This window comes from Melozone crissalis, unplaced genomic scaffold (genome assembly GCF_028551555.1).
Source record: "Melozone crissalis strain CALT ecotype California unplaced genomic scaffold, PUWL_Pcris_2 ptg000120l_1, whole genome shotgun sequence".
NCBI classification, from domain to species: Eukaryota; Metazoa; Chordata; class Aves; order Passeriformes; family Passerellidae; genus Melozone; species Melozone crissalis.
Genome location: NW_026535896.1, coordinates 5,158,791 through 5,229,963, shown reverse-complemented (window position 1 = coordinate 5,229,963; position 71,173 = coordinate 5,158,791).

The window sequence follows — 71,173 nt, the reverse complement described above, 5'->3', positions numbered from 1 at the left end:
CTGAGAATTCTGACCAGCAGTAACAGAGTTTCTCATAAGGCCCCATTAACAAATGCACTTACACAGCCCTGGAGATGCCAGTGAAGGAAACCATGTGTCATGTAATGCATGTATGAGCAAAGTCACCAGACCCCAGCTACAGCATGGGATAGTTCCACTCCCTTAGGACATGCAAAAATTTAAAGGATAAAAAGAAGGCTTCAGGGCACAAGAGGCTGGAGTAGGAGAACAGGAGGGGAAAAAACAACCATCTCTGAAGGGGGAAACATCTCTGCCTGCTCAGGATCAGTCAATGGAACTTGTCTCTATGCCTCTCCTGAAGGGATGCCTTTAGGTGAGCTTTGCATCTTCCACTGCTTTGGAGCAGAGCCAGGAAGATTCAAATAGACAGATAGACAGATCTCACTTTTATAATCTCTCTTTACTGTACTGTGGTATTTACATTCTTTGTACACAAAGAGATAATAGTTCTCTCTCCTAGGTTTTTTTTTTTAAGAGAAGGTAGTGAGAAACTTAAAGAACAAGAGAAAGCAATTATTATCTCTACTTGCTGTTCTTGTTGTTTAGTACATGTAGAATGCGTTCTAGTGATTGTTTACTGAAAGTGATTTGTTAATTGGATTTTAGTGGTAGTTGTTTAGCTTGATTAGCTAATTAGATAAAAGATGTGTTGTGACTGTCTGGAGACAGTCACGAGTTTTTCTTTAGTAGCTTTTTAGTATAGTATCTCTTTAGTATAGTTTTAATACCGTACTAGTGTAATATAACATAGCTTAAAAAAGCATTTGTTTAACATTCTAAATCATAGAGTCAAAGCACATTATTCACCACGTGGGGGTCACCCTGAATCAACACTGTCCTTTCTGTCACTACACACATCAACACTCGGTAGCAGTGCCCCGATCAGCAGCCATCCTGAACTTACTGTCCTGTTGCTTCAGTAACCAGCACTCTTGGGGAATCTGGAGCGTGTGGGTCCTTATGGAATGCAACCAGACCCAGAGCATTGCACTGAGAACTGCACTCTTTGTGCATGTGTGCTCGGGCAAGTTCTTCTCTTGGACTCGGCCACAGTGATGGTGCTGAAGTGGCTGGAGTCAGAAATGTAGCCGAGCCCCTCCAGCTCCTCTAATCTCTGAGCACCAGCTGGAATGCAAGGGCATTGATTTCCTGCTCAATTCCCAAACACAACACACACTGATTCCCTGGGCTGCCAAAAGACACGGGAGCCGTTACCCTGAAAGTGATGTGTTTCTGCCAGTGCTGGAAAAGGGCAGGAAAGATTGAGAAAAAGCTCCCTTGCTCCCTGGAGAAGGAGAAATTACAGGATAGAAGGCTTCTCCTTCTAGCAAACAAACAAACAAATAAACAAACAAAATATGAAAGTGTTACCTACTCCAGTGTCTAAAGCACTTGGATGCAGTGAAGGGATGTTTGGCAGGGAAACAGCCCTTGTGCTGAGCATTGGATCTAAGGCAGGGATCTATGGAAGTCTGCCTGAAGGTCCCTCATGAGCCCCCATTGTCCAGGCTAAAGCTCCCTCAGCACCTCCTCACTGGCCTTGTGCTGCCCCCCCTTGCCCAGCTCCCCTCTCCTTCTGTGCACACGCTGCAGCCCCTCCATGACTTTCTGCTTCCCAGGGCCCACAGCTGCACACAGCACTCCAGCTGTGGCCGCAGCGCTGCCCAGCACAGGGCCACGCTCACTGCCTTGCTCCTGTTGCCCCACTGCTGCTGGCACAGCCACCGTGCCCTTGGCCTTCTTGGCCCCCTGGCCCCACGCTGCCTCATCTTCAGCTGCTCAAGGCCGCCAGCCCTGCGTCCTTTTGGCCCACGCAGCTCCCCAGCCACAAAGGTGCCCATTTCACTTCAGATACTGCAGGCACCATTGCAAGATGGCCTTCCTGTTCTACCACCTCATGTTTCAAGTAGATATCATAAAATTTGATACGAATAGGATTCTAAGTCACTCTGTTTAAATTAAAATTATCTAATTCAACTGTACAGCAAAACGGTCTAAATTAAATTTTTCCTATCTGCTGTCTGCAAGCATTGATCTCTTTTCAAAACTAGGTTTTAGTTCTTCAAACTCTGAGAAGGAAATTTAAAAATATCTATAGCTGCCTTTGTTACTTTTCTTTCAGGCATGGAAATGGATTTCTTTCAGCCTTCCTAGCTGGCCCTCTACACTCTACTGCTACTGGCCAAGATCCCAGCTTGCTCTACAATTCCTAAACACCAGGAACATGAAATGTTCCTTTCTCACTCACCTCAGGATCTTTAGCACTGCTGAATACACGCTTCAGTTGTCCTGTAGTGGGAAGGGAAAATGAACCAGATGCTGTCAGAAAACTGCCTGGCCCTCTGAATCCAACAGAACAAGTCAACCCAAACAGGTACGATTTCCCGTTTCACAACCTCCCTCCAGGAGACACATTTTATTCACACAGCCAGCAAGGGATCAGGACAATATTCTTGGCTGTTCCTACACTTCAGCCTGTTTAGCCAGTAAATGAATACAAAGATGATCAAGAAAATGCAAATTGTTCTTTAACACTCAATGTTCCTGTTCTACCAAACACATAAAACAGCTTCTGAAATCCTCTCCTTCAGGTACTCTTTTTTTTTTTCCAATCAGATACATGCACTAATTCTCATTAACTTGCAGGAAACAGTTGCCCAGAAAAGCTTCCCAAAATTCCCCTGAGCTGTGGCAGTTCTATTGTGGAAGAGCACAGCAGCACCTCTAGGGTTCAGGAGGAGACACTCACTGCTTTAGAGTTTGCACTTCCTTTCAAAGGAAATAACTATTTTAGCACTCAGTAAAAGGTTATTAAGTTAGACAGTCAAATCCTTTAATGACAAAATTTAAAAAGAAAGAAGCTTTCTCTGAATTCTGGGAACAACTGCAGAGTTTTTCGAAGGCCTTCCCTGAAGCTCTGCCAGTCTACATTTTCAAAGCTGTCTTGCTTGTCCCAGCAATCTGAGTAAATGACAGACTCTTCTGCCACAGACTCTCCTGTGGAGGGAATGGAAGCCCTGCAGGTTCCCCTGTAAATGCTGCCCCTGTGGCTACACACACCCCCTTTTTAGCTGAACCTCTTGACAGGAGCTTTACCAAACCACTGGCACTCTAATGCTCTTTCTGTTTCAAAATCAGAAACTCAGCCACCAAGAAAGAGGAGGAAGACATACAAAAGCCAGGTTAGGATACACCCTTACCGAAGTAGAATGGAAAACTCTACTTACGAACAAAGTGTGCAACGTAATATGCGGAAAAACAAACACCATAGGCAGCAAAAGCTGCTGTGGCCAGATGGTGGATCATTGTCCCAGTGCTGTGCAAGTTTTCTCCAACACTAGAAAAACAAGTGTCCTGTCAGAGTGCAGCTGCCCACTGACCAATGCTCAAATCAGGAGGGTTCTCCTGATGCGAGAAAGGCCTAGGGCTGCTCTGACACTCAGGCCTTCCGTGCACCAAGACAACCTTCTGATGCCACTATGACAAGGTGGCAACCATGCCCTGACATCACAAAGCAAACGCTCCATGTTGGTCTCTGAATTTATGCAAAGCAATAACCAACCTTCCCTACAGCAAACACAAAAGAGCCTGGGAAGTTCTTCTCTGTCACAAAGCAGCAAAAAATCCCCTCATGGGCCAAACCCTGTTGTTCAGGGATCCAAGAGGAACTCCAAGAGTGCCCCAAGCACCTACAGCCTGTACCCCAGCTAAGCACTCAGATGGGCCTCAAGCAAAGGAAACCAGGCCAAGAAAATGGTCCCCAGCATTGCACATGTGAGAAATGACTCTCACTTTTTAAAGGTTTAGTAAACCTTAACAAAGGACCGACTAAGGAAAAATTGCAGCATTGGGAGTCTCTGTGACTAGCAGCCATGTGCTCATCTACAAAAAGGATGCTCTGCCTTTTATACCCTTAGCCCCTCCAAAAGTTTTGTCAGTCAACTCTTTCTCTGCTGTCCATTGGTGGAGATTACTTTCTTGCATCCTGACTGGAGTCAGGTGTTGTTACACCCTGCCTGCTGGTCACAAGCCAGCCCTCCCCAAATGCCCTGACTACCAAGGCTATTACAAGGGAGACAGGAAAGAGGACTATGGGAGGATATATTACAATACCATCACTACACATTTGAACATCCACATAACATCTACTTCTTAATTGTCAGAGCAAACCATTGCATTACTCGTCTAGAACACACAGAACCAGGAGAGAAGCCACTGTTGGCATCACAGCTGAAATCCTTCCTAACAAATATCCCCACATATTTGCACCTTTACTGGACATGCCCAGGGCTCTGGTGCGTGTACATCTCTGCCTTTCTTCCCCTTTGGCAGCAGTTGAACTGGCAGCATCTGCCCGCCAGCATCAGCTGCTCCAAGCTGGGAACGCCACTGGCGGTGCTGATTTCCAGAGGGTTCTGTGTGCCAGGGGAAGCCAAGGCAGGAGCGGGTTGAACGGTGCTGGCACTGCTGCTGCTCTGTGCCAGAGAGCCCCGGCTGGGCAGGGCACGGTGCCCACTGCGCTGCGGGCTCCTTCTCCTGCCACAGCTGGGCACACCTGGCAACAAGGCATGACAACTTGTGGGCAAGCCAAGGGGTATCTGGGGCTGCACTGCTCTTCACACACCCAGCACACCTGCAGCACAGAATTTTAACCCTCAAACAGCTAAACCAAAGGGAAACAGCTGGAAAAGATTTCATTTCAACCATTTTTTATGCTTCAATAGAAATGACCAAAATGAAAGTTACCGAGCAGGGCCAATCCACACTGCCAGCTCAGTGTGAGAAAAGAGGCATTACTTTATTTCAGTGCTGGGTGCGTGGGAATCACTTCCCTGAAACATGCACACCCATGTGTTAGTATCCACGGAACTAAGACATTACTTTCATTACTTTTATTCAGAACTTTGCTCAAAATCACAGGCTAAATATTCTCAAAACGTATTTGACATGTTTAAATAACTTGCCCAAAATTACTGACATTTAGAGTAGGGGTCTCTTGAGGGTCTTTGGTGGTCATGTGGTGAACATCCCATTCCTCAAATTCTCCTCCCATGGTTAAGAGCCTTCTTCTCCTTGAATGCATTGCAGCCATCTCCTCAGTAGTCCCACTGTCTTTATTCTCAAGGCTAAGACATCCACTTGCACACATTAACCATTGGTGTGAGGGAAGGTATGACTGAGCACTGCCTGGTAAAGCTTAAAAGATTCACAATTTGTTGCACGTCAACACTTCCTCAATATCTCTCGTTCCTTCTCTGGGAACCAAACACAAGCATTTTGTGATCCCTGAGCCCAAGGCCGCCTCCAACCCTCCTGTCACCCAGCAGCCCTTCTCTCCTCACAAACAGCAGGGCCAGCAGTGCCTTCCCTCACTGGCTCAGTCACCAGCTGTGTCAGGAGTTCTCTGTCACACACTCCAGGACCATCCTGGACTGTTTGCTCTCCGCTGCACTCTGCTGCCAGCAGACATCCCCACCCTGTTCCATGCCCCTTGCAGAATCCTGCACCTGCTGTCCATGGGCACCTGGCAAGGGGAGGCACTCACGGCAGAGATGCACCAGCTGCACTGGGCAGGAACCAAAACCCTCTGGCAGCACAGCTGCTGGCCTGGGTCTGGCACAGCTCTGCACGCCCCACTCCTCACGGGCTTTGGGCTGGAAATGCAATTGCACTTTCTGCCCCATGGAGAAATGCCAGGGCTGCACAAACAACGGCCAGCAGGCCACATCCCAAAGGCACTGCAGCATGGAGCTGAGAAGGAAGACCACCCTTCCCCAATTCCTAACCATACCAAAACCGCCATAATGGGGACTTTTATTCTTCTGAATGTAGAATTGATTCACAGGGTGACAAGGGAATCTTCCAATGGAGTTGAAGTTTGGTAGAGTTTTTATTCTGAGTCTTACTCAGACTGTTGATTTGAAAATTCATTTTAAAATATTTTTTAAAAGGCTGTGCAGTATATGGTTTTGTTCTAATACCAAAATGGCTAGATGAAATGTACTGGCATTTTAATTGCATCCAAACTGATTATTCTGTAAAAGCTTTCCTGCAGAATAGCCACTAAACAAGAAATGAAAATCTGTGGACTGTTGGCTTTGCAAATTTCTACTAAACTTATCAGACAATGAGGCATTTTTAGGTAGATCATAGAGCAAATTAATGCCTGTGGATAACTTGATTTGGATAAACCTGTTGATTTCAAATTAAAACTGCCAGCACGTACTAAGTGGAAATCTGAATACTCAGTTCTATGAGCTCTGAATTATTAGATAGTCATTGTCTGCCATATTAACAAAAATTATCATTCTGGCTATTTTTTTTACTTACAGCCAGCTCTTCAACACTCTTTGTAACATCGGAAAGAGAGTTTGTAGCAATGTGAACCATGGGTTGGTGGAGCATTGCAGAAGGCTCCTATGCCAGCACTAAACATTCACATTTACCATGGCATCCCCTCTTGCCTTTAATTCCAAGCTACAGCTCAGTTCCTGCAGTACAGATTCACACTTGTACTCTGTATTTGCAGCTCGTTCTTACTTCCCTGTCCAGAAATAAATCATGCTTGTAGCTCAATTCAAAATAAAACGAGGAGAGATTCTAGTTCTGGATAGGTATAGCAAGAACTAAGAGATTTTTTTGCAAATATGTTGAAAAGTTGTTTGTACATGCTGCAAAACCAGCAGATTAAAGACTTGCACTCTAACTTGCAAGCTGAGTTTTGCCTGTTCTTTCTGGACTGATTTCTTGAGGCCAGACACTCAACCTAATCAGTAAGAAAATCAAAACCACAGGAGTAGTTTGGAGAATATTGTAAATTATTCTGTCATGATGCTTTTTGCCTAAAAGTTCTGGCCATCATCCAATTGGAGTAATTAGAGGAGATGGAAGCCATCACACTGTGCCTGTGCACACAATTCCTTCCCAGGAGTAATCCATGAAGCAACGCTGACAAATGCACACCAGCAGCTGCTGCCACACAGTCATGAAGCAGAGAATATGTATTTCTGCTACACTTGGACAGCTGAAGATGCCTCTGCTGAGCTAATTTTAGTGACTGCCCAGCACAGATTAGACCTTGTGGTCAGTCTTCAACAAGTCAGGGCAGGTAATATTCTGCCTAAATGAAGTAAGTCTAGCAATACATGGACCATGGGGCCTGAGGAAAGCCAGCAGCTGTGGGAGACTTAATTTGTTTCCATATCTTTCTTTTTACTAATTTATTGCAGTCAATTAGTTAAAGAATGGAAACTTTTGGCATACCATTGGCTGAAAGGTTGGTCAATCTTCCATTCATGACTCCTCTGAAAGCATCACCCCAGTGTTTTTTATCAGTAGCTCTTCCATCATCATGGCTCTCTAGGCATTTCCTGCAGCCCTTCCTGGAGTCAGGGAAAGGCACCAGGAGAAGGGGAGAAAGCTGTGTGCAGAGACTGTGTCAGCTGAAGAGACATTTGTTTCGTCTGATTTGGCTGAATGGCTGCAGGAACCTTGCTGGCACTGCTGGCGGGGTGGCCTTTTGCAGGGCTGGGCAGAGTTTGGGGCCCAGGATCCCTCCTCTTGGTGGGACACCAGGGTGAGCAGCCCCTGTCCCAGCCAGGAGCAGAGGTTCTGTGGCTCTGCCCTGGGCACAGGGACCTGCCACTGCCATGAGCTCCTGCCGCGGCTCCTCTGGGGCAGCTCCTGCTCTGCAGTGATGATGGGCGCAGCTGGGGGTGGCTGCAATGGAGGGTGGCTTCCAGTGGGCTCTGTTGGTCTGCCACACTGGAGCCAGCAGAGCTTCTGGAAAGAGTCTCCTCTTGTGAGCTGCTGGAGCTGGAGCTGGCACTGGCCACAGAGCCGCTGTGTTCATCCCTGACAGGACCAGAGCACAGCAGCCTCTGGGCCTCCTTGCTGCATGATGGCAGTGAGGAGGCCATGCACCAGAGGTTCAGTATGTGTGACTCAGTTTCCTGATAAACTGTGCTAAGAAAACCCTGCATCCCTCCTGCCAGACACTCCAAGAAATCTGTTGACACATTGGGAACTCAGAATTGTTTGCATTTTGAACAATTGTCTTATGATTGCTTTTGATTGTTTTTGTCATTTTGTGTTGATTCAGCTGATCCTTCAGAGAAGCTTTCCTAATAATATAAAACACGGGGAAGACCCTGGGGGGGCATTCCCTGGTCCATGGAGACACAAGTAACTTCCCTCAAAAAGCTGTTAGACCCCATTGGCTCCTTCCCCTTTTCCTGTGTCTGTTCCTGTGTTCCTGAGCCACACCTTCCCTATTCTCTGATTGGCCCCCTTATCTTTGTACTGCCCCGAGATCAGGGTCAGCCCCCAGGCCCTGTGGAGACAAGGTGAGACCCTCCGTGTATGGGTGCTGGGACCTGAACATCTCCCTGCACAGCTGAATAAAACATCTGTGGAGATTATGCAAAGGTCCTTTTGGCTTCTTTACCCTGGACTATGCTAGCAGCAATTCAGACTGCTACAGAGGAGAAGCTGCAGTACTGGCACCAAGGTTTTGGCAACTTGACCATAGGCACAGAGGATGTGCAGGATGCTGCTCTATGAATTCCTTAACCAGACATCTCTGGTGCTGGCATATTCCCTCCAGCTTCTGCTGCAGCCAGGGCCACCTTTCGTCCAGCAGATGACATTGTTATTTGAAAAATTCGGCCCACTCCTTGGGCAGGAGGCCATCCACAGGCTCTGGACCTGCAGCCCCCTGCTCAGCTGGGGACAGTGTTCCCTGTGGGGAAGATGGAGCAGCCATCACAGGGTCTTGGGGGATGCTTTCAGCAAGGTGGCCAGGCTCTCTCCCTGCTGGACTCTAGCAATTGTTTGGGGGAGCTGATGGCAAATTGTATGTAGTCCTGTTCATCCTACTCAGAAAACGTGACAGCTTCTATCATTCTTCTGCAGAGTGGGCACGCTGGATTTCTTTTTGCCCACTGCAGGATGCAGCCCAGGCAGAACTGGTGGTGACAGGGCAGAGAAAAATTCACATCCTTCTTAGTGCCATGGCAGATGGGGCAGCTCCGTTCTGTCCCCATGGCCATGTCTGTCTGTCCCAGCAGCAGGGAAGAGCTGAGGACCATGAGCTGCTCTCATCAGCAATCTTGCTTGGCCAGAGTCCAAGCTCGAGCCACAGTGGTCCAGGCTCTGTCAGTGGGCCCAAACAGAAGCAGAAAGGGATGTTGTATCACAATCCATTCCTTGGTGAAGGAGGTCCATAGCAGCCTCAAGAGGCACCTCAGACACTCAACAGTCAGGGCAGTAACATATGGACAGGACACAGATGGCAGTTCATGGCTGGGAGAGCATTCGTAGACATATCCAATGACAAATTTCCCAGGAACTCTCCACAGCTCTGGGATCTGCCCATCAGCTCTGTCAGAAGCTTCAGCAGAACAACCAGCTAAAAACAGCTTCCAGATGCTTTTCCTTCCATCCTGCCTGAGTAGCCGGGTTGCTTGCTGTAAAACACTCTTTTTCTCCTCTTCCCCAATGCCCTGTGGACCCTTGCAGCAAAAATAAAAAACTCCTGGCCCTCTGTTTTATGTGGTAATGTAGTTTTTATATTTCCATGCTGGGATGAAAGAAAGCTGTGCTGTGGGTCAGGAGAGGCCAGGACCCACTTGACCTTCCTGCAGGCTGAGGTGGTCCCAGCAGACATCCTGCTGCTTTTTTGGGGAATGTGTGAGGGGGAGTGGAGGGGGTGACAGAGAGGCCGAGATCATAGAGTGGAAACTCAGCTCTAGAGAGCCAGTGCAGACTCTCCCTGCTGAATGCCTGCTGGGGCTGGCAAAGAAGGAAAATGCCCCAATAACAGCCCGGTGGCACTGTGTCTCAGGGACAGGTACAGGGAGGTGACAACAAACAGCAGCATGGGCCGGTCTCACAGCTCCTAGGAAGCAGTGACAGAGGGGCCTCATGTGCCAGAGGTTTCAGAAAGGCTGTCTTCTCAAATGGCCACTCTAAAACCCCTCTCTTTACCTCTTGGGTTTGTGAATGCTTTTGACAGCCACAGCATCCTGGGGCAACGCGTTCCACGATTTCATTAAGCACTCCTTGAAAAGCACCTCCCATTGTTCAACTGAGCTGCCAGCCTGGTCATTTCAGCGGGTGCTGCCTTGGTGGAGAGAAAAATCAATCTTCTGCCTTTCAGGGAGCTGAAGGAGAAGGGACTCTTCACCATCAGACACCTGGCTGGGTCCCATTCAGAGGTCCTGCTTTGTAGATTTGGTGAGGTTTGCTTGGCAGTTACCAGCGGGGTGAGAACATTGTTCTGAATTGTCCCCCATACTTCATACACAGTGTGTAGAGTAGGTATGAGCTTGTTCATCTCCATGTGTGCTCAGGGTCTGCCTTCATTTCTGGTTTAGACCTGATATTTCTAATGTCTGTCAGCTGTCTGTAGGATCTGTGGGTACATGCAGCTGTATTTACTGGCAGGTCGGGTATCTGACACTCATCTTTGAGTGTGGTGCCTTCATAATGCAATGTGCAAATGCAGAAACTGAGACACTAATGATGTTATTTGCAAGACTCTCAGTCTCTGCCCAAGCTATAATTCAACGCTGCAAATTATTCTGTAGACCCGAGCCTGTGTTTTCTGTTTCCTGGCATAGTGCTTCAGCTGCTGGTGTTGCTTTTTTGAACAGGAGCACCTGACTCTTTGCTCTTTCTGACTTTTGCCTTCATGATTTGAAAGCAGCTCTTTATTTATTTTCTAGTAAAAGGGCCTAAAAACAAAGATTTGGACATTTTAGAAGGGTTAAGTAGAACACTTAATGAAATTTTTATTTATGCCTGCAGTAAGCAGGTCTGAAGCCAGAAATTGGTGCCAGAGTAAGTGCCTTTCTGTGCTTGTGCTCTCCTGCTCTTCCTGTCTTTGTATGCTCCTCTGGACACAGTGGAATGTGTTGTCATTTCCTGGGACTTCTGTTGAAGGCAACTGGTTTTCTTTCCAAGGTGATTCTTATGTTTCCCCTCATGGCTTCCCCAGGTGACCAACCTCAGTTCCAAGGTGTCCTACTCTGCCATTGTCACTCTGGGAGAGCTCTTTGTGACCTTGAAGAAGGACATGGACTCTGAGGTAGATGAGGTTGCTTGGCTCCTTCTCCAGATGGTGTCCAAATCCCCAGAATTTGTTCAGAAAGCAGCCAGTCAGACCCTGGGGATCATGGTGGAGAATGTGACTCCTGCACGAGCAATGACTGCTCTCATGGACATGGGAGTCAAGTAGGTTCTTCTTCTTTTAGTCATATTCTTCACCTTTGTGTGTGTGGGAGGGAGAAGGGATGAGACAGAGAATGGGAATGCTGGGAGGGAAGGGTCCTGTATCCTGCATCTTCTGTGGACTCAGTGACTTGATTCTCCAACCAACCTCACTTCTTTCCTCTTGTCACCTATTTCTGCCCTCCTGCAGCCCATTAGTTCTCAGAATCACAGAAGTGTAGAATATGGGGAGTTGGAAGGGGCCCATCAGGACCATCGGGTCCAGCTCCTGGCCTTGCCCAGAACAGCCCAAGGGTCACACCAAGTGCCTGAGATTGTTGTCCAAATTCTCCTTCAACCCTGTCGGGCTTGGTGCTGTGACCACTGCCCTGGGGAGCCTGTTCCAGTGCCCAGCCACCCTCTGGGTGAAAAACCCTTTTTCCTGATATCCAAACTATAGCTCCTCTGACTCAGCTTCCTGCTGCTCCCTGGAGTTCTCCCAGTCTGTCAGATTTTCCTAGATGTGGTGACTGATGGGGAAGGGAAAGTGCCTGCAAAGGCCAAGGATAGAGCCTTGTGCTTTTGTGGGCAGAGGGACAATTGCAATTGCAGCTGTGAGCAGTGTTTGGTATTTCACAGCGCTAACCACAGAGGCCCTGGGAAAACCATGTCTCCTCATGCCATTAACTTGAGAAATGAGGAGGGTCGTTGCTGGGGAGTGGAGCACATGGGGGACAATCTGCTGGGTGTGGCACAGCCTGCACAGCAGGTGCAGCCCCTGCCAAAGGAGTCTTGTATGACTGTCATGGCCTTAGAGCTCTACTTTCTATTCAAAGTGATGTTTCATGTTAGCCTTGAGATGATGAATCACTTTACAGGCACCTTCACAGGCTGACTGCCATGGGACAGTTGAAGCAAATGCTGCCTTAAATGTTGGTGCTGGGCCTGATAGTTCCCAAGAGACACTCTCTAGAACAGGACAGCCTGGCTAAACTGCCTGCCACCCTTTCCTCAGCTTTGCAATAGGGTAAAACATTCAGATGGATCTATTGCCAAGCCCCACAGAAGAAACAGGCTGCATTGCTGGATATTCTGCAACTTCATAGCCCACAACGTGTTTTCTGTGCATTTGTTGTTTCCCAGAGTTCGGCAGATTTGGGGTACATGGGTGAAAAGAGCCTCAATCCTGCTGCAGGTCTCTGTGGTGTGCATCTGCCCCTGCTCTCTCCATTGCCCTTCCTAGGCATGGCATGGGGGGCCTGAAGCAGCTCCAGGTTGAGGACAAGGTGAAGGCAATCATGGCTCAGCCTCACACAGAGGTGAGGGGGGAGCTGGGCCAATCTCTGCTGGCAGGAAGGGTCTTGTGGCAGCCCAGAGAGGCTGTGCACATTGCCAGGGAACAGCTGTACCCTGCATGTGCCCCTGCAATGAGCTGTGCTGCTGCCAGTGCCCCTGGAGCTGTAGGGCTGCTGAGCTGTGGGGCAGCAGAGGAGCAGGAGGGTGCATGTGCAGCTGAGCCATTCCTGGGGAGCACAGGGCTCTGGGCTCCCTGCTGTCCCAGGGCAGCCCAGAGGCCAGGCTGTGCCTGTGCCAGCTCTGGGCAAGTGGCTCAGGGTTTGCCCTGGCCTGCCTCAGTGTCTGCCAGCAGGAGCATGTTTCCCTGTGCAGCTGTTTAGACATTTCCAGGAAATGTGTCCCAGGAAATACGGAGCTTCAGCTGCTTTAGGTTTGCATGGTGGCCTCTGTTAAACTTTGGGTCTCCATTTTGCAGATCTGACTGGTTACCATCTTACCGAGAACTTTTCTCAGGACACTTCCGATGTTCCCTCACCCACAAAGTCCTCACCTCCCATCCAGAAGAGCTCTCTTTCCTCCAAGCTCAGGAAGAAGAGTGTTTGAAGAATAGGATGCCACCTGTATGAAGAGTGTTTGAAGAATAGGATTGATGCGTTAGGCTTGATAGTTACAGATGTACATATGTTCTGATCTTTAGATGTAGTTTTGAATTAATGTGTTTTGATTCTGTCTTTAAGTTTTGATGACATAATTTTAATTGTATATATTTTATTTTGATGACAAAAAAAAATATAAATAAATAAACCAAGAGGAGAATGTGAGACCAGGTCTTGCTAGCGTAGAGATTATGGGAGTGCAGCTCACTTAATGTGCCAGTGTCTCACCACATCCTTTCCTCATTGGGCCTCTCCTCTTCCTCTTTGGCCATCTTTTCTTTGTGCCATTTGTACTGCTGTTTTCAACTTGTCATTGTAACAGGGCCACACATTAACATGTTTGGGGGACAATGGATCCAAAATATCCTGTCTAGTCAAAGGTTTTCTACCTAGGTGTGTTCTGTGCTCACCAAAGGCTTGAGCAAAGAAACCAAGAGAAGTGTGCCCAAATCCCAAAGCTTTGCTCCTTTGCAATCTCCCACAGATCTGGCTCACAGGTGTCTTCAATCAAAATTCCATAGGTAAGAAGAGGTCATGTATTTCCCTGGGAAAAGATGCACTGCTTTGGCAAAATCACCTGCATGTATATTTACCCGGGACAGCACTCCAGCTGTGTTGTTTGCACCTTGTTTGCAGAAGGATGAGTGCACTGGGAGGCCAATAACAAGTGACAAGGGTTCCTCCAATCTGCACTGTAGCCTGGGTGCCATTCAGCCCAGAGCTAGGGGATCATTTGTTCCCATGGACCAGTACTTCCCAGTGGAATGAATTCCTGCACAGCTGGAAGAAGCAATTCTGGATTCAGCTCCAGCTCTTGGTGGGCTGCTTGATCATTGACAATGCTGCCCTTCCAGAAATTATTCTGCAGTTTCTTTTTATAGTCATTTGAAGCTTTGAAACTTCACATTTCAATTTGCTTTGCCTTAGGGAAAAACACTTCTGGGCCCAGTGCAAACTGTAACCTTTTGACAGCAAAGTCCTCATGGTTGCCAGCTTCTGATGTTACACAACGTCACCTGGCTGCATGTGTTTGCTTGGCTCTGGGTCTAGTCCCATCCCAGTAAAGCCCAGGCAGGGTGGCACATTGCAGGGAAAATTGGTTTGTGAGCTATGGGGTTGCCATCAGCATCAGACTGAATGTGCCCTGTGGGGATTTCTCTGGAGACAAAATTAGGGACCTACTCCATGCCACAATATTCTCTTAGATCTTTCTAAAATATCCTAGAAAAGGCCGTGAAACTTCACATCTCCTTGCACAGCCACTGCTTGAAGAGGGGCATTTTGGTCCCTCCTCAGAGTCATTGCTCTTGCACATGAGAAACATGAACATCCACAAACAGGAATGATGCATGGTCCTGCTGCTGCTGCTTCAGAGCTCTGGGAAGGTCAGACCTGGGTATTACCAATATGAGCACTTAATTAGCATTTCATGCTCCTTCAAGCTGTCCAGATCCCAGGGCTTTTTGTTTCAAAGCAGCCACTGCACCATCTCTAGGGAAGAACAGGAAATGGGAAACAGCGACTGCCAGCCTTGCAGGAATGTGGGGGAAAACCTGAGGTGTCTGCATCAAAAGATGAATGGGAAGAGTGTAATTGCCAAAGCAAATGCTCTGTTAGGATAGCAGGAGCAGTTGTTTACTGCATGCTTGCATGAAGATCATTTGGAATCTCCTTTTTGAATCTCATGCAGAAAAGGAGCTCTTAATAATACCACGCCACTTAAACCAGATTGGGATGTAGCTCTGTAGTGGTTCACAATGAAGCAGACTGCCTGCTGTGTCACTGCCAGCCTGGTGAGACTGCGAGGGACCATAGTGTATCCCATGCCTCTTTTACCTCCAAGCAGAGCTTGGTTTTCCTCATTAGTGTGGAGTAAATACAAGAGTAATAAAATGGACAATTAGACTGGCCACTTTGGAGGATATGCTCATGCTTTCCCATGTCAGTCCTGTACCTCATGCTCCCACACCTTGTTACTCATCAAGAAATATTTTAACAAAAAAACCTCAGCTCTTATGTTACATCTGAATAAAACTGCACAAGATCATCAAGAATTCTGCTGTCAGGAACAAGACAAGAGCCTTCCAACACTCACTTGCAGCTGTCCTGGATTGCTGCAGCCCTTTGTGAAAAGCTGCTGCAGACAGAGTGTTTGGAGTTGGTTTGGGCCTTTATGAAAGATCTGTGGAGCAGTGTGCAGGGCTCTCCTAGCAGGAAACTGTTTGTCCAAGCCCTGGGACACGGTGCCGGCAGGAGCGGAACGGCCCCGCTCCCAGCCCGAGAGTCTGTGAGCTGAGCCACGCCGGGGAGAAAAGGCAGCGAGGGGCTCCAGCCCAGCTGCTTCACCTCCCTGCCCGCTCCATGGAGCTCTGCCATGGGAGAAAGCCGACGCCGGACGAGCCCCCGAGCTTCCATCAGCTGCTGGAACTGCTCCGTGACAGCTCCTGTTCATCTGAGAGAGACCCCAGCACCTTCTTGTAACGCGCGTCATGGGGGGATTCTGTTTGTTAATAAACTGTTGGGGGTTTTCCACTTTCATCTATCAGTAATAATTTCCTATTGTTGGAAAGGGGCTGTTGGAACACCTTAGAGGAGACGACTTGTTGCACAATATCCTGTTTGAAGTTGTGTGAAACTGTGTGAGACAGATGGCTTCACACAGGAGCATCCCCAAGGCTGCTGAGGGGAAGGCACAGAGGAAGACAAACCCAGTATTTCTGAGGGAAACTCCTTGACACCAACGCAACCTGAGTTGTCAAACAGCAGACCTGATGTTTCGAGACTTGGGCCAAAGGGAAAACTTTTCAGTGTGTTTGGTCCAGGCTGGGTTATGCTCGAGGCAAAGGTGTGTCAGTGTGTTGGATAATACTCTTTTCTTGACCTAGAGATGGGGACACTGAGAGGTGTTTTAAAAACTTTTATTCCATTTTCAGTCTCATGACAAGGGTGAGAAAATACACATAATTCACGCCATCACAATCAGAAGCCAACTATTTCCTAATTACAGTATTTCTTGGTCTATCAGCTTTTTGCCATGCCATGTTGTAGATGCCTTAAAGCCAATTACTTAAAACTACCCCTTGTGGGTCCCACTACAATGCATCTTTCATAGCTCTGTTTTTCCAAAGTCTTATTTGCAAGGCAATTTTTGAAACTTTTATCTAGCTCCATTTCTCTCTCAACAATATCTGTCCTATTCCATGGAAATTTTTAAGTTACCATTTCTTGTCTCAAGATTTATATACATATTCATACTGTGTGGGCCTTCTATTAGGCTCTAAAAACTTTCTACAAAACCATTTCCCACATCAGTGCACTTGGCTCCTTCTCTCCTCATTGTGCCTGGCAAGCACAGGAGCCCAGAGCTCCTGCAGAACCCATCCCAGCACTCAGTGGGAGCAAACTTGTGTCCAGTCCTCACCTGGAGCTGTGGTGCCCAGCATTCCACCACATTGGAATGAGGAACTGTTCCTGCTCTTTCAGAAGGAGCTAAGGAGCTTTGGCCTTCAGATCAATTGTCTGCAGGCTCCTGCAGTGCCTGGTGCTGCTCCCTTGCCAGAGGCACCCCAGGCCAGGGGGGCACATCTGGGCTGCTGTGTCTGGCTCTGGGGCTCCCTGTTCTGGGCAGTGAGGAGGAGCTGCAGAGGCTCTGCAGGACTGACAGGATGGGCTTTGGGGCTGGCAGGAGAAGCTGAGGGACCTGGGCTGCTGGAGCTGCTGAAGAGGAGGCCCAGGGCTCCTCCTGCAACTGCTCCAAGGGTGGCTTCAGAGAATCCCAGAATCAGCAAGGGTGGAAGAGGCCACGGAGATCATCAAGTCCAACCTGTGCCCTGACACCACCTTGTCTCCCCTGAGCCTCCTCTCCTCCAGGATAAACAACCCAAGCTCTCTCAGCCACTCCCCACAGCTCTTGTGCTCCAGACCCCTACCCAGCCTTGTTGCCCTTCTCTGGACATGCTCCAGCCCCTCCATGTCCTTCCTAAATTGGGGGCACCAGAACTACAAACAGCACTCGAGGTGCTGCCCAAACATTGCCCAGCACAGGGGAAGAATCCCTGCCCTGCTCCTGGTGGCCACACCATTCCTGAGCCAGCCAGGAGCCATTGGCCTTCTTGGCCACCAGGGCACACTGCTGCCTCATGCCCAGCCTGCTGTCCATCAGTCCCTGCAGGTCCCTTTCTGCCTGGCTGCTCTCCAGCCCCTCTGGCACCTTGTTGAGGGAGGCGGGCAGGGAGGGAACGGGTCCAGATCCAGTCCTTCCTGAAATGTGATGTTTGCTGGCACTGCCAGTTCCCAAATTTTTTTATTTCCCTATTCTGGCACAGCCCAAGTACAGCAACTTGCTGGCAAAGAAAGTCAAAACCAAGCAAAGACCTGGTACCTACAGCAACCCGATCTCAGGTTTGCTGACACCGCCAGTACCCAGATCGGGAATGTTTCAGATGCCTGCCCAGCCTAATTCCAGCAGTTTGCTGGCACAGGAAATTAGCATCTGGCAATTTCTCTGTGCCAGCAAAACCTGGCTGCAAAAAATGCAGCAATTTTCCGGAAAGGAGGCCAGAACCCAGCAGCTTCCCGGTGCTGCCACCAGCACCGCCCAGGTCTGGTGTTTGCTGGGCAAGTGCCCAGATCTGGAAATTTCCCAGTGCTGGCACAGCCCAAGTCCAGCAATTTGCTGGCACAGAAAGCCAAAATCTGGCCATTTCCTGATGCCAATACAGGTGGCCAGACCTGGTGTTTGCTGCCACTGCCAGTGATCAGATCTGGAAATGTCCCTATTCTGACACAGCCCAAGTGCAGCAATTTGCTGGCACAGAAATCCAAAACCTGTGGCAGCTTCCTGCTACTGGGTCCGGCACCACCCCCACATCTTGTGTTTCATGTAACCAGAACCCAGATATGGAAATTTCTCAGTGCCAGCAGAGCCCAAATCTGGCACATTTCCGTCTCTGCCAATAACACCACCCAGATCTGGTGTTGGCTGGCAGTGCCAGCGCCCAGATCTGAAAACTTCCTGGTGCTGGCACAGCCCAAGTCCAGTGATTTGCTGGCACAGAAAGCCAACATTTAGAAATCTGCAGGTTCTGGCACCAGCACCATCCAGCTCTGGTGTTTGCTGGGACCGCCAGTGCCCAGATTTGGAAATTTTCCAATGCCTTCACAGCCCAGGTCTAGCAATTTGGTTTTAGCTAGCTTAGGAAGCGAAGTTCCTCGGACTGTGGCTTTCCTTTTTATTGGAATTGTTTAAACCTGCTCTGGACTGAAAACCCAGAAAAACACCAGCAGCAGCTCACACCTGTGGCCCACCAAGCTCTGGGACGCTGCATTCCAGCACCAGAGGGACTCAGGAGAGACTGAGTGAGCCAACCACAGCCCACAAAAAGGACTTTCTGAATTTGCCATCTCTTCACCACTGTCAGAGGTTTTATTTAATATTATTCATTATTCGCTTGTGAATACTTTACTTGTTAAATAAACTGGGGTTTTTTTCACTTTTCTCGAGGGATGTCTTTTCCTGAACTGGTAGGGGGAGGGGCCATTTGAACTTGCTTTCTAGACGGACCCCTTTTGGAGATTTCCTCCCAAAATTTGCCCTAAGCCAGTACAAACAGTCATCATGAAAATTTCACCAGTGGCATAATTTCCCGGTGGCAAATCTTGTGACAGAAGCTTGACCTTGTTCTCTATGAGAGATTCTTGGAAAGAGCAGACAGGAGAAGATTCCTGGAAAACTGAAACAGCTTTCCAGAAGTGAAATGAAAATGAAAGAAACAATCCAAGATCTTTTCCTCTATTTATTTCTATGCTCCCCTTTTCTATGTTGCATCCCAGTAATTCCAGATGCACCTCACCTCTAAGATTGGTGACTTAGTGATTTTTAGACACTAAAATACCATGAGCCACACACAGTTTTCCTTCCCCTGTTTTTACAGGAAAGCAACACTGGAGATGTAAGTGCAGTGCCCGGGTCAGGTAGGAATCCTACCCCAAGGGAAGGTGGCCCGACAGTGTTTGACGCTCAGCAAGGACAATGCACAGCAGCGAGAAAGGAGATCACTGTGCCAGAGTGCAGGAGTCAGGGCTCTGCATCTGGGCTCAGGGCTGCAAACTTCCCGTGTTTGGACAGACGGAGGGGCTGTCCCCGCGGCGCGCGGGGCTCGAACGTGGGGCTCGTGGGGCGAGCGGGGAAGGGACAGGGGGACGAACGGCCCCGGTGCCTCAGTTGCAGCGCGGCAGCGGCGGCAGCGGCAGCGGCGGCAGCGGCAGCGGCGGCAGCAGAAGCGGCGGCAGCAGAAGCGGCGGCAGCAAAGAGATATTTTGAATACTCTCTTTCTTTCTCTTCTCTCTTTCTTTCTCTCTCTCTGCCTTTCCCGCTGTCGGGCACCCTTCTCTCGGGGTCCCTTGCCCGGCGTCCCTCTCCTCTCCCCGACTCCCTCTCCCCTGCAGGGCCGGGCCATGCCCCCGGCCCGCCCCCGGCCCCGGGCGGGGCTGCCCCGTGCCCGGCCCCGGCCGTCCCGCCGCGGTCTCGCCTCCGCCCGGCTCTGGCCGTACTGGCGGTGGCGCTGCTGGGCGGGCATCAGTGGCTGGGGCGGGGGCGGCATCGCCGCCCTTTGGCTCCGCCTGGCCCGAGCCCGGCCCCGGACCCGACGCAGGGTCCAGTCCCGGCCCCGGCCCCGGCCCCGGCCCCGGCCCCTGCTCCTCCCGGGGCCTGCGGAGGACACAGGCGGCGCGGCCGCTCCCGCCGCCTCCGCTGCGGCTTCCCCGGCCCGAGCTCCGCCTCTCGGCAGCGCGGCCGCCGGCCCCGAGCCTCCCGTGCCGCGTTCCCGGGAGCGAACGCCTGGGCATGGCCGGCCCGGGGCGGGTGAGGGGCGCTCGGGGGCCGTTGCTGGCCCCGGGCCGAGCGCTGACGGCCGCGTCCCGCCCGCAGGGACGGTGCAGGAGGCCCTGCAGGAGCGGTACCGGCTGGGATCACTGCTGGGGCGCGGCGGCTTCGGCAGAGTCTTCGCGGCCACTCGGCTCTCTGACGGCGCCCCGGTGAGCGGCGGGGCCGGCGGCGGGCGCAGGAGGAGGGGATGGAGGAGGAGGAGGGCGGAGGGCGGAGGATGGGGCTCGCAGTGCGGGTGGCGAGCTCACCCCGCTGCTGTCCTTGGCTTGCAGGTGGCCATCAAAAGGGTGCCACGGAACCGCGTCCGGCACTGGGGCGAGCTGGTGAGTGAGCGGGGCCAGCAGCCGGGGCTGCCGGCCAGGGATGAGCCGGGGCCCGGCACGGTGGTAGTCGCTAGGATGCCCCGAGGGAGAGCGGGCGTGGGGCCAGCGCAGGGCACAGAGCATCCCGGGCTGCCTGAGGGCTTCCCCAGGCCTGGCACAGCATCAGCCCCACTGACGGCACCGTGCTCCTCCCGCAGCCTGACGGCACCAGCGCACCCCTGGAGATCGTGCTGCTGGCCAAGGTGTCCACTGGCTTCCCCGGTGTGGTCCAGCTGCTGGAGTGGCTCGAGCTCCCCAACTGCATTGTGATGGTGCTGGAGCGGCCAGAGCACTGTCAGGACCTGCAGCGTTTCATTCGGGCACGGCAGTTCCTGCCCGAGGAGGAGGCACGGGAGCTGTTCTGCCAGGTGCTGGAGGCCGTGCGGCACTGCACCAGCTGCGGGGTCCTGCACAGGGACATCAAGCCAGAAAACATCCTGGTAGACCTGGACACCGGGCAGGCCAAACTGATTGACTTTGGCTGTGGCACCTACCTGCAGGACACAGTCTACACTCACTTTGCAGGTGAGCCTACCCAGGGCTGTGCTCCCGCTGCTGACATCTCATGGCCCAACATCTCACAGCCCAAGCTGGCTGTGGCAGCGGGAGTTCTCCCTTTTGCTTCCAGTCAGGGCACTGAAACTTCAGCTGAGTTGCTTTAGAGCAGGGCTGGGTGGGCAGCCATCTTCCAGCCCTGCTGGCAGCCTTTGCCAGCCACTCTGCCCAGGACTAGGGCTGGGCTGGGGCAGCCAGCCCGACCAAAACCCCCGTGGGTGGGGGTAGCAGAGAGGGAGGGTGGAACCTGTGCCCCAGCAACTTTGGTGTGCAGACGAGAGGAAGGGCTTGGGCTGCTCCACTCGCCCTGTTTGCCTTAGCTTCATAATATTTTTGGGGCAATGCAGGCAGGGAGGGTAAGGGCAGGTTTTTTCCCCAGCATGGAGTGGGTTTTTCCTTTGCATGTCATGGTCGGGCCTAGCCAGGGCTGCCCTCTTCCAGCACCAGAGGCTTCTTTTCCAACCCTAACTTTGTGCACAAGTCCCAGGTGCTGGCGAGAGGGCAGTGGTCACCCTGTGTGCCCCTGATGCAGCCCCCGCAGGCGCAGGGATGCTGGGGCCAGGCTCTGGGAGCAGCAGCATCTCCCTGATGAACTCCATCTGTATTCCATAGGAACACTGTCCTACAGCCCCCCAGAATGGAACGACTTTGGCTGGTACCATGGCGAGGCAGCAACGGTCTGGTCCCTGGGCATCCTGCTGCACCAGATGGTCTGCGGGGAGCACCCTTTCAGGAGGGGCCAGAACCTCAGCTGGGGCCAGCTCCCACTGCCACAAAGGCTCTCTCAAGGTGGATCCTCTTCTCTGGGCACGGGGGGAATCCCAGTGCTGGGAGCCATCAGCGGGGTCGTGGGCATCCCGCTCTGGCAGCTGCTGAGGAGGTGGCACATGTCCTGCTCTCCTCCAAAACAGGGAATTGATGGGAAAGTTTAGGCCCAGCACTGAGCACATTCAGCATGGCCTCGCACGGGAATAGTGGGGTAAAGCAAACAGGAACCTTCTCTGGCTGACAGGCAGTTTCTGCTTTCTCTCCCCAGAGTGCAAAGATCTGATCAGGTGGTGTTTATCTGTGAACTCCTTGGACAGACCCACACTGGAAGACCTGTTCTGTCATCCTTGGATGTGGGATATTTCTCTGCCGTAGAAGAAGGGAGAGAGCCACAGGCACACTTTGATCCAGAGCCCTGGTAAGTTCCTGCTTCACATATGCCTTGGCAATGAGAAGCAATGGAACCCAGAGCTTTTTGTGCTGCCAGTGTCACTGCACCGGGGTCATGGGATGGGAACACACAGCCCTTGTGCTGGAGCTGAGCTGCTCTGCCCAGCACTGGTGGCCGCCATCACAGCTGGTTTTGCTTGTCCTGGTTCCCTGACAGCTGGGGCCCTGGGCAGAGCCCTGAGAGCCTGGTCTGCCCCCAGGGAAGGAGAAGGAGCCCCTGGAGAAGCTGTAACGGGTGGGGATGCTGCTGCTGCTGCTGGAGACAGCGAGGGTGACATCAGGGATGACAAGCTCTTCCTCAGCCTGGCCACTGGAGGCTGAAGGTGATGCACTTTGATTCTGGCACCTTCTTCAAAGCCAAACTCCACAGGGAATTTGCAGATGAGTCCCCATCTGGAAAAATTCTGCCAGATTTGGGCATTGCCCATCATGGCGGGGAACCAAAGGCTCCCCCTTTGCTGGGGCAGATGCAGCTCATTCTTCAGTCACTGCCCAGCTGCTTTTGGCAGGGCTGGGAGGATGGGCTGGGGTGGGTACGAAATGGGAGTGGGCTCCTGGCCCTGCCAACAGCCCCCAGCACCCACTGTGCCCGGGGCTGGGGCTGGGGCTGGGGCAGCCAGTCCGACACAAACAAAGCCCCATGGTGGGAGCAGAGGTGGGACTCCAGAACCTCTGCACAGCTGCTTTGCTGTGCAGGCAAGGAAGGGCTGGGCTGCTCCACTGCCCTTGTTTGCTTTGGGGTCACCGTGATTTTGGGGGCAGTGATGGGGGGAAGAGAGAAAGTGTGGGCTTCCCTCACCAGTGGGTGGGTTTTTCCTTGGCATGCAGGGGTTGGGCCTTCCTCAAGGCCCTGACAGAGATAAGAGCTTTTAGCATTTTTATTGTTTTCCCTTTTTGCATTTAATCTCTTTTCAATAATGTGTTGTTTGTTTTTCCAGAGGAAGCATTCAAGGTGGTCCAGTGTGGATGGGGAAGTGTTTGAGAGCAGCTGTGGCGTGCATGGGCCGTGCCCTTGGAGAAGGCTGAGGCCATGGTTTGGGAGCAGCTTTCCTTCCAGCCGTGGCTGGCGTGAGGTGGGTCCCTTTGTGCTTGGCAGGGTGGGATCAGAGCTTTTGGGAGCTGGCAGCGAGCACAGGAGCATCCTGCTCTGGGCAGCTGCTGAGGGCTGGATGTGCCGTGGCTGGCTGCAGGCTGGGCACATGTCCTGCCCTCCTGCACTGTGCCAAAGGCAGCAGGGATGGGCAGCTCTGGGCACAGCTCTGGGCACAGCCAGCATGGCCTGGGCACCGCAGGCCTTGGCACAAGGGCACAGGAGCCCTCAGCTGATGGGCGGTTTCTGCTTTCTCTCCTTGCAGCCGGGCTCTGCGGGTGCTGAGGCTGCTCTGGGCTATGCCAGGGCTCTGCTGGGCTCAGCCCTGGGCCCAGCTGGGCTGGCTCTGCCCTCACATTGCTCTGACAGCTCTGCATCAGACGAGCCCATTGCGAGCACAGCGCCTGAGCTTTCTGCTTTTGCAGGTGAGTGAGACTCTGCTGCAGGCCCAGAGATTGCAGCTGGGGACACACATCCAACTGGCAAGGACCCGAACTCTCCACAGTCCCGGCTGAACACCTGGATCTGCACAGGGTGTTTTGTCTGTCCCATTCTTCCTTCTTGATTGGTTGGAATTGTGCAGTTGCACTTTCTTCCTCCTCTAGCAGTGCCACGAGTGGGCCAAAGCTGGCGAGTGGGCTGTGCTCCTGAGGCAGTGCAGTCTGGAGCTAATGGATGGAGAATTGCCCTTCTGCACTGCCAAACCAGAGCAAAAAGTTGTCAGTGGGACTTTGTGTCTCTAAGAAATCCCTGACAGTTTGAAAGGGAATGTGCAGCTCATTCGCAGGCTGAGAAAGAAGGTCATCTTCTAAAGGATTTGGGCTTTGACAGAGTTTCCATTCCCAGTCCTGCTTGGAGCTGGAAGGGCACAAAGCAATTTCCACTTGCTTCGACCAGAATTTCAAATACCAGTGTTGGAAACAAAGCCCAAAATCTTTTAAGAGGCTTTTGAGGTCACAAAGATGGATCCATACCATTAGCACATTTACAATGTAAATGACTGAGTTCTCTTTTTAAAAAGATCATTTACCTGTTAATGCAAATAATGTAACTTGGCATTTATGTTTTGGTTTTTTCAGTAATATTGTGTTATGTTTTTTCACTAACACTTGGATTTTATTCTTATCTTTTACAATTTATCAATTTTCATTTTCCTTTTTCTTTTTTTTTTCTTTCAATAGAAAACATGTCCTACAAAAGGAATGTCCTTTGCTCCTGGTTTCCGTGTGGAGCAGCTCCCTTCCTGCTGGCTGAGCTGCTCAGGCACAGCCCGGCAGCTCCTGGCCCGGCAGGGCTGAGGCTTTTCCTCGTTGCTGGGCATAGACTGATGGAGCAGCACTGCTGAACTCGGGCACACAGAGGGACCAGCAGCAGCTGCCTTTGGCCACCTGAGGCTCCAAGGCCCAAACTCTGAGCAGCCAGGGCTGGAAGAAACTGGCAGGATCTGATCCCTGGCTCTGGGCCAGGGCTGCACAAATGACCCCACAGCAGCAGCCGCAGCAGCAGCAGCAGCACATGGAGCTGACTTTGAGCACAGCCCCTGCCCCTCTTCCCTCCCGTGTGCAGCGGTGTCACAGCAGCCTGAGGCACCTGGGAGCCCCCAGTGCCAGCAGGGGCTGGAGATGGCGGCCCTGGGCTCCTGGAGGCTGTGCAGGGAACAGAGTTGGGAAATCCCTGTCCATGGGGAGCTTCCAGATGGAAAAGGCTGCTGTGCCCAGGCAGCTGCAAGGGCACAGAAAGGAGGCTCTGGAGCACTGGATCTGTGCCAGTGCCACAGTCCTGGGCAGCAGCCAGCGAGCCCTGGGGGAACAGAGGGCACAGCAAGAGGGACAGAAGCAGGCAAGGGCAGAGACTGGAGAGAGCCAGGCCTGGGAGCAGGAACAGCTGCTCCATTGCACTCTTGGAGAAAGCTCTTGGCTGGTTCAAAGCAGTGAAAGGTGTGAAGGGCAGAGAGGAGGCCACAGCAAACAATGCTCCTGTTTGCACAGCCTCCCCTCCCCGTGTCCCAGAAGGAATTGCATGGACTGTGTTCTTCTCTCTGAGCCGTCTCTTTCAGCATGAGCAGCTCAGCACCAGGAGCTGAAGGAGCTGAAGCCTCAGGCCACAGGAGCTGGGCAAGAGGGAACTTTGTAAGCAAAGTAATGCTGCTAAAATAGCCCCAGCTGAGTGCTGTGGATAGAATCATGGAATCACAGAATCCTTTCTGTTGGAAAAGCCCTCTGAGCTCACCCAGTGCAGCCGCTCACCCAGCAGTGCCAAGCCCAGCACTAAACCACGTCCCTGAAGTGCCAAGGCCTGGACACCAGCCCTGAGTGAGGCCTGGACAGCAGGCCCTGAGCCAAAGGTGGCCTCTGGATGAAACTTCCAAGCAAAGGTTGTCTTTGTATCTGCTCCCTGATGAAATATGCATGGTCATTAGCAGTGTGATAGATGTAGCCACGCATTAGTGAAACATGTCTTGACCTTTGCATATTTAGAAGCCAGACAAGGCCATGAAATCTGACATCTGGCCTTGTTTGAGGCTGTATGGTCAAAGTCAGCTCCCTTGGTTCTTCCTTGAGCCCTGGGCAGGCTTTGGGAGGGACCCAAGAGGAGGATGAAAGCAGATGTTGTCACACTAGCAGTGCTGTCAGTTTGTTCATTCAGCACTGTCAGAGCTGGGCCCTCTCCCAGCGGATTTTGGAGCCTCACCTGGGGCTGGAGGGACCTGCAGGAATTCCCAGTGCCCAGGAGTGGCTCTGCAGCCCTTAGCTGTGACAGCTTCCCCAGCTGCTGTGTGGGTCTGGGGGATGGTAAAGGCTGAGGGTAAATGCTGCTGGATCTTTCTTAATCACTGCAGGCAATCTTTGGTGGGGATGGTTGGGTGCATTGCTGAGCTGCTCCTTTTGTGATTCTTTGCTGCTGTGAACTGCAGGAAATGACACTGATTCCTTCAGTTGGAGTCTGTGTCTTTGGTGCTGACTTTGGCCACTGGTAAAACAAAACTGGCACAGTCTGGCCAGATCCCAACAAAATGTCACTTGTTCAGTGTCAGTGTGAGGAATCAGTGCCATCAGAAATTCCCAGCTGGGAAACCCTTCCCTGGAGTTCCCTGGCTCTGGAGTGGGCTGAGGTTGGATCCCTGTGTGGGCAGTGGGGCAGTTGGGTAAAAGAAGCTGCACCCCTGGATGGCTTCAAATGCATCCAAAAACTGCCAATGGAAAAGGAAAAGACCTTGTGGGTTTGGGCAGACAAAGATGAATTTGTTGAGAGTACGTAGGAAACAGCACCTTCAGAAGGAACAATTATGGTTGGAATGCTCCCACATGGAGCAACAGAAAAAGGGTTTAATCTTGAGCTCAGATGCATTTGTACAAGTGAAATATCAATATAATAAATAATAATATATGTATTTATAGAATAATAAGGCATTAATATATATATCTTTTTATATATATTTATATGTATATGTTTTTATCTATCTGTCTATATGAACATTGATATGTATATCTATATATAAAATAATAATAATGTGAAATAGCGCTGACAATACTAATTTGGTAGCTTTGGCTGCTCAGGGATGTAACACTAAATACCCTACAGAACAGGATTGGCCAGGACCCTCATGTCAGTGGTCAACTTTGTGAGATTGTATACAATGAAAAAAGGAGGAAGGGAGGAAATTGGCTATTTTTACAGGGTGTGCTGATACTGTGATGCAGAATGCTTTGTCTGTTCCTGTGAGAAATAATGTGGTTAGGCCTGCAGGGTTTTTCATGTACCAGACTATGCACAAGCTGCAGGATTGGTTGAAAGGGTGAAGGGGTTGTTAAAAGAGCAGTTGAAAAAATGATGAGATGGGAACCTTTGTCCATGGAGGACCCATCTCCCAGATGTGCTCCATGCCCTTCACAATGGCCCACTGGGGAAATGGAACCCCCTTGCTGTGCACGGCTGCCCCCAGTTTGCAAATCCAGCCATGGGCAGTGAGACTTGGACTGCCTGGGAAATTGTTCTGGCTGTGATGGCCCCTGGCAGGGCCAGCCCAGAGGCTGCAGGGCTGGGCATTCATGCATTGAAATTAATGAGGAGAAATTGAAGGCAAATGAGAGCTATCAGTACTGAAACAGGAATTCAGATTCCTCCAGGACACTTTGCTTTGGTAACTGCTCCCTTGGAGCTTGGCCTTGCCAAGTGTTCATGTCATGGCTGGAGGAATTGATGGAGAATGTCAAGGAGAAATTACAGTAATTCTGTTAAACAATAGTGACCAGGATTGGATTATTCAACCCCATGACAGGGTAGCACAATTATTGATATTGCAACTTTAAGAGCAATTGATAAAAAAGGAGATCCAGCTCCAGTCACTACCATTTGTGGAGATATAGGGTTTGGATCCAGCAGCCCTAATAATGGAGCCAGAATGTGGGTTTGGAGGCCAAAAGGCTCTCCCAAGGCAGCTGAAGGAGCAGCTCCTAGGAAAAACAACTCTGAGTCCTGAAACCTGGGCAGGAACAATGGGAATGTGTCCCTGCAGCCAAGGATTCTGTGTGAGAACCAGTAGATCTGACAGGAGATGGTTTTACACATCCTGCCAGACCAGATCTCCCTGTTTGCCCCAAGGGCCCCTTTGGAACATGCTCTGATCCACGGGGCTTCATGTGAAGGCTGCTGTGACACTGAGGGACTTGCACAGGAATTCCATCCAGGAGCCTGGGTGCCCCTCAGGGACGGGGACCCGGCCCCTTCCAGCCAGAGGGGAAAGGGCCCCCCAAGCCTTGTTAGCCACAGACAGCATGGTAAAGCTGAACAGCAAAGGGCCTTGGGGCATTATTCTGGAATTAAAAAGGTTCCAGCTCCATGGACAACAGAATTCTTGTTCCTAACTTGAATGAGATTGAGAAAAAAGAATGAAGAACGGTGTCACTAAAGTACTGCTGATGTCTGTAAGGTGTACCTTGATAGTCAGCCAGAATCTTTGTCTGCCACAAACACCTCTAGTGTTTCACCAAGGGATTGGTCATCAAACTGTAATGATGGGTTATGATGGATTGCTGAGCTTCTTTTTCAATTCTTTGCTAATGATGATGTGCTTTGCTGAGCTTATCCTTTTGTAAATCTCTGCAGCTGTGCATGATATAAATGACACAATTCCTTCAGTTGGTGTCTGTGTCTTTGGTAGTGACCCTGCCCACTGGTGAAACAGGGCCCCCTCTTGCCTAAGTGTTACCTGGGAAGGCAAAAGCCCTCCCTCCAAAATTCCCCCCTTCCTCCCTGTTCCCCCCTTCATACCCTGAGCATGATGTGCTCTGGTCTGGGCTATGCCCGGGGGCAGTTGGGGTCCCCTGTCCTGGCTGTGTCCCCTGCCCAGCTCCCCCGCAGCCCCAGCCCCTCCCCAGCGTGGCTGGACGAGGGGCAGGACAGGCCTTGGCTGTGCTGCAGCTCAGCAAGAACAAAACCATCTCTGCGTGCTCAGCCCTGTACTCAGCACCCGTCCCAGCAGTGTCTCAGTGCCAGGGGCTGTGCCCTCAGTGCCTGCCAGTGGTTTCCATGGCAACTGCCAGGCCAGGTGACCCATGTGTCCCCCCAGTGCCGGTTGCCATGGAAACAGTGCCCAGCCCCACCCCTTTCTGTCTGGCTGACTTGGCCTTTGGCCCTTGCAGTGCCGTTGGCTGCTGGTTCCTGGTGCCTGAGCAGCCAGCACGGCACAGGGCAGGTGGCCATGGCACAGCCCCCAGCAAGGGATCCCCTCTGGCTCTGGGCACTGACACAAGCCCTGAGCAAGAGGCCAGAGCAGCTTTGCATGGCCACCAACCATCACAATGGGGCCAGGCATTGATTGCCATTGCAGTAAACTAAGGAACGGGTCCCCATGGCTGTTGCCATGGCACCTGGTGGCACCAACGAGTGTCGCTGCAATTGTACCTGGAACAGCCCTGGCTCTGCTTTGTCCCAGGGTTGCCATGGCCGCCGAGGAGAGCAACAGCTCTGCAGGCAAGTGGCCATGGAACCTGGCTGCAGAAATGGCTCCTTGGGCTGGTTTCCAAGGAAACCTGAACTGATGGGTGTTGCCATGGCACCCAGACCCAGCAGTGGGGTCATTGCAGTGTCCATGGCAACAGTCCCTTGCAATGGCGCCACTGCATGTTGGGATGATGATCCACCCTCACAGCTGGCCCGGGGCAGGTCTGGAGTGCTCTTGGTGGCAGCTTGGGCTTGGCACACACTTGAGGAGGATGTCTGTTTGCAGTGGGGAAACTCAGGAGTTTTAGATTGCTTCAAAAATCAAAGAAGGAAAATCCTTCTTTGGCTGTGTGCAGCCACTTCTCCAAGCAAAGCAGGTTCCAGGTGAGCGAGGAGAGACACGATGGGCTTGGGGAATGTGGAGCAAGGTTGTCTACACTGGCTCAGAGCTCAAGGCACCGCTTCTCTGAGCAGGCCAGACCTCCTTAGGAGAGTCCCTGGATCAATATCAGTCACTGAATGCTGCAATCACCTCTGGTGTAATAGGAACAGCCATAAAAGACACCCTTTAAAATAGGACTACATATTTCCTGGAAGCTCTTTGAACTATTTCTCCATAACTGTCAAAGGAAAACCTCCTAATGAACTACACTGGAGCAGAGGGAAATCAAGGCAGAGCCAGGGATTTTCAGGACGTGCTTGATCCTCATGAGCCTCACTGTGCGTTTGGAGTGAGCCCTTGAACCTCAGGGCCTGGGAGGAGATTGCACAAAGCTTGCCAGGAGTCAAAGGCAGAGGAAACACCCAAAGTGTCTCCAGGCATTCATGGCTCCCACTGAGGTTCCTCTCCAACACAAGCTCCTCATGGACTCCTTGGAGGAGAGAATTGGTGGCCAGGATGGCACAAAAACCTCTCAGACAGTGTGGAAAGGAAAATCCAAAGCACCTTCAACACCTTGAGTCTCAAAGCATTAATGAGCCCCATTTTGTGTCAGTACAAAGCTCTCCAGGGACTAATTAACACAGATAATTGGGGCCATGATTGCACAAACCTCTCCCAGAGTCTGTATCCAAAGGGAAACACCAAGTACCTTAAAAGAACTGAAGTACCTTGAAGCATTAATGAGCCCCACTGAGTGGCGTTACTGAGAAAGCCTCTGCAGGGACTAATTGCAACACATAATTGGAGGCCATGACTGCACAAAGCTCTCAGGGTTTCCAAGGCCAAAGCAAAACCCAAAGCCCTTTCAAAAACCGGCAGGCCCTGCAGGGAGCATTAAGGAGCCCCCAGGGCCATTGCTGAGCAAGGCTCCCCAGGGACACCTTCCAGCAGATCCTTGAGGCCACTGGGATGTTGTGGAGAGGTTAGTTCAAGAATGGCTTAAAGAAAAAGGCCATGAAACATACAATTGAGAGAAAAGTAAGAGGTAAAAGTAAAAGCAGTTTCTAACAGCTCTCAGCCTTCTGATTTGTGTAAACAATTAGACTCTCTCAGGCATCATTCTATAAACAATGGAGTTCTCAGCTTGTCTTCCCATGGCAAGCAGAACACCGTCCTTGGGAAGGCCTGTTATCCTGAGAACAGATGTAGAGGTTTTGGGAACACTAGTTTCTGTTGTAGTTTCGGGTTTCTGTTTTGGTTTCTGCTTATGATAAACAATTGTAGGTATTCTAAAACAAAAGGTGTGGTTACAGTTTTCTCTGTTAGCCTATCATGGAGTTGGATTACAGAATATTCATGAAGTTCGTTAGTATTGTTATATAAGGTGATTGATTGATCAATAAAGTTGAGTTTCGATGCATAACTATGGTCGATTCTCCCTTCATCTCCAACAAATGGTCGACCCCGGACGTGATAGTCGAATTCGGACGTGCCGAATTACGAGGAGCGCTCTTGGGGATAACGGAATACCACGGGAGGTGAGGAAGGTGTCCAGGTTCCGAGGTGCAGCAGCGGAACGGCAATAAGCACGATAAAAAAACGGACGGAGTCTGCCGACGGAACGGACGGAGTCTGTCGATTCGTGCCGGCCCTAGGCGACCGTAAAGACGGGTCCTAGCTTGGTACGTGTGGCCGAGGTCGGGAGGTGCTGCAAAGAGCGCTCAATTTTATTTAGAGATGGACCGACAAGCCGCATATGATCTTTTTATAACTTTTCTGCAAAAGAGGCAGATTAAGGGAATTGATTTACAGAATGAATTACAGGGTTTTTTAGTTTATGGTGTAGAGAGGGGAATCTTTGTTAATCCTCATATAGTTCACGTATTGTCTGAGTGGCGTAAATTTGGTGATTTATTGTGGCAGGCTAGTTTAGATGATGATAAAACTGCCAGGAGGTTGGGTAAATTATGGCGGGTTGTTAACACCGAGCTCTTACAGTTTCAAGCTGAGAAAAGGGCTGCGCACCAGGCTTCTGCAGCTCATGATCGTAATAAGCAGTATGATCGAGACAGGGAGTTTGATAAGGATTCGGGCACTCCTCTTGGCCCTGCATCGAGGACGGTTTTATTACCAGCCTCGCCGCCTCCTTCTGTGAGCCAGGCTCTGGGCCAGGCTCCGAGCCAGGTTTCGGGCCAAGCCTCGCAGAGCACTGCATTACCCGTTTCGCCGCCTCCTTTAACAAGCCAGCCCCCCCTAATGAGTCAAGCTCCGCAGGACGGTTTATTGCCCTTAACGAGCCGAGCTCCGCAGGGTGCTTTATTGCCCGCTTTGCCGCAGGCTACACAGAGCGCCTCTGACTCTCCCGTATCTGCTATCTCACAGCAGCCGGGGCCACAAACGTATACTCCGTTCCCTAAAAGCAATCAGTCGGTCCCTAGGTCGGAAAACGATTTGGCGGTGACGATTGCCAGGGATAGAAGAGATGCGTGGGCTGCCCTGGCCAAAGATGCCATGGACAAGGGAGATCAGGAGCTGATAAGTTCGGCTCGAGAACTGGCTTGTCCAGTTGTCTTTAACCCTCAGGCTGGTGGAGGAATTCAAGCCACAATTAGTGCTCTTGACTGGGAATTGTTATCTCAATTGCAAGCTGCTGTTAGTCAGTTTGGACTTGGAAGCGAGCCAGCTAGGCAAATGCTAGACTATATTTTTGACACTAGCATTCTCCTTGTTAATGATTGCCGTGGTATAGTAAAATTAATTTTTACCCAACATCAACAATTGTTATTTAATGCCCACTGGCAAGGACTCGTAAATGAGTGCGTAGCTGTTCAAAGACAGCCAGGTGACCCTTTGCATGGTGTCACTGTAAATGAACTTATGGGTCTGGGACGTTTCCTTCGTACTGATGCACAAGCTTTAATAGGTCAAGAGAAGTGCCGGGAAGCAATGAGGTTAGTCAGACTCGCAATAGATAGAGTAAAGGAACCAGGAGGCATACCTGTATATATGGGAATTAAGCAAGGTAGAGACGAATCATTTGGTGCTTTCATAGATAGAGTTGCTGCCGCGATTGAGAGAGCAGGTGTCGCAGAATTTATGCGCGGGGCTCTTCTCAAACAGTGTTCAATTCAAAATTGCAATTCGGCTACTAGAAATGTACTTAATACCTTAGGTGCAAATTGGACTATAGAGGAGGCATTAGAAAGAATGGCACTTATACCAACTGAACAACAGGCTCTTGTAGTAGATGCCATAAAACAGTTAGGAGTAGGTTTACAAGAACAGGCAAAATCCGCTCAGAATCAGGTGTTGGCCGCTCTTGCACCCCTTCAAACATCGGCTGCACTTACAGCATCAAATAAAGAGGACCACTTGCGCCGGGAATGCCAAGCACCTTCAGAAGCCATCGCTGCATCATCGGTGCTCTTTCCTGCCCCTAACCCGACACCACAGGGAGCCACCGCGGGCGAAGCTGAACGGCCGCGAAGGGAGTAACCCGCAGCGCAAAGCAGAGATGAATTAGCAGAAGGATTCAACAGGACTTTGGACTTATAGTTACGGTAAAGGGATTTTCCATATGGTTTACGGATTAACGGAAATGTGTGAACTCGACACGGGCGCGCCTCTAGGGCCAACGGGAGGCAGCGGCGGGGAGAGCGGAGCCACCGCGCGGAAGGAGCCGCGCCGACTCGGGATCAAAGCCGCCGCCGCGGGAGCCGCGCCGGGAGCGACCGAAGAAGCCGGCGCCGCGGGAGCAGAGCGCCGCGGGGGGAGAGAAGGAGCCGCGCCGCCGCGGGGGGAGCCACGCGTGCAGCGGTGCCTGCAGCAGTCAGCCGGCAAACAGTGAGTAAACAAAGAGCCCAGCGCGGGGGGGGAGTTTTCGCCCGCTCCGACACGAGCGCCGCAGGACCGGAGCACTTTTTCAAGCGGGAGCGTTTCTCCCTCCGCCCTGCAGCCGACAAAAGCTACAGTTTAAGACTTAACAGTCGTAATAATTGTGAACTTTTGTCAGCAAAAGAAAAGATTCCTATTGCAATTGAAAGACCAGCGAAACTAAACAAACAACACCAAGGACTATTGCTGTCAGGATGTTCTTCACCTAAGTTAGGAAGATCTTTTGTTCTCCCTAGCACACGCTGTGAAACAAAAGCCCAGCACAGACTGTAAAACAGAAATCAGCGTAAATGGATGCAAGAGTCAGATTTCGGCCGGTTTGACTCGGCATTAGTTATGCTGTCTTGGAAACACCTGTATTACCAGAGACTTTGAACATCAGAAGTCTGGATGGCTGGGTTGATGAAACGTCAGACTCTAAAGCTGTGTTTTGAAAACGTTAAAGATGTTAAGATGTGTTAGAATGATTGTATGAGTGAGATGTAATGACTGTGTTTTTGTATTCTTTAAGCTTTGTTTAAATGTGATAGAGGTAAAAGCAAGCACTGAATTCAAAAGAATTTTTTCACAGGTATACCTTAAATGAATTATGTTTAAGTGTATTTAAGTATAAAAATGCTATAGCAAATACGTGAAGAAAAGTTATTTTAGCTTAATATTTTAGAATCAGGCCTGTAAGTAAGTTATAGTAAATGCTATATATTATTTCTATAGTAAGTTTTATCTGTTATTAAGTAGTTTGAGTTAAGTTATCTATCAAGTGCCATTAAATGTTAAATACTGTTAAGGTTTAGTTTTGTTAATTATCTCCTGTTAAGTAAGTGATAGATTCTGTTAAGTTTGAATTAAGTGCCGTTAAAAGTTAAATATTATTAAAGTTAAAATTGTTAAGTTTATTTTTGGTCAAGTTCGAGGTCTGCTAAAGCTTAAATTATATATAGATTTAAGTTGCGTGGGATTTGAAGCCAGTTAAGTTCTGTTGAAATTGGTTTCTGTTTAGTTTGAGTGTTATTAAGTCTGGGTAAAGCTAGATTCTGTTTGGATTATATTGGGTTGAGGTGTGTAGAATTTAAAGTCAGGTAAATTTTGTTATAGATAAATTTGAATTAGATTTAAGTGATTTTACATGTTTTGCAAATAAGTCTGCTATAATTAGTCTTGTTAGGCTTCACAGAGGATGAATGAGTAACTGAAATTAATTTTATTTTAATAATTCTGTTTAGTATATTTATTTTAGGCATAATTTCCTCAAAGCAGCTAATTCTGTAAATTACTTTCATATATTCTAAAGTTCTTAGAGCATTAATTTATTGCTGCTTTCTAAGTTTATATCTTCCAGAACACTTTTTTAAAAAAAAGGTTAGATCTTGTTATTTAGGCAAGTTATCATTATTCCACCCTAACATATCTGTGCTAATGCAGCTAAGTCATAAGACAAGCAGGGAAAGGCACAGCTTACATAACTTAGACTGTAGTCAAATAGGAGATCCGTTGTTCTGGAGTAAATGTAAACAAGTGATGGTTTCAGCTCTCCTACCATGGGGTGCTGCAAGCAAAGCAATGACTTTAGCAAAACAAATAGGGTGTTGGGCTAAGGATGAATTAAATAAGACATCACAGATATTAGATATGCTAACTGCAGATGTACAAAGTGTTAATTACGCTGTTTTACAAAATAGAGCTGCTATAGATTTTTTACTGCTAGCACAAGGCCATGGTTGTGAAGAGTTTGAAGGGATGTGTTGCATGAACTTATCTGATCATTCTGTATCTATTCATGCTAAGTTAAAAGAGCTACGACTAGGGCTTAACAGCCTTAAGGAAGAAGAAGGATTGGGAATTGATGAATGGCTTAAGAGTTTAGGATTGGGACCATGGTTAAGAAATCTTGTAATATATGCTATAGGGATATTAGGTGTACTTCTATTGCTTTTATTTATCTTGCCTTGCTTCTGCAGCTGTATCCAAAATATGATCAGTAGAACTATTGAGAAGACCTGGCAAACTAACCTCTTTTCTCTCGAAGAAAAAAAACGGGGGAGATGTGGAGAGGTTAGTTCAAGAATGGCTTAAAGAAAAAGGCCATGAAACATACAATTGAGAGAAAAGTAAGAGGTAAAAGTAAAAGCAGTTTCTAACAGCTCTCAGCCTTCTGATTTGTGTAAACAATTAGACTCTCTCAGGCATCATTCTATAAACAATGGAGTTCTCAGCTTGTCTTCCCATGGCAAGCAGAACACCGTCCTTGGGAAGGCCTGTTATCCTGAGAACAGATGTAGAGGTTTTGGGAACACTAGTTTCTGTTGTAGTTTCGGGTTTCTGTTTTGGTTTCTGCTTATGATAAACAATTGTAGGTATTCTAAAACAAAAGGTGTGGTTACAGTTTTCTCTGTTAGCCTATCATGGAGTTGGATTACAGAATATTCATGAAGTTCGTTAGTATTGTTATATAAGGTGATTGATTGATCAATAAAGTTGAGTTTCGATGCATAACTATGGTCGATTCTCCCTTCATCTCCAACAGGATGTGGGCTAGAGGGGGATGCTGAGGGCAGGACAAGGGGCTGACAGTGCCCAGCCTGGCTGGGGCTGTGCCAGGAGGTGTCAGTGCCTCAGGACAAGGTGTCTCCTCACAGCCCTTGGTGGCACAGACCCTGCTGCTGTGCTCCAGGGCATCAAGAACTGGCTTCTCTTTGTCCCCACCTGTCCGCACTGCCTGCAGTTCTCTGCTCTGCCTGGGGCCTGGGGATACTTTCTCTGTCGTGTCACTGACAGGGATCTCTTCAAAGTCCAAGAAACTTCAGTGTTTTTATAGAACTGAGTTCTTGAGGGTTCTTGAGGGTTCTGTGACATCCCAGAGCTGGCTGTGACATCACAGAGCAGGGTGTGAGGCCATAGAGCAGTGTCTGCCATCATAGAGGGTGGCTCTGAGGCATCAGAGAGTGGGTTGTCACATCACCTGGTGGCTGTGTAACATCATAGAGGAGGCTGTGACATCACAGACCAGATTCTGACATCACAGGGTGACTTTGTGACATCAGTCTTCTGCGATGTCACAGGACTGCTGTATGAAATCACAGGGTGTCATAGAGTTGGCTCTGTGACGTCACAGGGTCAGTGTGACATCACAGGGTCAGTGTGACATCACAGGGGCTGTGTGACATCATGGGGGCAGTGTGACATCACATGGGGCTGTGTGACATCACATGGGGCTGTGTGACATCACAGGGGCAGTGTGAGGTCACTGGGGAGGTCACTCTTCCCCAGCCCCATCATAGTTCCCCCCAGAGCAGTCCAATCCTGCTTGTGCACAGCGGGGTCCCCTGTCCCCCCGGGTCCCCCTGCCCCCGGCCCCGCAGCCTCCCCCAGAGGATGTTCCATGAGATCGACCCCAGAGCCTGACACGGGGACGGGGGGCCGGGCCCTGGGGGTGGCACAGGGGGACAGGGACCCCCCGGCAGAGTCCCCGTGTCCCCCAGGGCCAGAGCCTGGGCCAGGGCTCCTTCACCCTGCTACCAACAAGGCCTTGAGAGCACTGAAAAAATCCCCAGCAAGGGATCAGCAAAAACCAGATTTAATATTAAGTGACAGCAGCACAAAATTCCTTGGCAAGAGTCACTCTGCTCCTGACTGGGCACTTCAGGCACAGCAAGGAAACAAAGCAACAACAAAACCAAACAGAATCCAGGCAATCAAACCAGAAATGAACCTAGAACTGTCCCTGTGTGTGTGTGTGTGTGTGTGTGTGTGACACAAGGACAGCAAGGGCAAGGACAAAAGGAACATGGCCTGAAAGCTTAACAGAGCTCAAACTTAACAGGACTTTACTAATACATTAACCTTAACTGATACTTTCAACCTCACAGTTTAGCAAAAGAGCAGAGTATAACAGCATGTAACCTAACTTAAACCTATGACTTCGCAATTTAACAGAGGAATAACACTTAACAATATTGAACTTAACATATAACTTATACTAAAGGTAACCGCTTAGCAAAAGAAAACCTCTCAGCAGCATTTAACTTCATTTAGGCCTTGTGATTTAACCTTCCCTACAGGCCTGACTGACTCAGCTATCCAAGGCACTCAAGCCCCTCAGAGAGCAGCATTTCTGCCACATTTCCCCAGCACAGGCACTCCTGTGTGCACACAGACACCAAGAGTCAGTGCAAGGCACCTGTGAGAAATTCCCCTGAGGGCAGGGAATGCTCACTGTGGATCCTTTGGCATCTCCCCAGCGGGCAAAGGGCTGCGCCTGGAGGAGTGGGGGGATCGGCCCAGGCTCCGTCGTTGTTCGGGATCCCCGAGTGCAGCAAATGGGAGAGTTCCCGGCTGGGAGAGGCCCCACTCAGAGGGAGTCGCTGGCCCAGGAGAGCTCCAAGGGCTCCTTTTGGAGCGCTGTTTGTAGGGCCCCAAGAGAGGGGCTTCAGTCCCAGCAATGGCTCATCCTGGCCGCACTTGGCACCAACAGCTTTCTTTGGCAGTGTGAGAACAGGGATGTGGTGCCACGGAAGGAACAAAAAAAGTTCCCAGGGCTGCTCCTACAGAAATCAGGAGCTGGTTGGGCAGCAGCAGTGCCTGGAGCAGACAGTGTTTGTGATGAGCTGCAGAGGAGCTGAGCCCAGGGGCTGTTGGCCAAGGCCGAGGCCCAAGGAGCATTTCTCAGCTGGCAGGGCGGCCTGAGAAGGGGAGGGGGGAATGCAGCAGCACAGGGCCCATGGAACCAAGGGACCATTGTGACACAGTGGGGCCCTGTGAGACCAAGGGACCATTGTGACACTGTGGGGCCCTGTGAGACCAAGGGACCACTGTGACACTGTGGGGCCCTGTGAGACCAAGGGACCATTGTGACACTGTGGGGCCCTGTGAGACAAAGGGACCACTGTGACACTGTGGGGCCTCATGGAATCATGGAGACTACTGTGACATTGCTGGGCCTCATGGAACCAAGGGAATTGTAGTGATACTGTGTGGCTCCATGAATGTAGGGATCATTGTGACACTGGCAGGCCCCATCAAACCAAGGGTCCACCGTGACTATGTCGAGCCTCATGGAACCAGTGAGACAATTGTGACCCTGGGGTTACTTACAGAACCAAGAGGACCATTGTGATACTGTGGGGCCTTGTGAAACCAAGAGGCCTTTATGACACTGCAGGGCTGCATGGAACCAACCATTGTGACAATATGGGGCCTCGTGTCATAATTGGTCCATTGTGACACTGTTGACCCAAAGGAGAACATTGTGACACTAGAAACTCCCAGGGTCCAAAGGGCCATTGTGACATTTCAGGGCTCATGGAACAGAGGAGTCACGTGATATTGTGGGGCCTGGAGAGCTACAGAGACCATTGTGACACTGCAAAGCCTCATGGATTCGTTGGGACCATTGTGACACCACTGGGCCTTATGAAACCTAGGGACCACTGTGACAATGCTGGACTTCATTGAACCAAGGGTCCATTGTGACCCTGCAGGTCTTCTTGTAATCAACAGGCGATTGTGCCTGACTGGTCCAGCTGACCTTGGCACATTGAGAGTCTCCTCATCTGCTATTGAAACACTGGGGCTCTGTGCTTTCCTTCTCATGGAAAAGAACTGGCCTTCTCCTCCAGACACCCATGGCTAGAATTGGGATTTCACCTCCAAAATTCCATATATCCAGAGATTGTTCCAATAGGAAGATTGTCAGGACAAATCTGGCTGGTAATGGTTTCACAAGGGTCACCTTTCATCTGTCCCCAAAACTCTGGGGAAGGCTCTGAGCTTTCCTTCCTTTGGGAAAGAACTGTCCTTCTAGTCCAGGTGCCCATGTCCAAGATTGGGATTTCACCTCCAACATTCCCTGTTGTGAGAGACTGGAGATTGTTGGCTGAAAACATTTTGTCAGGGGCGGGGGAGGGAGGAAGGGGCAGGTCCAGCCCTGCCCGGCCCTGGAACCCCAGCCCAGCCCTGTCCTGGAACCCAAATCCCCCCAGAGCCTCTATCCCAGCCCAGCAGTGTCTGCCAGTCCCTGGCACAGCACAGGCAATGCTCCACAACCACCTCTGCAGCCCCCAGCCCAGCTCCTGAGGGACCAAATGAGCCCAAGTCCCACCTGGGGAAGGGCCCAGGAAGACCAAAGGGTATTTAAGGCTGATCACAAGGCAAGTACACATCTTGACACTACCTCCTCTTGGAATTTCCATCTGAAATGTGCTGGAATCCAGGAGTTGGTACCTCTGTTTGTGCTCCTCTGTATTTTTTTGCCTTTCCCTCTTTCTGTCATTTCCTTCTATTTCTGTCCTTTTGTAAATTTGAGTAATGTAAAATTCAAATAGCTTAGAGTTTGTGAAGTTGAATGGGCCAAGTCAGTGCTTTAAGAAGTGTTCTGTGTTGCTTGAATGTCGTTTTAAACCAGTTGCTAACATTTCTCTCATTTTGTAAAGTTGCCAGCAAAGTCTGTTTTGTTGTTTTGGGGTCCTGAAAATCTCTTGCTGGTATTTCTCCAGTACATCCTACTCAGAGGACACAAACAATTGTAATTCCTTTTAAATGTCTCCGTGAGAGAGTCTTTTGGGGAATGGGAGTCAGGGCTTGTGTGTCCTGCTTGGCACAGCCCAGGCAGGGCTTTCCCAGCCACATTCCACACTCCATTTCCCAGCTGGAGCCGCTGGTGCCTCTGAGTTGTGCTGCCCCAGCCCCAGGGACGCTCTCCTTGTCTGCCCATTCCCCCACGGTGTCTGGGCAGGGATGGCCTCAGTGGGGGCTGCTGACATCCTCAGCAACTTGGAGGCTGCTGCTGAATTTTCCTGCTCCAGAGGCTTGTTCATCCTTCAGCTCTTCAGTGCAGGAATTCAGTGTCCCAGGGTTCATTAACATTTACAACACCTTAACAAGCCAAGCCTCTGGGAATAATTTGATTTTAATTTTCAAATCTTTTGTGGTTAATTAGATGAATTCCAGGAGTCTATTCAAGGTGAATCGATTCTATTTAAAAAGACAGTGAGAAAAGATTACTTAGGCCAAATTTAGGGGGTTTTCCCTGTGAATTTATTGATACGTGCTATCTCCAGCTGACACTGAATCCAAGTCCCTCCTCATGCAGTTTGAATAGATAGGAAAAGCAAGACCCTTCACGGCTGACAATCAATCAGACTCTGTCCCTACCCCCACCCCTTCATTTCCCCATCCAAGCCCTGGCACTCAGAGCAGCCTTGTGCAAATCTGAGCTCCCTCCAGCCCAGGCTGCACTTTCAGCTTTCAGCTCCTTGGCTCCAGCTCCCACCTGCTTTCCTTGGAGAAGGAGCTGCCCGAGACACAGAGGGATGTACATTTATTGTCAGCCAACAAAGCCAGGGGAAGGCACAGCTCCATCAAATGCAAAAGTCATTCCTCTGCCGGATATTAAATCCACTTTCCACAGCAGAGAGTCTCAGAGCAGTGGAAAACACCTTCTGTGCCCAGCACAGATCTCAAGGTCCCCCCATACCCTCCCTGCTCCGATTCTGCCTAGATTTGCTCTTTGCACACACAAGTCACAGGCTGAAGTCAGGAGCTTCCTCCATGCCCAGAGGAGGAAAAAAATGAAAGGAGATGAAGATTTCTCCTGTGCAGAGCCCCTGCAGTGGGAACCACAACTTATCAGGTTTGTGTCCTTTGGGCTCAGGAACTGGTGACATTCAGAGGCACAGAAGGGTTTCTTGCCTAAAAACACAATTTGAACAGGACACAGTTTAACATTGCAGCAAACAGAGTTCTCCATGATGTCCCAGCAGCATCTGACATGTCCACCATCCCCAAGGGATTTCTGTACAGGAACAGTTTTAGACAAAGACATAAGAAAAGGCAGTTCTGTGATAGATATAAACACAAAAAAGATGTTGATTATTGATATATTTATTTGCACTTTGGAATGATTGGGCAACTTCCTGCAGCTCAAAGCATGAAGCCAGTCAGTTGAGAGGCACTTGAATGACCAGAGATCATCTGGAGGAGGAAATCTGGGAGCAACGGGAAGCATAAATATCCAGCTCGTCTAGTGAAGAGATGTCCTTAGACATGGCCATTTCAATAGGAGAGCTTGAAACCTCAAATGGAAAAGAGAGATTTATATAATAGAATGTATACTGGTGACACCAGTAGAAGGCAAGATCAGTATTTCTTCTCCTGCCATCTGTACACCTCCAGGAAAACCCTGTTCCTGCTGGGAAAACTTTGCCATTTCTTAACAGTACTCAAATGACCCAGGTGATAAAGTTTTGCCTGTATATGATTAAACTAACAGGTATTAAAACCTGTGCCCCTTTCCAGGCAGACATCAGCTGTGTGCCCATGAAAAGACAGGGCCACTTGTGCCCTGAGGTACCCAGCTGGGATTGCATCTCTTCAAGAGCACCTGAGGGAGAGCAGAGCACCTTGCAAGCTGCAGGTCCCTGACAGCCCCACAGGGCTCCTGTCCCATCAACATCTGCTCTGTTCCAGTCTGAAACAGGGCCCAGCACGGTGCCGGGATCGTCAGAGAGCTGAGGTGTGTGCTGGAATTCAATGCCCTCCTCATCGTGCAGCAGCCCTGCATTTCCCTCCTGCAGCCTTGGTCTCCAGCATAGCCATGGAGGCTCTTTGGGCTCTGGAATGTTGCTGCAGCCCCCAAGGGCAGCTGAGCTCTGCCTTTGGCACAGTCAGGCCTGGCCAGCGCAGGCCATGCTCAGCAATTGCTTGTGTGTGCCTGGCCTTGCTGTCAGCCCCGGCCGCGGCTGCGTGGCCCCTTTGTGGCCCTGTGCTGGCCCAGCCATGGTGGCCCAGCCCCTGTGCAGGCCCAGCCCAGGCCAGGAGCATTGCGGCTGGGAACAGCCCCTGTGCCGTGGTGCCCACAGCAGCCTTGGGGCTCTGTGCCCTGTGGCCTCCCTGCTGGGCAGCCTCTGCCAGCTCCTGCAGAGCCCGGGGCACCTGTGGGGCTGCACAGACAGCCCTGCCCCGGGCTCTGCCGGCCTCTGGGCATGCAGAGAGGCAGCCAGGACTGGCCATGGCCAGGAACAGGCCCTGAGCCCCGCAGGAGGATGGAGCTGGGCCACAGCCAAACTCAGCCCAGGCCAAAGCTGGGCTCAGCAGCCAGGGCTGCCAAGGGCTGGGAACAGAGGCTGGCGCTGACAAATGATCTGGGCCCCCTCTCTGCTTTGTTCATGGCACCAAGGGCACAGAGCAGCCTCCTCTCTGGGCCACTTGCCTGTTTGCAATGCCTTGCGCAGGCGCTGGCCCTGCCCCACAAGACCTGGCCTGAGTCCTGCCCCTGCACGCTCAGCCAGGCTGAGATGGACACTGATGGGTTCTGGGCCAGGCTCTCGGAGGCCAGCCCAGCTCCCTGCAAGCTCTGCCAGCTGCCCTGAGCTCTGGGCAGCACCAAGGGCCTCTCCCTAGCCCAGCCCAGCTGGCTCTGGCCCCACAGCTCTGCTCAGGCCAGGTTGCTCTGGCCACTGCCCCACGGCCTCAGCCTCTGGCAAGGGCACAGCAGCAGCTGCAGCTGCCACAGGACTCAGCCCCCGCCATGGGGGAAGGCGCTTGGCCAAAGCCAAAGGAGGCTCCCTGGCTGCCCTGCTGCCCTCTGCCTGAGGTGCTGAGAGCTCTGCAGCCCCTGCTGCCATCCCATCTGCCCAGGGCAGCACAAGAGCCTTGGGGCCCTCAAGAGCTGCTCCTGCTCCAGGCCCAGGGCCCATCTTGTTTCTCTCAATTTTCAATATTAGGACAGGCTGTCCTCAGGACAAGTGCTCTCCTGAGCTGGTAGATGGGCACAGGGACCAGAACAGCCCCCTGTAATCCAGGAGGAAGCAGTTGGTGACCTGCTGAGCCACTCAGATGCTCATAGGTGTGTAGGATCAGATGGGATCCATCGCAGGGGGATGAGGGAGCTGTGGATGAGCTCCCCAGGCTGCTCTCCATCATTTACCATCAGTGCTTGCTCAGCAGGGAGGTCCCAGAGCACTGGAGGTGCCAGTGTGAGCCCATCCCCAAGAAGGGCTGGAAGGAGGATCTGGGGAACTCCAGGCCTGTCAGCCTGACCTGGGTGCCTGGCAAGGTTCTGGAACAGATCACCTTGAGTGCCATCACAAGGAACCCACAGGATGGCCGAGGGGTCAGAGCCAGCCAGCGTGGATTCCAATGTCTACATGGAATGGTCTGGATGAGGGGATTGTGTCCAACATCAGCAAATCTGCAGACGACACCAAACTGGGTGTGAGTTTGGATCTGATGGAGGATGGAGGTAGGAGAGCTCTGCACAGGGCCTGGGACAGGCTGGATCCAGGTGTGGTATAACAAGGATGTGTGATCCAACAAGGTGAGGTTTCGCAAGTCCAAGTGCCGGGTCCTGCACTTTGGCCACAATAACACCTGCAGCGTTACAGGCTGGGGACAGAGCGGCTGGAGAGCAGCCAGGCAGAAAGGGACCTGCAGGGACTGATGGACAGCAGGCTGGACATGAGGCAGCAGTGTGCCCAGGTGGGCAAGAAGGCCAATGGCTCCTGGCCTGGCTCAGGAATGGTGTGGCCAGCAGGAGCAGGGCAGGGATTCTTCCCCTGTGCTGGGCACTGTTTGGGCAGCACCTCGAGTGCTGTGTCTAGTTCTGGGTCCCCTGGGGTGGGGAATTAGAAGCAATTTCTATCAGAAAGAGTAAAGAAAGCCAAGGTGAAGCAAAGGAAATGCTGAGGGCAGTTTGGGGGTGGCTGCTGGGCAGCCCTGGCTCTGAACAACAGCATCTGCTGTGGGACGGGAAACTCCCAGCTGATGGGAACAAACTTTCTGGCTGACTGCAGAGACCAGGACAAAGCTGAGTGGTTTCCCTGCTGGCCCCCAGCCCTTGCCGGCCCCAGGGGCTGATGGCATTTGTGCTCCCTCAGGTTCATGTCCCCACAGCAACAGCATGGGGGTGCTGCCCCTGCTGTGTGCAATGCAAAGAGGGGCTGCTGAGCCAGTGCTGCCGTGTCTGTGCCTGCAAGGATGGGGCACCTGTGTGAGCTGGGGGAGAGGCCAGGGCTGCAGAGGGGGGATGTTGTTGGCAGCTGCATGAGGACGCTCTGGGACGCTGTCCTGGGCTGTGCAGCGCACTGGGGATGGATCAGCCTCTCCTCTGCTGCTCCTTCCCATCTGCCCCAGGGCCCTTGCAGAGCACCAGCTTTTGCTGTCCTCAGCTGCCATGGCAACCCTCAGGACAAAGTGGTGCCAGGGCTGCACCAGGTACAATTGCAGGGACATTCGTTGGTGCCACCAGGTGCCATGGCAACGACCACGGTGACCCATTCCTTGGTTTGGTGCCATGGCAACCAATACCCGGACCCGTTGTGATGGTTGTCGGCCATGGGAAGGTGCCCTGGCCCCTTGCTCAGGGCTGGTGTCAGTGCCCAGAGCCAGAGGGGATCCCTTGCTGGGGGCTGTGCCATGGCCACCTGCCCTGTGCCGCGCTGGCCGCTCAGGCACCAGGAACCAGCAGCCACCGGCACTGCCAGGGCCAAAGGCCAGGTCAGCCAGACAGAAAGGGGCAGGGCTGGGCACTGTTGCCATGGCAACTGGCACTGGGAGGACATCTGGGTCACCTTGCCTGGCATTTGCCATGGAAACCCCTGGCGGGGACTGAGGGCACAGCCCCTGATACTGAGACACTGCTGGGCCGGGTGCTGAGCACAGCGCTGAGCATGCAGAGATGGTTTTGTTCTTGCTGAGCTGCAGCACAGCCAAGGCCTGTCCTGCCCTTCATCCAGCCACGCTGGGGAGGGGCTGGGGCTGCAGGGGAGCTGGGCAGGGGACACAGCCAGGACAGGGGACCCCAACTGCCCCCGGGCATAGCCCAGACCAGAGCACATCATGCTCAGGGTATGAAGGGGGGGGACAGGGAGGAAGGGGGGAATTTTGGAGGGAGGGCTTTTGCCTTCCCAGGGAACACTTAGGCAAGAGGGGGCCCTGTTTCACCAGTGGGCAGGGTCACTACCAAAGACACAGACACCAACTGAAGGAATTGTGTCATTTATATCATGCACAGCTCAAAGATTTACAAAAGGATAAGCTCAGCAAAGCACATCATCATTAGCAAAGAATTACAAAAGAAGCTCAGCAATCCATCATAACCCATCATTACAGTTTGATGACCAATCCCTTGGTGAAGCACCAGAGGTGTTTGTGGCAGACAAAGATTCTGGCTGACTATCAAGGTACACGTTACAGACATCAGCAGTACTTTAGTGACACTGTTCTCCATTCTTTTTTTTTCAATCTCATTCGAGTTAGGAACAAGAATTCTGTTGTCCATGGAGCTGGCACCGTTTTAATTCCAGAATAATGCCCCCAGGCCCTTTGCTGTTCAGCTTTACCATGCTGTGTATGGCTAACAAGGCCTGGAGGGACCTTTCCCCTCTGGCTGGAAGGGGCCGGGTCCCCGTCCCTGAGGGGCACCCAGGCTCCTAGATGGAATTCCTGTGCAAGTCCCTCAGTGTCACAGCAGCCTTCACATGAAGCCCCGTGGTTTAGAGCATGTTCCAAAGGGCCCCTTGGGGCAAACAGGGAGATCTGGTCTGGCAGGATGTGTAAAACCATATCCTGGCAGATCTACTTTTTCTCTCACAGAATCCTTGGCTGCAGGGACACATTCCCATTGTTCCTCCCCAGGGTTCAGGACTCAGAGTTGTTTTTCCTAGGAGCTGCTCCTTCAGCTGTCTCGGGAGGGCCATTTGGCCTCTGGACCCACACTCTGGCTCCATTATTAGGGCTGCTGGATCCAAACCCTTTATCTCCACAAACGGTGGTGACTGGAGGTGGATCTCCTTTTTTCACTATTGTTCTTAAAATTGCAAGATCAATAATTGTGCTACCCTGTCATGGGGTTGAATAATCCAATCTTGTTTGTTATTGTTTACAGAATTACTGTAATTTCTCCTTGACATTCTGCATCAATTCCTCCTGCCATGACATGAACACTTGGCAAGGCCAAGCTCCAAGGGAGCAGTTACCAAAGCAAAGCGTCCTGGAGGAATCTGAATTCCTGTTTCAGAATTGACAGCTCTCATTTGCTTTGAATTTTTCCTAATGAATTCCAATGCATGAAGGCCCAGCCCTGCAGCCTCTGCGCTGGCCCTGCCAGGGGCCATCACAGCCAGAGCAATTTCCCAGGCAGCCCAAGTCTCACTGCCCATGGCTGGATTTGCAAACTGGGGGCAGCCGTGCACAGCAAGGGGGTTTCCATTTCCCCAGTGGGCCATTGTGAAGGGCATGGAGCACATCTGGGAGATGGGTTCTCCATGGACAAAGGTTCCCATCTCCTCATTTTTCCAACTGCTCTTTTAACAACCCCTTCACCCTTTCAATCAATCCTGCAGCTTGTGCATAGTCTGGTACATGAAAAACCCTGCAGGCAAAATCACTGTATTTTTCACAGGAACAGACAAAGCAATCTGCATCACAGTATCAGCAAACCCTGCAAAAATAGCCAATTTCCTCCCTTTCTCCCTTTTTCATTGTATACAATCTCACAAAGTTGACCACTGACATTAGGGTCCTGGCCAATCCTGTTCTGTAGGGTATTTAGTGTTACATCCCTGAGCAGCCAAAGCTACCAAATTAGTATTGTCAGCACTATTTCACATCATTATATAATTTTATACATAGATAGTGATACAGAAATATAGATAGATACAGACATAAATAAATATATATAAATAGATATATTGAGGTCTTATTATACTATAAATACATATATAATTATTATGTATATAGATATTTCACCTGCACAAATCCATCTGAGGTCAAGATTAAAACCTTTTTCTCGTGCTCCATGTGGGAGTATTCCAACCATAATTGTTTCTTCTGAAGGTGCTGTTTCCTACGTACTCTCAACAAATTCATCTTTGTCTGCCCAAACCCACAAGGCCTTCCCCTTTTCCATGTGCAATTTTTGGGTGCATTTGAAGCCATCCAGGGGTGCAGCTTCTTTTACCCGACTGCCCCCTTGCCCACACAGGGATCCAACCTCAGCCCACTCCAGAGCCAAGGAACTCCAGGGAAGGGTTTCCCAGCTGGGAATTTCTGATGGCACTGATTCCTCACACTGACACTGAACAAGTTACATTTTGTTGGGATCTGGCCAGACTGTGCCAGTTTTGTTTTACCAGTGGGCAAGGTCAGCACCAGAGACACAGACTCCAACTGAAGGAATCAGTGTCATTTCCTGCAGTTCACAGCAGCAAAGAATCACAAAAGGAGCAGCTCAGCAATGCACCCAACCATCCCCACCAAAGATTGCCTGCAGTGATTAAGAAAGATCCAGCAGCATTTACCCTCAGCCTTTACCATCCCCCAGAACCACACAGCAGCTGGGGAAGCTGTCACAGCCAAGGGCTGCAGAGCCACTCCTGGGCAATGGGAATTCCTGCAGGTGCCTCCAGCCCCAGGTGAGGCTCCAACCCCACTGGGAGAGGGCCCAGCTCTGACAGTGCTGAATGAACAAACTGACAGCACTGCTAGTGTGGCAACATCTGCTTTCATCCTCCTCTTGGGTCCCTCCCAAAGCCTGCCCAGGGCTCAAGGAGGAACCAAGGGAGCTGACTTTGACCATACAGCCTCAAACAAGGCCAGATGTCAGATTTCATGGCCTTGTCTGGCTTCTAAATACACAAAGGTCAAGACATATTTCACTAATGAGTGGCTACATCTATCACACTGCTAATGACCATGCATATTTCATCAGGTAGCAGATACAAAGACAATCTTTGCTTGGAAGGTTCATCCAGAGGCCCCCTTTGGCTCAGGGCCTGCTGTCCAGGCCTCACTCAGGGCTGGTGTCCAGGCCTTGGCACTTCAGGGACGTGGTTTAGTGCTGGGCTTGGCACTGCTGGGTGAGCGGCTGCACTGGGTGAGCTCAGAGGGCTTTTCCAACAGAAAGGATTCTGTGATTCCATGATTCTATCCACTGCATTCAGCTGGGGCTATTTTAGCAGCATTCCTTTGCTCCAAAAGTTCCCTCTTGCCCAGCTCCTGTGGCCTGAGGTTTCAGCTCCTTCAGCTCATGGTGCTGAGCTGCTCATGCTGAACTAGACGACTTGGACAGACAAATCCAGTCCATGCAATTCCTTCTGGGACACGGAGAGGGGAGGCTGTGCAAACAGGAGCATTGTTTGCTGTGGCCTCCTCTCTGCCCTTCACGCCTTTCACTGCTTTGAACCAGCCAAGAGCTTTCTCCAAGAGTGCAATGGAGCAGCTGTTCCTGCTCCCGGGCCTGGCTCTCTCCAGTCTCTGCCCTTGCCTGCTTCTGTCCCTCTTGCTGTGCCCTCTGTTCCCCCAGGGCTCGCTGGCTGCTGCTCAGGACTGTGGCACTGGCACAGATCCAGTGCTCCAGAGCCTCCTTTCTGTGCCCTTACAGCTGCCTGGGCACAGCAGCCTTTTCCATCTGGAAGCTCCCCATGGACAGGGAGTGCCCAGCTCTGTTCCCTGCACAGCCTCCAGGAGCCCAGGGCCGCCATCTCCAGTCCCTGCTGGCACTGGGGGCTCCCAGGTGCTTCAGGCTGCTGTGACACCGCTGCACACGGGAGGGAAGAGGGGCAGGGGCTGTGCTCAAAGTCAGCTCCATCTGCTGCTGCTGCTGCTGATGCCGCTGCTGCTGCTGTGGGGTCATTTGTGCAGCCCTGGCCCAGAGCCAGGGATCAGATCCTGCCAGTCTCTTCCAGCCCTGGCTGCTCAGAGTTTGGGCCTTGGAGCCTCAGGTGGCCAAAGGCAGCTGCTGCTGGTCCCTCTGTGTGCCCGAGTTCAGCAGTGCTGCTCCATCAGTCTGTGCCCAGCAACGGGGAAAAGCCTCAGCCCTGCAGGGCCAGGAGTTGCCGGGCTGTGCCTGAGCAGCTCAGCCAGCAGAAAGGGAGCTGCTCCACACGGGAACCAGGAGCAAAGGACATTCCTTTTGTAGGACATGTTTTCTACTGAAAGGGAAAAAAAAACAAAAAGAAAAAAAAAAAAACATAGGTAAATTATAAAAGATAAGAAAAAAATCCAAGTGTTAGTGAAAAAACATAACACAATGTTACTGAAAAAACCAAAACATAAATGCCAAGTTACATTATTTGCATTAACAGGTAAATGATCTTTTTAAAAAGAGAACTCAGTCCTTTACATTGTTAATGTGCTGATGGCATGGATCCATCTTACTGATCTCAGCCGCCTTTTAAAAGATTTTGGGCTTTGTTTCCAACATTGGTATTTGAAATTGTGCTCAAAGCAAGAGGAGATTGCTTTGTGCCCTTCCAGCTCCAAGCAGGACTGGGAATGGAAACTCTGTCAAAGCCCAAATCCTTTACAAGATGACCTTCCTTCTCAGCCTGCGAATGAGCTGCACATACCCTTTGAAACTGTCAGGGATTTCTTAGAGACACAAAGTCCCACTGACAACTTTTTGCTCTGGTTTGGCAGTGCAGAAGGGCAATTCTCCATCCATTAGCTGCAGACTGCACTGCCTCAGGAACACGGCCCACTCACCAGCTTTGGTGCACTTGTGGCACTGCTAGAGGAGGAACAAAGTGCAATTGCACAATTCCAGCCAATCAAGAAGGAAGAATGGGACAGACAAAACACCCTGTGCAGATCCAGGTGTTCAGCCGGGACTGTGGAGAGTTTGGGTCCTTGCCAGTTGGATGTGTGTCCCCAGCTGCAATCTCTGGGCCTGCAGCAGAGTCTCACTCACCTGCCAAAGCAGAAAGCTCAGGCGCTGTGCTCGCAATGGGCTCGTCTGATGCAGAGCTGTCAGAGCAATGTGAGGGCAGAGCCAGCCCAGCTGGGCCCAGGGCTGAGCCCAGCAGAGCCCTGGCATAGCCCAGAGCAGCCTCAGCACCCGCAGAGCCCGGCTGCAAGGAGAGAAAGCAGAAACCGCCCATCAGCTGAGGGCTCCTGTGCCCTTGTGCCAAGGCCTGCGGTGCCCAGGCCATGCTGGCTGTGCCCAGAGCTGCCCATCCCTGCTGCCTTTGGCACAGTGCAGGAGGGCAGGACATGTGCCCAGCCTGCAGCCAGCCACGGCACATCCAGCTCTGAGTAGCTGCCCAGAGCAGGATGCTCCTGTGCTCGCTGCCAGCTCCCAAAAGCTCTGATCCGACCGTGCCAAGCACACAGGGACCCACCTCATGCCACCCACGGCTGGAAGGAAAGCTGCTCCCAAACCATGGCCTCAGCCTTCTCCAAGGGCACGGCACATCCACGCCTCAGCTGCTCCCAAACACTTCCCCATCCACACTGGACCACCTTGAATGCTTCCTCTGGAAAAACAAACAACACATTATTGAAAAGAGATTAAATGCAAAAAGGGAAAACAATAAAAATGCTAAAAACTCTTATCTCTGTCAGGGCCTTGAGGAAGGCCCAACCCCTGCATGCCAAGGAAAAACCCACCCACTGGTGAGGGAAGCCCACACTTTCTCTCTTCCCCCCATCACTGCCCCCCAAAATCACGGTGACCCCAAAGCAAACAAGGGCAGTGGAGCAGCCCAGCCCTTCCTTGCCTGCACAGCAAAGCAGCTGTGCAGAGGTTCTGGAGTCCCACCTCTGCTCCCACCAGGGGCTTTGTTTGTGTCGGACTGGCTGCCCCAGCCCCAGCCCCAGCCCCGGGCACAGTGGGTGCTGGGGGCTGTTGGCAGGGCCAGGAGCCCACTCCCATTTCGTACCCACCCCAGCCCATCCTCCCGGCCCTGCCAAAAGCAGCTGGGCAGCGACTGAAGAATGAGCTGCATCTGCCCCAGCAAAGGGGGAGCCTTTGGTTCCCCGCCATGATGGGCAATGCCCAAATCTGGCAGAATTTCCCCAGATGGGGACTCATCTGCAAATTCCCTGTGGAGTTTGGCTTTGAAGAAGGTGCCAGAATCAAAGTGCATCACCTTCAGCCTCCAGTGGCCAGGCTGAGGAAGAGCTTGTCATCCCTGATGTCACCCTCGCTGTCTCCAGCAGCAGCAGCAGCAGCAGCAGCATCCCCACCCTGTGGGGGTGGGGTACAGCTTCTCCAGGGGCTCCTTCTCCTTCCCTGGGGGCAGACCAGGCTCTCAGGGCTCTGCCCAGGGCCCCAGCTGTCAGGGAACCAGGACAAGCAAAACCAGCTGTGATGGCGGCCACCAGTGCTGGGCAGAGCAGCTCAGCTCCAGCACAAGGGCTGTGTGTTCCCATCCCATGACCCCGGTGCAGTGACACTGGCAGCACAAAAAGCTCTGGGTTCCTTTGCTTCTCATTGCCAAGGCATATGTGGAGCAGGAACTTACCAGGGCTCTGGATCAAAGTGTGCCTGTGGCTCTCTCCCTTCTTCTATGGCAGAGGAATATCCCACATCCAAGGATGACAGAACAGGTCTTCCAGTGTGGGTCGGTCCAAGGAGTCCCCAGATAAACACCACCTGATCAGATCTTTGCACTCTGGGGAGAGAAAGCAGAAACTGACGGTCAGCCAGAGAAGGCTCCTGTCTGCTTTGTCCCACTATTCCCGTCCCCAGGCCATGCTAGATGTGCTCAGTGCTGGGCCTAAACTTTCCCATCAATTCCCTGTTTTGGAGGAGAGCAGGACATGTGCCACCTCCTCAGCAGCTGCCAGAGCGGGATGCCCACGACCCCGCTGCTGGCTCCCAGCACTGGGATTCCCCCCGTGCCCAGAGAAGAGGATCCACCTTGAGAGAGCCTTTGTGGCAGCGGGAGCTGGCCCCAGCTGAGGTTCTGGCCCCTCCTGAAAGGGTGCTCCCCGCAGACCATCTGGTGCAGCAGGATGCCCAGGGACCAGACCGTTGCTGCCTCGCCATGGTACCAGCCAAAGTCGTTCCATTCCGGGGGGCTGTAGGACAGTGTTCCTATGGAATACAGATGGAGTTCATCAGGGAGATGCTGCTTCTCCCAGAGCCTGGCCCCAGCATCCCTGCGCCTGCGGGGGCTGCATCAGGGGCACACAGGGTGACCACTGCCCTCTCGCCAGCACCTGGGACTTGTGCACAAAGTTAGGGTTGGAAAAGAAGCCTCTGGTGCTGGAAGAGGGCAGCCCTGGCTAGGCCCAACCATGACATGCAAAGGAAAAACCCACTCCATGCTGGGGAAAAAACCTGCCCTTATCCTCCCTGTCTGCATGGCCCCAAAAATATTATGAAGCCAAAGCAAACAGGGCGAGTGGAGCAGTCCAAGCCCTTCCTCTCGTCTGTACACCAAAGTGGCTGGGGCACAGGTTCTGCTCTCCCTCTCTGCTACCCCCACCCACGGGGGTTTTGGTCGGGCTGGCTGCCCCAGCCCAGCCCTAGTCCTGGGCAGAGTGGCTGGCAAAGGCTGCCAGCAGGGCTGGAAGATGGCTGCCCACCCAGCCCTGCTCTAAAGCAACTCAGCTGAAGTTTCAGTGCCCTGACTGGCAGCAAAAGGGAGAATCCCCACTGCCACAGCCAGCTTGGGCTGGGAGATGTTGGGCCATGAGATGTCAGCAGCGGGAGCACAGCCCTGGGTAGGCTCACCTGCAAAGTGAGTGTAGACTGTGTCCTGCAGGTAGGTGCCACAGCCAAAGTCAATCAGTTTGGCCTGCCTGGTGTCCAGGTCTACCAGGATGTTTTCTGGCTTGATGTCCCTGTGCAGGACCCTGCAGCTGGTGCAGTGCCGCACGGCTTCCAGCACCTGGCGGAACAGCTCCCGCGCTTCCTCCTCGGGCAGGAACTGCCGTGCCCGAATGAAACGCTGCAGGTCCTGACAGTGCTCTGGCCGCTCCAGCACCATCACAATGCAGTTGGGGAGCTCGAGCCACTCCAGCAGCTGGACCACACCGGGGAAGCCAGTGGACACCTTGGCCAGCAGCACGATCTCCAGGGGTGCGCTGGTGCCGTCGGGCTGCGGGAGGAGCACGGTGCCGTCAGTGGGGCTGATGCTGTGCCAGGCCTGGGGAAGCCCTCAGCCAGCCCGGGATGCTCTGTGCCCTGCGCTGGCCCCACGCCTGCTCTCCCTCGGGGCGTCCTAGCGACTCCCACCGTGCCGGGCCCCGGCTCATCCCCGGCCGGCAGCCCCGGCTACTGGCCCCGCTCACTCACCAGCTCGCCCCAGTGCCGGACGCGGTTCCGTGGCACGCTTTTGATGGCCACCTGCAAGCCAAGGGCAGCAGCGGGCTCAGCTCGCCGCCCGCACTGCAAACCCCATCCTCCATCCTCCGCCCTCCGCCCTCCTCCTCCTCCATCCCCTCCTCCTGCGCCCGCCGCCGGCCCCGCCGCTCACCGGGGCGCCGTCCGAGAGCCTCGTGGCCGCGAAGACACTGCAAAGCTGCCGCGCCCCAGCAGCGATCCTAGCCAGTACTGCTCCTGCAGGGCCTCCTGCGCCGTCCCTGCGGGCGGGACGCGGCCGTCAGCGCTCGGCCCGGGGCCAGCAATGGCCCCCGAGCACCCCTCACCCGCCCCGGGCCGGCCATGCCCAGGCGTTCGCTCCCGGGAACGCGGCATGGGAGGCTCGGGGCTGGCGGCCGCGCTGCCGAGCGGCGGAGCTCGGGCCGGGGAAGCCGCAGCAGAGGCAGCGGAAGCGGCCGCACCGCCTGTGTCCTCCGCGTGCCCCGGGAGGAGCCGGGGCCGGGGCCGGGGCCGGGGCCGGGCCAGGCGGAGGCAAAGGGCGGCGATGCCGCCCCCGTGCCAGGCACTGATGCCCGCCCAGCAGCGCCACCGCCAGTACGGCCAGAGCCGGGCGGAGGCGAGACCGCGGCGGGACGGCCGGGGCCGGGTGGGGGCAGCCCCGCCCGGAGCCGGGGGCGGGCCGGGGGCATGGCCCGGCCCTGCAGGGGAGAGGGAGTCGGGGAGAGGAGAGGGACGCCGGGCAAGGGACCCCGAGAGAAGGGTACCCGACAGCGGGAAAGGGAGAGAGAAAGAAAGAGCGAGAGAAAGAGAAAGAACGATTCTAGTCTATCTGCTTTTGCTGCTGTCGCCGCTGCTGCTGCCGCCGCTGCTGCTGCCGCCGCTGCTGCCGCTGCAACTGAAGCACCGGGGCCGTTCGTCCCCGTGTCCGTTCCCCGCTCGCCCCACGAGCCCCACGTTCGAGCCTAGCGTGCCCCGGGGACAGCCCCTCTGTCTGCCCAAACACGGGAACTTTGCAGCCCTGAGCGCAGATGCAGAGCCCTGACTCCTGCACACTGGCACAGCGATCCCCTCGCCTGCTGCTGTGCATTGTCCTTGCTGAGCGTCAAACACTGTCGGGCCACCTTCCCTTGGGGTAGGATTCCTACCTGACCCGAGCACTGCACTTACATCTCCAGTGTTGCTTTCCTGTAAAAACAGGGGAAGGAAAACTGTGTGTGGCTCATGGTATTTTAGTGTCTAAAAATCACTAAGTCACCAATCTTAGAGGTGAGGTGCATCTGGAATTACTGGGATGCAACATAGAAAAGGGGAGCATAGAAATAAATAGAGGAAAAGATCTTGGATTGTTTCTTTCATTTTCATTTCACTTCTGGAAAGCTGTTTCAGTTTTCCAGGAATCTTCTCCTGTCTGCTCTTCCCAAGAATCTCTCATGGATAACGAGGTCAAGCTTCTGTCACAAGATTTGCCACTGGGAAATTACGCCACTGGTGAAATTTTCATGATGACTGTTTGTGCTGGCTTAGGGCAAATTTTGGGAGGAAATCTCCAAAAGGGGTCCGTCTAGAAAGCAAGTTCAAATGGCCCCTCCCCCTACTAGTTCAGGAAAAGACTTCCCTTGAGAAAAGCGAAAAAAACCCCAGTTTATTTAAGAAGCAAAGTATTCACAAGCATGAAAAATGAATAATATTAAATAAAATCTCTGACAGTGGTGAAGAGATGGCAAATTCAGAAAGTCCTTTTTGTGGGTTGTAGTTGGCTCACTCGGTCTCTCCAGAGTCCCTCTGGTGCTGGAATGCAGCGTCCCAGAGCTTGGTGGGCCACAGGTGTGAGCTGCTGCCGGTGTTTTTCTGGGTTTTCAGTCCAGAGCAGGTTTAAACAATTCCAAGAAAAAGGAATGCCACAGTCCGAGGAACTTCGCTTCCTAAGCTAGCTAAAACCAAATTGCTAGACCTGGGCTGTGAAGGCATTGGAAAATTTCCAAATCTGGGCACTGGCGGTCCCAGCAAACACCAGAGCTGGATGGTGCTGGTGCCAGAACCTGCAGATTTCCAAATGTTGGCTTTCTGTGCCAGCAAATCACTGGACTTGGGCTGTGCCAGCACCAGGAAGTTTTCAGATCTGGGCGCTGGCACTGCCAGCCAACACCAGATCTGGGTGGTGTCATTGCCAACGACAGAAATCTGCCAGATTTGAGCTCTGCTGGCACTGAGAAATTTCCAAATCTGGGTTCTGGTCACATGAAACACAAGATGTGGGGGCGGTGCTGGACCCAGTAGCAGGAAGCTGCCACAGGTTTTGGATTTCTGTGCCAGCAAATTGCTGCACTTGGGCTGTGTCAGAATAGGGAAATTTCCAGATCTGGGCACTGGCAGTGGCAGCAAACACCAGGTCTGGCCACCTGTATTGGCATCAGGAAATGGCCAGATTTTGGCTTTCTGTGCCAGCAAATTGCTGGACTTGGGCTGTGCCAGCACTGGGAAATTTCCAGATCTGGGCACTTGCCCAGCAAACACCAGACCTGGGCGGTGCTGGTGGCAGCACCGGGAAGCTGCTGGGTTCTGGCCTCCTTTCCGGAAAATTGCTGCATTTTTTGCAGCCAGGTTTTGCTGGCACAGAGAAATTGCCAGATGCTAATTTCCTGTGCCAGCAAACTGCTGGAATTAGGCTGTGCAGGCATCTGAAACATTCCCGATCTGGGTACTGGCGGTGTCAGCAAACCCGAGATCGGGTTGCTGTAGGTACCAGGTCTTTGCTTGGTTTTGACTTTCTTTGCCAGCAAGTTGCTGTACTTGGGCTGTGCCAGAATAGGGAAATAAAAAAATTTGGGAACTGGCAGTGCCAGCAAACATCACATTTCAGGAAGGACTGGATCTGGACCCGTTCCCTCCCTGCCCGCCTCCCTCAACAAGGTGCCAGAGGGGCTGGAGAGCAGCCAGGCAGAAAGGGACCTGCAGGGACTGATGGACAGCAGGCTGGACATGAGGCAGCAGTGTGCCCAGGTGGGCAAGAAGGCCAATGGCTCCTGGCCTGGCTCAGGAATGGTGTGGCCAGCAGGAGCAGGGCAGGGATTCTTCCCCTGTGCTCAGCACTGCTTGGGCAGCACCTCGAGTGCTGTTTGTAGTTCTGGTGCCCCCAATTTAGGAAGGACATGAAGGGGCGGGAGCGTGTCCAGAGAAGGGCAACAAGGCTGGGTAGGGGTCTGGAGCACAAGAGCTGTGGGGAGTGGCTGAGAGAGCTTGGGTTGTTTATCCTGGAGGAGAGGAGGCTCAGGGGAGACAAGGCAGTGTCAGGGCACAGGTTGGACTTGATGATCTCCGTGGCCTCTTCCACCCTGGCTGATTCTGGGATTCTCTAAAACCACCCTTGGGAGCAGTTGCAGGAGGAGCCCTGGGCCTCCTCTTCAGGAGCTCCAGCAGCCCAGGTCCCTCAGCTTCTCCTGCCAGCCCCAAAGCCCATCCTGTCAGTCCTGCAGAGCCTCTGCAGCTCCTCCTCACTGCCCAGAACAGGGAGCCCCAGAGCCAGACACAGCAGCCCAGATGTGCCCCCCTGGCCTGGGGTGCCTATGCAAGGGAGCAGCACCAGGCACTGCAGGAGCCTGCAGACAATTGATCTGAAGGCCAAAGCTCCTTAGCTCCTTCTGAAAGAGCAGGAACAGTTCCTCATTCCAGTGTGGTAAAATGCTGGGCACCACAGCTCCAGGCGAGGACTGGACACAAGTTTGCTCCCACTGAGTGCTGGGATGGGTTCTGCAGGATCTCTGGGCTCCTGTGCTTTCCAGGCACAATGAGGAGAGAAGGAGCCAAGTGCACTGATGTGGGAAATGGTTTTGTAGAAAGTTTTTAGAGCCTAATAGAAGGCCCACACAGTATGAATATGTATATAAATCTTGAGACAAGAAATGGTAACTTAAAAATTTCCATGGATTAGGACCGATATTGTTGAGAGAGAAATGGAGCTAGATAAAAGTTTCAAAAGATGGCCTTGCAAATAAGACTTTGGAAAAACAGAGCTATGAAAGATGCATTGTACTGGGACCCACAAGGGGTAGTTTCAAATCATTGGCTTTAAGGCATCTACAACATGGCATGGCAAAAAGGCTGATAGACCAAGAAACGCTTATAATGTATTATAATTAGGAAGCAGTTGGCTTCTGCTTGTGATGGCGTGAATTATAACATCTGTATTGTCTCACCCTTCTCATGAGACTGAAAATGGAATAAAAGTTTTTAAAACACCTCTCAGTGTCCCCATCTCTAGGTCAAGAAAAGAGTATTATCCAACACACTGACACATCTTTGCCTCGAGCATAACCCAGCCTGGACCAAACACACTGAAAGGTTTCCCCTTTGGGAATATTTCTTTATGAGTAACAAGCCTTGGGAGCATGAGGTACAGGACTGACATGCAATAGCATGAGCATGTCCTCCAAAGTGGCCAGTTTAATTGTCCATTTTATTACACTTGTATTTACTCCACACTAATGAGGAAAACCAAGCTCTGCTTGGAGGTAAAAGAGGCATGGGATACACTATGGTCCCTCACAGTCTCACCAGACTGGCAGTGACAAAGCAGGCAGTCTGCTTCATTGTGAACCACTACAGAGCTGCATCCTAATCTGATTTAAGTGGCGTGGTGTCGCAGACATTTTTTCACAGAAATCCTTTCTTTCAGATTTCTGCATTTTCTGGGAGGCCAGAGGCCCCAGAAGATGAATGTAAACAATTGTTATCAGCTGCTGTGGAATGTAACAGGGACACCTTGATTGGCTCATGTTTGTATGTTTATAATTGAGGGCCAATCACAAGAGCAAGCCAGGGGACCGAGTCCCTGGGCACAACTTTGTTTTAGATTCTTTCTTTTCTATTCTTGGCTTAGCAAGCATCTGCAACTTCTCTCTTTATTCTATTTAGTACAGTTATAATGTATTATATATCATATATCAATAAATCCAGCCTTCTGATCAAGAAACAAGATTCACCGTCTCTCTCTCACCAGCAGCGACCCACTCAGGCGCAGTAACATCTGGTGACCCCTCGTGTCAGAGCAAAAATTAATTTGATAAGACCAGAGGAGCAAAATTGCTGCACTGGGTAAAAATCCTGTATGTGTAGCATGTGATGGTTGCTTTGAAGCGACCACAGAAGTGGATTCAAGCCAGGAGCTGAAGAACTGAAGATCCTGATTTGGACAGAGTTCACAGCCAAGGCTAACCACAACAAAACCTTCTTCTGGAAAACCGTCAGGAAAGATGATGGAAAAGAGCAGCAGACCTGTGGAGCTGGCCAGAGCAAGCTGGACTCTTTCAAAAGGTACTGTGGGCTTTTCTATCCCTGATGAACCAGCCCTTCGTAGCTTGTGGCTGTTTGTATGGCAGACACATGCCTTGCCAGAAGAGATTCAATTCTCCCCTTCAGAGGAGAAACTTATAGCCCTCTGGAACCATTGGTCTAGAGAAGATGGTTGCTTTTTGTCAGAAACAGATCTCTATAAATTCTTTAGATGGGCAAAGCTTTTTGGGTTCTTTACTGATGTCCTGTACGCTTTAGATGCTTTTGTCTGGGAGTGCATGGACTCCATTTTCCAGTTCGTCTGGAGCCAGGGACATGTCCTGCCTTCTATCTACCCAGCATTTATAAAGCTTTTTCCAGTGCTGAAACGCAGAGCAGCTACCTTTCAATGGATTTCTAACTGTTATGGGCAGGGTCCCTTTCCACCGTCCCCGGTGGAGGATGATTTTGGGCTTCCCGGCCCCCCCTGCTTCGCGGCGGGGGGGGGTGAAACTTCGCAGCGCGAAGAAGTTTTTTTCACTCTTGCTCCGGAGCATGCTCAGATGGAGTTTTCTCCTTCCCCCCCTTCTCTCTCTCCGGGGGGATGGGAGTGGCCGCTCAAGCCAGCGCCGGCCTCTCAGACTCCGCCTTCAGACATGGGGGCGGCACCGGTCTCTGATGTTTCTCCGGTCCTGCCAGAGCCGTCACTCCAGGAGATCCCGTCTCCGCCTCTCCAGGCTGTCCCGCCCGCGGTTTCACCGGCCTCCCCGCCCCCTGAGCTGTTGCTAGGCAACGACGAGGATGCGTCTCCAGCTTCCGGCTCAGCGTCGGAGAAGGCAGAAGAGACAGCACTTCCTGTGCTTGAGCTGTTGCTAAGCAACAGCGATGCTCCGCCGCTTCTCCCGGCTCCGCTGCTGCCTGTGCCGTGCCTGCCGCCGCTTTCAGAGCCAAGGGACGCAGCAACAGCGTGTTCCCGCGCATCCCCGCCGCCTCAAGGCGAGACAGTTCCTGTTCAGGATGGGGCTGAAAACGGCGTTGAACCTGCGGGACCCTCGGAGCAGCCCGCGGCTGATCCCACTCTCAGCGCGGTTCCCTCCCCAGTTCCGGCCCCCCCCTCGCCGCTCGGACTGGCCGCTCCAGCGGCTCTGACGTTGTCGGAGGCTCTGTCCTCCGTGTCGGCGTCAGAGACTGCCATGGCACCGGCGGCTGGTTCGAGCCCGGACTGTCCCGGACCGGCTGCCCCCGCAGCTGCCCCGGCCGGGGGTCTCTCCTTCGGTGGAGCGGGGGCTGCCCGCCAGCTGACTCTTGCGGCAGCCCGGCTGCCGGCTTTCAAGCTCGGCGGTTTGGGGGATGGTGTTTCGGTTGCTGTCCCAAGGAGGCTGCCGCCTCTCCTGCGTCCTAGTGGCATGGGGGGGCAGGTGCATCCCGAGAGCCCTGCCTCTGATCCCCAGCCCGAAGGGGATGGGGATGGTGATGCCACGGGGCGGATGAGAGACAAACCCGATGCAGTGCAGGGGAAGATGGCACAGCTGGAGGAGACCATAGCTGGTTTGCTGTGGGAAACAAACATCTCCAGACCCCAGATGGGATTGCTGGGGAAGGCTTCTATTTCCTCACTGCTGGCATGCCTCAGTGGTTTTGGGGAAAGGAAGCATCTCACTACCCGTGCTGCCCTTGTACTGACAGCGGGGTTCAGGCCTGCAGGAATGCAGAGCCTGCCTTATGGGTTTGGCCTGGGTCCTTGGGCTCAGGAGGTTGCTGGGCCAGGGCCATCACTTGGCCTCCTGATGTTTCTGGGGGTTGTGGTCTGTCCTACAGGCCCTGGTCCCCCTTTGTGGGCCAGTTTTGGCCAGTTTTGGGGTTCCTGGTCCATCATGGGCCAGGGCCCCCAGGGCCTTTCCTTCTCTGGCACTGCTCTGCTCGGCTGCTGCTCTTTTGCTTCTCGATCAAAAAAAAAAAAAAAAAAAAAAAAAAAAAAAAAAAAAAAAAATTTAAAATTAAATTAAAAAGATTGAAAATAGCGGGCAGCAGCTCTGAAGCACTGAAGCATTGAAGGGCCAGAAAAGGACATTCCAAAGTTGTTCAAATTGTTTGAAATTGTTTGAAATTGTTGTAGGACTGTCAGTGGGTTTTTGATAACTATTGATGGGATTCTTTTTGCAGCAAGTTTGTTTTCAGGACCAAAAAGGACTCTCAGATGTCCAAAAGAAACAACTTCAGCTGATGGACTGTTCCTGAAACTCAGCTGCATGGACTTGAATTCTCTTTGCATTGTTTTTTGCATTTTCTTAGATTGTAGGATTGTTTATAGTGATTTGTTAGTATTGTATATTTTACAGGTGAAGAAATTTCCTGTTCATTCCACATCAGCATTTTTCTTTTATTTTATACAATTTAGAAAGGTGAGATGTCGCAGACATTTTTTCACAGAAATCCTTTCTTTCAGATTTCTGCATTTTCTGGGAGGCCAGAGGCCCCAGAAGATGAATGTAAACAATTGTTATCAGCTGCTGTGGAATGTAACAGGGACACCTTGATTGGCTCATGTTTGTATGTTTATAATTGAGGGCCAATCACAAGAGCAAGCCAGGGGACCGAGTCCCTGGGCACAACTTTGTTTTAGATTCTTTCTTTTCTATTCTTGGCTTAGCAAGCATCTGCAACTTCTCTCTTTATTCTATTTAGTACAGTTATAATGTATTATATATCATATATCAATAAATCCAGCCTTCTGATCAAGAAACAAGATTCACCGTCTCTCTCTCACCAGCAGCGACCCACTCAGGCGCAGTAACAGCGTGGTATTATTAAGAGCTTGTTTTCTGCACGAGATACAAAAAGGAGATTCCAAATGATCTTCATGCAAGCACGCAGTAAAGAACTGCTCCTGCTGTCTTAACAGAGCATTTGCTTTGGCAATTACGCTCTACCCATTCATCTTTTGATGCAGACACCTCAGATTTTCCCCTACACCCTTGCAAGGCTGGCAGTCACTGTTTCCCATTTCCTGTTCTTCCCTAGAGATGGTGCAGTGGCTGCTTTGAAACAAAAAGCCCTGGGATCTGGACAGCCTGAAGGAGCATGAAATGCTAATTAAGTGCTCATATTGGTAATACCCAGGTCTGACCTTCCCAGAGCTCTGAAGCAGCAGCAGCAGGACCATGCATCATTCCTGTTGGTGGATGTTCATGTTTCTCATGTGCAAGAGCAATGACTTTGAGGAGGAACAAAAACGCCCCTCTTCAAACAGTGGCTGTGCAAGGAGATGTGAAGTTTCATGGCCTTTTCTAGGATATTTTAGAAAGATCTAAGAGAATATTGTGGCATGGAGTAGGTCCCTAATTTTGTCTCCAGAGGAATCCCCAAAGGGCACATTCAGTCTGAGGCTGATGGCAACCCCATAGCTCACAAACCAATTTTCCCTGCAATGTGCCACCCTGCCTGGGCTTTACAAGGCTGGGACTAGACCCAGAGCCAAGCAAACACATGCAGCCAGGTGACATTGTGTAACATCAGAAGCTGGCAACCATGAGGACTTTGCTGTCAAAAGGTTACAGTTTGCACTGGGCCCAGAAGTGTTTTTCCCTAAGGCAAAGCAAATTGAAATGTGAAGTTTCAAAGCTTCAAATGACTATAAAAAGAAACTGCAGAATAATTTCTGGAAGGGCAGCATTGTCAATTATCATGCCGCCCACCAACAGCTGGAGCTGAATCCAGAATTGCTTCTTCCAGCTGTGCAGGAATTCATTCCACTGGGAAGTACTGGTCCATGGGAACAAATGATCCCCTAGCTCTGGGCTGAATGGCACCCAGGCTGCAGTGCAGATTTGAGGAACCCTTGTCACCTGGTATTGGCCTCCCAGTGCACTCATCCTTCTGCAAACAAGGGGCAAACAACACAGCTGCACTGCTGTCCTGGGTAAATATACGTACAGGTGACTTTGCCAAAGCAGTGCATCTTTTCCCAGTGAAATACATGACCTCTTCTTACCTATGGAATTGTGATTGAAGACACCTGTGAGCCAGATCTGTGGGAGATTGCAAAGGAGCAAAGCTTTGGGATTTGGGCACACTTCTCTTGGTTTCTTTGCTCAGGCCTTTGGTGAGCACAGAACACACCTAGGTAGAAAACCTTTGACTAGACAGGATATTTTGGATCCATTGTCCCTCAAACAGGTCTATGGTGGCCCTGTTGTAATGCCAAGTAACAAAGAGCAGCACAAATGACACAAAGAAAAGATGGCCAAAGAGGAAGAGGAGAGGCCCAATGAGGAAAGGATGTGGTGAGACACTAGCACATTGAGTGAGCTGCACTCCCATAATCTCTACGCTGGCAAGTCCTGGTCTCACATTCTCCTCTTGGTTTTTTCAATTTTGTTTATTTATTTACTTTTTTTCATCATCAAAATGAAATACATAAAATTAAAAACATGTCATCAAAACTTAAAGACAGAATCAAAAGACATTAATTCAAAACTACATCTAAAGATCAGAACATATGTACATCTGTAACTATCAAGCCTAACGCATCAATCCGATTCTTCAAACACTCTCCATACAGGCGGCAGCTTCTTCCTGAGCTTGGAGGACAGAGAGCTCTTCTGGACGGGAGGCAAGGACTTTGTGGGTGAGAGAACATCGGAAGTGTCCCGAGAAAACTTCTCGGTAAGATGGTAACCAGTCAGATCTGCAAAGTGGAGACCCAAAGTTTAACAGAGGCCACCATGCAAACCGAAAGCATCTGAAGCTCCATATTTCATGGGACACATTTCCTGGAAATGTCTAAACAGCTGCACAGAGAAACATGCTCCTGCTGGCAGACACCAGGGCAAACCCTGAGCCACTTGCCCAGAGCTGGCACAGGCACAGCCTGGCCTCTGGGCTGCCCTGGGACAGCAGGGAGCTCAGAGCCCTGTGCTCCCCAGGAATGGCTCAGCTGCACATGCACCCTCCTGCTCCTCTGCCTGCCCCAAAGCTCAGCAGCCCTACAGCTCCAGGGGCACTGGCAGCAGCACAGCTCCTTGCAGGGGCACGTGCAGGGCACAGCTGTTCCCTGGCAATGTGCACAGCCTCTCTGGGCTGCCACAAGACCCTTCCTGCCAGCAGAGACTGGCCCAGCTCCCCCCTCACCTCTGTGTGAGGCTGAGCCATGATTGCCTTCACCTTGTCCTCAATCTGGAGCTGCTTCAGGCCCCGCATGCCATGAGTAGGAAGGGCAATGGAGAGAGCAGGGGCAGATGAACACCCTTCCTTAGGATTTTGTCATTTTTGGCACAGCTCAAAAGGCAAATCCAGAGGTGTCCAACTCAGCACTTCCTCAGCTTTCTGGAGAACATCTTGCCTTCACCAGCCCAGCATTCTGGAGAGGTTTTCCCGCACATGTGGAGGCTTGCTGGCAGCACATTTCTTCAGCTGGGTGCGCATCACCTTGCAGAGGGCAGAGGCGAGCTTGGTGGCCACGGTGCGGACGTTGGCGCTCCGCACAGGCAGCGCCTTGTTGTCCAGGCAGGACCAGAGCACGGGCAGGGCGTCGCGCTGGACGACTTCAGGGCTCCGGGCATGAACCCCCTGCACAAGCACTGCCGGGACAGAGACACAGCTCCTTACCCACCAGCCTCACTGCAAACAAGGATCTGCCTCTGCTTCTGCTTCTTGCCAGCCTCTCTGGCCAAGAGCAGCAAAACAGCACCCAGAGCCCCTTGGTCCAGAAACGGGCAAAGCAGCTGAGCATCCTGGAAACAGAACCACCAACCCCTCAGCACTAATTGCTCCAACCAGAGCCCTGTCCCTGTGGCAGACTTCCTAACTTTACTAAATTATTTCATAATATCTTTCTGCATGAACAATGAATGAAATGTCCAATTGCCTTTGATTTCCATTAAGAAGTTGTCTAAACGCACACTGTGTCGCCTTCTGATGCAAGGCGAGGCGACCTGGTTCTGAGGAAACGGCACGGCAACCCAAACTCTCCAGGGTCACTCGGGCCAAGAACACACGCTAGCACCAGTATGGCGGACGGTTCAAGACCTTTATTGTCCCGTCTCGTCGGGTTTTATACTGGGGGAGTTTTCTCTCTACGTCAGGGGGTCTTACTTTACTGTAATTGGTTAGTAAGGAGTCGAAAGTTACTAATGTTAGGGGGGACTACATTCTTGGGTGATCCCTTATCACTAGAAGTTAGGGGGAGAGGGATCCTACTGCTTTCCGTGACATCGCGAGATTTTCCGAGCGCCTAACCCTATCAACTACATCTCCCCCCCTTTTTCTACAAATGAGCAAAGTAGTCATATACATAGGTACTGAGATGAGGCATGGGGTTGTTGACAAAGAAAGGGGTTTGGTAAACTTTAGTGGGAAATCTTGTGACTGGCAGTGTTCCCTGGTCGAATTCACAGCAGTGAATTGCTGACCTATGAACAGGATGTTGGCCCGTTCTAGGCGGGTCTGGACAAATGAGACTAGCTTGTTCAGCAGGCATGGTCCGAAGGTGACAGCTAAAAGCAGCATCGCCAAAGGACCTATTAGGGTAGAAATTAGGGTGGTTAGCCATGGTGATCGGTTGAACCAGGACTCGAACCAGCCCTGTTGGGCCTCCCTGTCTTTCTGTCTCTGAGCCAGTCTGTTTCGGAGTTCTGCCATGGAGTCTCTCACGACTCCCATGTGGTCTGCATAAAAGCAGCACTCCTCTTTCAAGGCGGCACACAGGCCCCCTTGCTGCATGAACAGGAGGTCTAGACCTCACCTGTTCTGCAAGACTACTTCTGAGAGTGAGGAGACTGACTTCTCTAGAAAGGAGATGGATTTCTCGATCCTCTGCAGGTCCTCGTCGATTGTTGCCTGCAGCTGTGACAGTCCTTGGTGCTGTGTCGCTAGGGCTGAGACTCCTGTGGCCGTTCCAGCTGCTCCTAGGCCGAGCAGCATTGTGATAGTTATATTTGTTACTATTTCTCTTTTGTGGAGCCGGCTGGGTTCCTCGAAAAGGTGATACACTTCTTCGTCTGCGTGGTACAGGACCCTAGGAACAATCAGAACTTGGACACAAAAGTCGTTAGAGTCATCGAATTTGGCAAGGAACACACAAGGACTCACTCCTGATCGCTGGCAAACCCGCATCCCATATGCGGATGGCACTGCCCATTTATTGTTTTTCCCGTTGGGTCTGACTACTTTGGTGCAGACGTTGCCTTTCTGCCTAGCTAGGGTTGCATTGCCAAAGCATCTGCCCTGGCCTGTGACTTGACTCAGGGTGATTCCTTTGCGGGGGGTGTCCCATCTACATTGGTTGGGTGCATCTGCTGTGGAGTAACTGAAGGGAGTGTTTAGAGCAACTCTTTCGTAAAAGGGAGGTTCGACATTGTAACAAAGCCAGCAGGATTCAGTTACGTTAGGGTTAGATTCGTTCAGGGATAGGAAGGTAGCTTCTAACATACGAAGGATTGGGTCTGAGTCTGACTCGGCTGAACGGCCTATCTGAAAGGCTTCTACATGGCCGGTCGGGATATCAGCGACCCTTGTGGGCAAGGCTTTGGGGCGGGTCGCGTTTCTCCCTTTCGGCACGCTTTTAATCACTTTGTTGGGTCCGACCGCTCGGGATGCCGACGGTTGGAGCCTAATAATTCGCACGTTCACTCTCTCTTTTGACCCTTGAAGGACTACTGTCCACGTTCTGCCTGTTGCCCAGCTAGGGTGATGTGGCACGAAGGATGGGGTGTTTGGTGCGGTGATTTCCTTGAGCCCTTTGTCACTACTAAGGTATTGCATGACCCACCTGAATGGCCAATGGGGGTAGTGGTCTGGGCTGACTTGCCCTCTGGCAACAAGCCCCAACAGCAAAATCACACAGAGACACCATTGATGCTTGGGTCTCACCCGCGCGGGTCCTTCGGGCGCTGCCCGGCGGCCTGGTAGTCTGCCGCCTTCCTCTGGAATGGGGATGTACGCGTCATGAGGACGTCCCACGAGCAGGTCCTGCAAACAGAAACTCGCAACTCTCATCAGTCTCATTCTGCTCGTTATGGAGGTCCGGTTTAATTGACCCAAGTGGACACCACCTAGTTTGCCGTCCTCTTTGACAGCTGCGTACCCTCTCCCCGTGAGCATCAACCTCCAGCCCCGTTCCCATTCGCCTAGCTCGTTTCTAATTACCACCTGTGGGCCCCCTGCTCCTGTTTCTGCTCCCAGGCCTTCTGATCTCCCCTTTTTCATTTGCTCCAGTCGCTCCAGCTGCCTCTGGCCCTGCTGGTACAGCTCCTCAGCCCTCAATGCCCGCTCCTCTACATTCTGCTCCATCTGTTTCGCAATGCCCTGCTGGGCTCTCATCAGCCCCTGTTTCCTCTGGCGCTCCAGCTCCTCCTGGGCCTCCATGCCCTTCTCCCGCTCCATTTCCATCATCTCGTTCAGGCGCTTCTCTTCCTCCGCCAGTTCCTCGAGGATCATCTGCTTCTCCAGGACTTGCTTGTCCCAGATCATGTTGCACTTGGCACTGAGGAACAGCGCGTTCAGTTCCCGCACATCTTCCTCTTCCTCCAGCTTCATCCTTGTTGCTCGCTGTGGCAGCTTCTGCTTCCCCTGCTGCAGCTCTTCATCCACGTCTCTCCCACGGTCCCTCTCGTCCTCCAGCTCTGCCTTTCTCTGCTCCTCGATCTGGGCCTTTTTCAGGGCTTCCTGCAACGTCCAGACGCCTTTCGCTGCGGCGTCCGCTTTGTCGTTGCCGATCTGGAGGTGGCTGTTGATGTGAATGACTGACACGGTGCCCTGTTGCGAGGAGGGTGCTTCTTCCAGCATCAGGGCTGCTGCTGATGTTGGCACTCCTGGTCCCTTTTTTGTGTGAGGTGTTAAAGCCACCAGCTGGGTGCTTTTCCACGCCCGGGACTGCCCTCCCACTCCGTTCACTGGGGGGACTTCTTTGAATTGCCAACGTCCGGGCCAATGTGCTTGGGGAATGATCGTGCAGTCTGATCCCGTGTCTGCCCAGAACTGAAACCCTATGACGTGGGGATCTTGACTGCCATAAAGGCGGCATGTCCCCCACACCATCAGGGGTTCCTTCCCTATTTTCATGGCCAGGGCCACCCAGGGACCCCCCTCTGGGGGCAATGAGGAGGAATCTAATGCTGCCTGAAGTCTGTCCACAAACTGAGTGAAGCTCTCACTTTCACTCTGTCTTATGGTAGACCACGGGGCAGGTTTAGCCACTACTTTGGAAGCAGAACGAATGGCCTCTCGGGCAGCCCGGGTGGTTGTCATAACTTCATGGGCCCTTAATCCCTCAGCCTGGGCCTGGGGGGTGATCATCGTGGGGTCTCTACCCACCAATCTCTGTATACTGGAGCTGTGCAGTGGATGGTCAGGTCCCATTATCTGGGCTAGCTCCTTTGTGCATTGGTCCTCCCACTCTTGTTTAAAAACAATCATCCCCGCGCCATTGAAAATCATCCTACACGTCTGTTTGATGTCAAAGGGAAGCATGTCATCCCCTCCAAAAACCCCATCTATGAGCGTGTTAACCATGGCAGAATTAATTCCCTTGTCTGCAATCGCTTTAATAATTGCCTGTACCTCTTTTGGATTCACTGGAGAATAGGTCCTTCTTTGGTTTTCGCCTGCCCCCCCCACACGGACAGGAAACACTAGCTTGGCTGAAGGGGTGTACTCGGCGCAGGCTATCTTTATTTTTCGCCAATCTGTAAGAGGGGTCCGGTCTTTCTCTGATAATCCCTTCACCCATGCGGGAGCACTGTGACTAGAGATCTTGTATGCTGCTGCTCTCCCTCTGTTAAGGCTAGTATCCGAACTGGAGCTCCCCGACTCCCTCTCGGACTCGTCCCGGCTCGAGTCTGAGTCGGAGTCGGAAGTGGAATGGTCGAGCACTTCCGGGCTGCTCTGCCTTTTTCTCGGGCTCCGACCCCGCCCCCTCCTGCGGGGGGCGGACCGTTCCCTCCCCCTGGGGTCTCCCCGCCTCCTGCTGGGGGAGGTCCTTGCCTTATACGGGCTTAATTTGAATAGAGCGCTCTGATTGGTCTCACCCCTCACCGCGGGGACCGCCCCCCCTCCCCGCTCTCCCGCGCATGCGATGTTAAGCGGGCTGATCCCACTTCCGCCCTTTGTCCCCTCTTCTCTTCCGCCCTGACCACGCGGCCGGCCGCCATCTTCGAGCCCATACGGCAGCGGAGAGATGTTATCGATCCGGGCGGTTTCTGACCGTCCCGCCGCTTCCCGCGCCTCCTCCGTCAGCCCCCTCCAAAAACACTGCGCCCGTTGCTCTGCCTCCTGTGCTGGGTCAGCGATCGGCGGGGGGGGAATGGGTAGAGGAGCCGCGGTTTTGTCGGGAGGCTCCGGCGGGGGGCTGGGATCTGGCGGGCTTCGCGGGGGGGTTGGGGGGTCTCCCGGGGGTTTTGGGCTCGGGCTCGAGGGGAGGTGGGACGCGCCTAGCCCCCGCACATCCCCATCTGCAATCTGATCGCTTTCCGGGGTGGTCTGTGTCGGTGCCCCCACCCCTAGCTGCGGAGTGGCTATTAAGTAGCTTCTGGCAGCTTTCCAGGTTTCTTCCTCTTGTCGAGCTTTTTGCAGAGCCCGGATGACTCTGCCCCACGATTTTAGGGCTTTCCCCGAGCCTGAACACATGGTATCCTCGGCCAGGGTTTTCGTACAATTATCCCACACCTCTGGGTGTAAAATACCCACGGGGCTCTCTATAGCCCCCAGCTTAATCAATCTCGACAATGCGAGAGTCACATCTTTAAGCTTACAATCTATTCCCCATTGTGTGCACACTTCACTTACGACCTTTGAGACTGCTTCCATGATTCGAGGGCGTCCCCTCCGCTGCACAAGGCCAGCTGTGCAGCCGCCGTCCTCTGTCCAGGCGATCCCCGTTCCCCGGGCACTGGTTCGATCCCGGGTTTCCGGCACCACTTGTCGCCTTCTGATGCAAGGCGAGGCGACCTGGTTCTGAGGAAACGGCACGGCAACCCAAACTCTCCAGGGTCACTCGGGCCAAGAACACACGCTAGCACCAGTATGGCGGACGGTTCAAGACCTTTATTGTCCCGTCTCGTCGGGTTTTATACTGGGGGAGTTTTCTCTCTACGTCAGGGGGTCTTACTTTACTGTAATTGGTTAGTAAGGAGTCGAAAGTTACTAATGTTAGGGGGGACTACATTCTTGGGTGATCCCTTATCACTAGAAGTTAGGGGGAGAGGGATCCTACTGCTTTCCGTGACATCGCGAGATTTTCCGAGCGCCTAACCCTATCAACTACAACACTGAAGATTTGGAAATGCACATAGAGAGGAAATGGAGAGATTTCTAATAAAAGGGATGATTCCATTTTTGTAACTTTGATGTCAAGTGCCAAATATCTAATCTGGCTCTTCCCTGTGCTCAGTGGCACACAGCAAAGGGTAGGATTAGAACCCACCTCAAAACTCCAGCCCACCAGAGATGGCTGCTGCCTGACAGCTGGATGAGAAACATCAGTGACCAGCTGGTATCTTTGGCAGAATGCTTTTGGGGCTTCCTACAAAGAGCTGTTTCAAACCTCAGGGTGTCTTAGATAATTGCCCAGACCCCATTGCCCTGGCATTTGGGCATCTTCACATTTTAATGTCACTTCCCCTCCCAATGGTAATGGCATTTTTTCTTATAATGTCCACTGAAATAGGGGCATAGAGCAAGAAAAATGCTACACAGGGGACTGAAATGTAACCAAAATACAAGTATTTTCTCACATTGTCCCTGAAATCTCTCTGCCCATTTTCTGAACTGAACTGTATCAAACACAGACAAATATTTACTACCAACAGGCTTCTTGCTTGGCAGATTTGGCTGAGAGAAAAAAACCTGAAATGCTCTGGAGACCATTCTTATTTTCTGATCAGACAAAATGTTATCTAGTAGGCATTTAATATTCTGTGGTGGAAGAGACTTCATTTTCTCTATGCTGTTAATCCACCAGCAGTCATCAACACTGAAACATTGAAAGAGCTCCTGCAAATACCCAAAACCAATTCTGCTAAGCAGGAAAGGGTTATGGTACCCATTTTAAAATGGGAATTCATTTGAGTTTAAATGCAATTAAAGACATCGGTAACTACTGAACATGAGGAACAGCTGTCTGTTCCTACTAAATCTCAGAGAAAACATCTGCTTTTTCTAAAGTAGTCCTAATTTATGGTTACTTCCTTTATTTGAAAAAGAGATAAAAAGAACTGCTAAACTAAATGCCCTATTGCTGGAGATCTACTTTATTCAAATGCTCTTTAAAGGATCTTTGACATTCCCAATCTCTGAACATGCCCTTTTCAGATTCCTAATGAAGACACAAAGTGTATTAAACCTTGCAT